The 70789-nt window shown below is 42.7% G+C and overlaps 7 protein-coding genes and 1 long non-coding RNA gene across 10 annotated transcripts in view; 6 read left to right on the forward strand and 2 right to left on the reverse strand.

The window, feature by feature from the left end:
• Positions 5504 to 6588, forward strand: LOC8083474. The gene has a single exon (XM_002437261.2). The coding sequence runs from the start codon at positions 5671 to 5673 to the stop codon at positions 6361 to 6363; it is 693 nt and encodes a 230-aa protein (XP_002437306.1). The 5' UTR covers positions 5504 to 5670; the 3' UTR covers positions 6364 to 6588.
• Positions 13528 to 15892, forward strand: LOC8083475. The gene has a single exon (XM_021449904.1). The coding sequence runs from the start codon at positions 13570 to 13572 to the stop codon at positions 15691 to 15693; it is 2124 nt and encodes a 707-aa protein (XP_021305579.1). The 5' UTR covers positions 13528 to 13569; the 3' UTR covers positions 15694 to 15892.
• Positions 22379 to 24055, forward strand: LOC8083476 (F-box/kelch-repeat protein At3g23880). The gene has a single exon (XM_002437263.2). The coding sequence runs from the start codon at positions 22438 to 22440 to the stop codon at positions 23680 to 23682; it is 1245 nt and encodes a 414-aa protein (XP_002437308.1). The 5' UTR covers positions 22379 to 22437; the 3' UTR covers positions 23683 to 24055.
• On the forward strand, positions 26048 to 39893 carry LOC8083477 (ABC transporter G family member 36). Its single transcript, XM_021450583.1, has 22 exons — positions 26048 to 26586; positions 32303 to 32423; positions 32578 to 32666; positions 32742 to 32826; positions 33121 to 33280; positions 33376 to 33452; positions 33549 to 33602; positions 33686 to 33776; positions 33897 to 34198; positions 34444 to 34725; positions 35225 to 35541; positions 35649 to 35809; positions 35896 to 36156; positions 36352 to 36632; positions 36741 to 37070; positions 37141 to 37431; positions 38003 to 38086; positions 38161 to 38294; positions 38474 to 38701; positions 38806 to 38977; positions 39078 to 39332; positions 39446 to 39893. Exons 1-22 carry the CDS (start codon positions 26255 to 26257, stop codon positions 39713 to 39715), a joined length of 4377 nt encoding a protein of 1458 aa, XP_021306258.1. The 5' UTR covers positions 26048 to 26254; the 3' UTR covers positions 39716 to 39893.
• On the reverse strand, positions 40313 to 50638 carry LOC110431442 (stromal processing peptidase, chloroplastic). Of its 3 annotated transcripts, none has more exons than XM_021450585.1 (24): positions 50507 to 50638; positions 49552 to 49781; positions 48997 to 49195; positions 48684 to 48731; positions 48365 to 48472; positions 48022 to 48210; positions 47634 to 47930; positions 47250 to 47351; positions 47017 to 47151; positions 45971 to 46195; positions 45649 to 45852; positions 45346 to 45516; positions 45056 to 45205; positions 44689 to 44826; positions 44348 to 44575; positions 44083 to 44235; positions 43629 to 43752; positions 43341 to 43458; positions 42851 to 42971; positions 42674 to 42754; positions 42303 to 42404; positions 41371 to 41521; positions 40865 to 40976; positions 40313 to 40765 (listed from the first exon to the last, which is right to left on the reverse strand). In XM_021450585.1, the coding sequence occupies exons 2-23, from the start codon at positions 49686 to 49688 to the stop codon at positions 40894 to 40896; spliced, it is 3264 nt and encodes a 1087-aa protein (XP_021306260.1). In that variant the 5' UTR covers positions 49689 to 49781; positions 50507 to 50638; the 3' UTR covers positions 40313 to 40765; positions 40865 to 40893. The 3 variants fall into 3 exon arrangements, with proteins under 3 accessions (XP_021306260.1, XP_021306259.1, XP_021306261.1); XM_021450586.1 differs by having other exon boundaries at positions 40321 to 40761; XM_021450584.1 differs by having other exon boundaries at positions 40313 to 40976.
• On the forward strand, positions 54306 to 55577 carry LOC8083478 (peroxiredoxin-2E-1, chloroplastic). Its single transcript, XM_002437265.2, has one exon. It carries the CDS (start codon positions 54498 to 54500, stop codon positions 55197 to 55199), a length of 702 nt encoding a protein of 233 aa, XP_002437310.2. The 5' UTR covers positions 54306 to 54497; the 3' UTR covers positions 55200 to 55577.
• LOC110431262 lies at positions 57347 to 57921 on the reverse strand. Its single transcript, XR_002448698.1, has 2 exons — positions 57814 to 57921; positions 57347 to 57499 (listed from the first exon to the last, which is right to left on the reverse strand). It is a non-coding gene; the product is annotated as an uncharacterized LOC110431262 (long non-coding RNA).
• LOC8083479 (probable mannan synthase 9) overlaps positions 65312 to 70789 on the forward strand; it is a 6512-nt gene continuing 1034 nt past the window's right edge. The window contains exons 1-8 of the mRNA XM_021450167.1: positions 65312 to 65861; positions 66046 to 66144; positions 66635 to 66887; positions 69210 to 69320; positions 69848 to 69984; positions 70092 to 70205; positions 70287 to 70486; positions 70665 to 70789. The exon at positions 70665 to 70789 is cut by the window's right edge and continues 70 nt beyond it. Of these exons, the coding sequence (XP_021305842.1) occupies positions 65523 to 65861; positions 66046 to 66144; positions 66635 to 66887; positions 69210 to 69320; positions 69848 to 69984; positions 70092 to 70205; positions 70287 to 70486; positions 70665 to 70789 (1378 nt within the window). The 5' untranslated portion in view covers positions 65312 to 65522. The remainder of the gene's footprint in view (positions 65862 to 66045; positions 66145 to 66634; positions 66888 to 69209; positions 69321 to 69847; positions 69985 to 70091; positions 70206 to 70286; positions 70487 to 70664) is intronic.

Here is a 70789-nt window from a genome sequence, read left to right on the forward strand (position 1 = left end):
CCCGGCCATCGGATGGGACGTTATCGCACAAATTGTACGTATACTTGTACAAAAGCCGCCTTTTGCATTACAAAAGCCGGATGTGAATACGTACTCCTACATGTACATTAGGCATTGTTTAGTTCACGACAGAAACCAAAAACTTTTTAAGATTCTCCGTTACATTGACGGCACATATATGAAACATTAAATATAGTCAAAAATAAAAACTAATTTCACAGTTTCTTTGTAAATCGCGAAATGAATCTTTTAAGTCTAGTTACTTCATAATTAGACAATATTTGTTACAAACAAACGAAATGCTACAGTGCGCTGAACCAAAAAATTTTGAAAACTAAACACGGCGTAGAAAGAGAATATGTACAGCAGTACAATACACGTTAGTAAGGCCTTGTTTAGTTCGCAATTTTTTTTAAAAGTTTCCGTCATATCGAATCTTTGGTTGCATGCATAGAGCATTAAATATAGATGAAAAATAAAAACTAATTGTACAGTTTACCTGTAATTTGTGAGATGAATCTTTTAAGCCTAGTTACTCCGTGATTGGACAATGTTTGTCAAATAAAAACGAAAATGCTACAGTAGCCAAAAACCAAAACTTTTACGCACTAAACAAGGCCTAAAGGCCATTCATAGTCTAATACAGTACTTAGGCCTTGTTTAGTTCCCAAAAAATTTTGCAAAATTTTTCAGATTTCCCGTCACATCGAATCTTTAGACACATGCATGAAGTACTAAATATAGACAAAAATAAAAACTAATTGCACAATTTGGTCGGAATTGACGAGACAAATCTTTTGAGCCTAGTTAGTCCATGATTGGATAATATTTGTCAAATACAAACGAAAAAGCTACAGTGTTCATTTTACAAAATATTTTGGAACTAAACAAGGCTATATATTAGTAGAAAAAATACGACCTTGTTCTTTTTTCTGATAAAAGAATACTCGGTCGCGTCGTATGCAGACGACCACATGGCACCCTCCGCCGCCTTGTTCATTTGTTTAGCTGTGGTAGAAAATATTATTGACTGATTTATATAAGAAAAAAAACACTGCTGATAAAATCAAGTGAACAGATTGCTCCATTCTTGACGAAACGGAAACAGGAGCGTTTCGTAAGCGGAAACCGGAGCGGCGGCAGGAGCAGCAGCGCCCAACCGATTTGGGCGCGCACCTGATCTGCCGCCGCCGCCGGCTAGGGACGCGCCCGCACACAGTCACAGACGGTACAAAGCGAGCGGCGGCGGAGGGGCGACGCGGATCGGAACGATGCACGGCCAGTTGACTCGGGTTTAGTGTTTCTCTATATTTTATCTATAATCGGCGCAGGAAAGACGCGAACGGCAGGCATGGAAATCATCAGTGATCAGTTGTTAGTTTTGGATTTGGATGATGATCCAAGCGCGGGCGGCTGAGAGAAACAATCCAATTAGCCGGTGTACTTGCCGTACGTCGGCGGCCGACAGCTGGGTTCATATCTGAGCTCTGACCTCTGAGACGTGGTTGCCATTTGCTAATAGCGATTTGCTAACAGCGATTTGCTAACGACCCGACATGTCTCCATTTGCTGTCATAAACTACTGTAGTGTACCAGGACTAGAGTTATCTGTATTCGTCTTCGTCACTGGGTTTTATTTTGCGAGCGAGGAGGAGGAATTGTGATAGTCTTTAATTTGTCACCGGGTAAAAGTTTGCAGGCAGAGAACACCGTTCAATGGTGACATTTGCCGTCACTGGACTATTCAGATATAGTTTTTTGCTAGTATACACACACACACACACTCTTTCAATTATGGTTATCTGTATTGGGCATCAAATAAGCTGCTAAAATAATAACTTTCCAGGTAAAAGTAAATGAATGAATGAAATTGCCCATGAGACCATGTTACAAGACAAATACTTCATCTGTCCAAAAATAGGTCAAATCCTTAAATTATCTTAAGTTAAACAAATTTACATTTGACCAGTTTTATAAAACAGTATATTGATATTTGACATCAAATCGCATTGAGATGTTGATGAACAAGACCTATGATAATACCAATGTATTTTTCCTTTTTACCAGGTTTTTGTGTGTGTGTGGGTTGTACTTTCTCCATCTGGAAAAAAATAACGTTTGGTTTCTTACGAAGGTTCAGTCACGGTAATAAAAGGCATTTGTTTCTACCTTTGTCTCTACATTTCTTTTTGCTTCCTCGATAATCAGGCCTTGTTCGGTGGGTAAAACTTTTGTATTTTGGGTACTATAGTATTTTCATTTGTATTTGATAATTATTGCTTAATTATAAATTAATTAGACTCAAAAGATTTATCTCGTAAATTATAGATAAACTGTATAATTACCTTTTATTTTTATCTATATTTAATACTTCATACACGTGCCGCAAGATTTGATGTGACGGGGGATTTTGAATTTTTTTGAAACTATTGTTTAGTTTAAAATTTTCTATCAAATCGAATCTTGCGTCACATGCATGGAGCATTAATTATAGACAAAAATAAAAAAAAACTAATTGTATAATTTACCTGTAAATCGCGAGATAAATTATTTGAATTTGAACCTAGTTAGTTCATGATTGAATAATAATTACCAAATAAAAACAAAAATAATATAGTACCTACAAACAAAAACTTTGAGGCCTAAACAAGGCCTCACCATACATGAAGCTTGCGTAGAGTGGCTGGGGTAATGGTTGAAATTGAGTTTAGCGAGTCCTATGCATAGTTATCTTATGCCTCAGCTGCTAATCACCACCTAGAATTGTACCATGTGTATTAGAGAACTTTTTTTTTTACTATATAGTTGCATTTTTCTGACGGAGGTAGTAGTCGTCGTGGGGCCTTGTTTAGTTCCGAAATTTTTTGGAAAATTGACACTGTAGCACTTTCGTTTGTATTTGACAAATATTGTTCAATCATGGACTAACTAGACTCAAAAGATTCGTCTCGTCAATTTTGACCAAACTGTGTAATTAGTTTTTATTTTCGTCTATATTTAATACTTCATACATGCGTCTAAAGATTTGATGTGATAGGGAATGTGAAAAATTTTGCAAAATTTTCTGGGAACTAAACAAGGCCCGAATGAATAAAATTAACCTTTTTTTTTAAAAAAAAAAGCAGTGGTTGCGGGCGACCAACGCATCTCCCGTGTGTCTCTGGGTCGTTCAGTCGTCTGATTTTTTGAAAAAAAAAATTATAAGCAGTCGTCTGACTTGATCGTACGTAGGTACTAGTACGTGCGTACGGCAAAGCTTCATCGGCAAGCTGTTTGCGAAAGGGTTCGGCCAACACGTGAATGTCGTGTCCAAGTGAGGACCGATGGTAGCACCACGCAAAGATCGGTCCTGTGCTGTGAAGGAATCAAGGAGGTCGCCAGGACATGGAGATGAGGTCACCCGTAATGCCTTGTTTAGTTCCTAAAATATTTTATAAAAATTTTCATATTCCTCGTCACATCCAATATTGCGGCACATACATTGAGCACTAAATATATATAAAAGAAATAATTAATTATATAGTTTATTTGTAATTTACTAGACAAATCTTTTGAATCTAGTTAGTCTATAATTGGACAATATTTATCAAATACAAATTAAAATGCTACTATTTATATTTTGTAAAATTTTTTACAAACTTATAGCTAAATCTATTCGTCATTCAACGGTATTTTTTTTATAATAAATCAGTAAACAATACTTTTAAACTCGAAAGACTACACTAATTTATACGAAGTTACGGATCGCAAGACAGGATCGAGCGTCCTGTTCCGCCCCTCCAAGTTCCCATGCTGCCAAAACCAAAGAAACCCATCCTTTACAAAATATAAGGATTGTTGGTTTCAAAAAAAATAATAATAAGGATTGTTTGTTCCGTTGTCCTCGCCATGGCCTCCTCTGCTGGGGCAGAATCCTACTCCCTGTGTCCATAAACCATAGAACATTAAATTAAATATAGATGAAAATAAAAACTAATTGTATAATTTACCTGTAAATCGCGAGACGAATCTTTTAAATCTAGTTACTTTATAATTAGATAATATTTATTAAATAAAAACAAAAATGCTACGGTGTCAAAAAAAAAAAATCTAAACAAGGCCTTATCCCTTAAGCGAGCACACAGCCTCGCAAGTGATTTACAGCCCAACCTAGGACTAGCCAGCCACTAGTGCAGATGCAACGCCAAATGGTATCATCATGACATAAACCACTACCTGAGATGGACGATCGAGATGCGAATCCTGGGCATGCATGCATCCTTTGGTTCCTTTTCTAGGCACCCCCCACTCCGCGTACTACATGCGCCGCACGGCACCCGCGTTCCGTCGCGAAAAACACAGGGGAATCTCACTCACTGTAACAAGAAACAGTTCTGCGGTTTTGAGCGGGGTTCGTTCGTGCTCGTGCATGACCGTGCCCGTGACTCACCCCTGCCCCCACCACCACCACCCACGCGGACGGGACGGACCACGGACGCGGTCGTGCCTGCCGTAACGAACAAGTCCTGCTCCTGCGGGGCGCGGCCTCCTGGTCATTATCCAAACTGCGTGCGGCTGACGGCGGGCGGGCTCGGAGGTTTTGCTGCCCACGCGCCGGCCAGCCGCTGGTTTTGCCTTGTTTTGTCGTCTTTCCTTCTCGACTTTGCGACTTGGACCCCTGTGGATGTGGTGTTTTGCTGTGAGGTCTGGGGGGCTAAGGTTTTTGATTTCTTGGAGCAGAGGTAACAAGGCTCGTTTTCGGATGGTTTTCAACCTATACTAGTAGAGCGTTTCTGTGGGTGCATGGGATGGTTTAGAGTTGACTTCTTCAAGCTAGTAGAGAAGTTGAGAGGGGCTTTGAGGTTTAGCAATGCTCCCTCATATATCAAATTATGAGTTATTACTGTACCTGTTAGACATAGCATATACGGATTTTTGGTATATAACAAACATTATGTACGTAGAAATATCAAAATGATTTATAGTTTAGAACATAGGCTACTTCTTTTAGAAGATCCTCAGGGAATGAACTGTCCCGACCTTAATTTCATTACCACTAAAAACGATGATTATAGTTACATTGTTATACCTTATGTCCAGAGTTACAAAAAGGTGAGAAACACAGCACAAACAACACCATATACAAAGAGAACAACACATCGCTAATAACAATCACAAAACCGACAAACCTACAACTAATAATAGATAGAGGCTCATCACTCCACCTTTTTAAGAAAAAAATTCATTTCTATAAGCCTAACTTTTTCTTTTAGCGGTGCGTCTTTTTTCTTAACGTAATTTTTAGCTGTAGATTTATAAGTCTTAGTAACGCCATATTTTTCTTTTAGTGGTAGGTGTTACTAATGCCATATACGGTGTATATCGTAGGTGTGTATTAGTTCACATGACGACTGAATATTACTTGTGCCCACATAAGATGGGTGAAAAGAAAAATGGCTGCCTATGATTCCTGGAAAGGAGGAACAAAAACCCGGTTGCCGTAACACATCCAAAATAGCACAGGAACCAAGGGCGTTAAGTGCTAAAATGACAGAAACATTCCAATTCACGTCAACCTTTTCCCCTCCTCCACTTCCGGCCGCTCCTCTATAAAACACAGGCTCCTTTTGGTCAACTCCTCTCCATTCCAAACTCCAAACAATTCAGCCCCCGTGTCCACCCAAACTTTTGATGGGATCAGGCCTCTCAAGCAGCCACCGGAGAAGCAGCGCGTCGCTTCACCAGCCGCCGGCGACGTCGCCGTCGCCGTCGTCGTCGCCGCCGGCGGCCCCTCCGGCGCTGGTCATCGCGGCCGACGGCTCGCTGAGGGAGTTCACGCCCCCTGCAGTCTCCGTCTCCGACGCGCTCGCGCTCGCGCTCGTCGGCGCCGCCAATGCCGACGGCCGCCGCAGCTTCTTCGTGTGCAGCGCCGACGCGCTCTACTTCGACGCCGACGTCCCGGCGCTCGGCGCCGACGAGCTGCTCCGCCCGGGGCAGATGTACTTCGTCCTCCCCGCGCCGATGCTCGGCAGGCCGCTCTCGGCCGCCGACATGGCCGCGCTCGCCGTGCGCGCGAGCCAGGCGCTGGCTGCGGCTGCGGCTGCGACTGCGACAGCGGGCCCGCGTAGTGGTGGGCACGGACGACGACGCCCTCGCGGCCGCGGCGGGTTCGCGAAGACGCGCGTCGTGCCGGCGCAGGCGCACCACCACGCGCACGGCGGCGACGAAGGGGTCAACGAGAAGCTGAACCAGAGGACTCTTGGCGGCTTCGAGACGACGGCTTCACGTGGTCCGGCGAGCAACGCCAGGAAGTCCGCGGTGGCGGCGCGACCGGCTCCGCCTGTGAGGAGGGCGCTCAGCACCATCGAAGAGGATGCCGAGTGACGAAAATTGGCTTTAAAGCGCGTTTATTGGACGCGAGCAAATGATACAATGCTGCACCAAGGCATAAGCCTGATTGATAGGTTTAGTTTTTCATTGGATTTTTTTTTGTGCAGGATGTTAAAGACTTATAATGATATTGAAAGGATATGAAATTTTGTTATTTGATTGATGGACGTTTGTGTATTTACAATAATTACAAAATTAAATGAAAATTTTGGTTGTTGACTTGCCCTTGTTTAGTTTCCAAAAAATTTTACAAAATTTTTCACATTCCCCGTCACATCAAATCTTTAAACGCATGCATGAAGTATTAAATATAGACGAAAATAAAAACTAATTGCACAGTTTCGTCGGGATTGACGAGACGAATCTTTTGAGTCTAGTTAGTACATGATTGGATAATATTTGTCAAATACAACCGAAAGTGATACTATTTCTATTTTGCAAAAAATTTTGGAACTAAACAATCCTTTATCATTTCCCATTGTTACGTTTGGGTGAAGGCCATTTCCGGTTAATTTGGTTTAACGATTGTAAAGCATGTTTTTCACTAAAAGAGAAGAAAGAGCATAGTAAATGTAACACCCTAAAAATTTACATCTTTTGAAATAAATCGGGTATTACAGTAAAGCAACTTGGGAAAACATGATTAAAACACGACCAAACACACTTTGTACTTAGGGTCTGTTTGGCTTATGGCCGCACTTCGCCTACCTAAGCTTTGGAGAGCCACAGAGGCAAAGCAGTTGTTTGGTTCACTGCTTCTGTTAATCATTCAGGAGATAAGTAGAGCACAACAAAGAAAGACACTCCTAGGGGATGAACTCCCTAACTAGTAAGCAGAAATTACATTTTGACGAGCACGACTAATTCCTCTTACGTATTGGATAAACACATAAGGTTGATTTCAAGTGCGTCCTCTACAAACTAGCAATGGAAGAGAGTCTCATACATCTCTTCCTTGCCTGTCTTTTTGCCGAAGCATGTTGGAGCAGTCTTGGCCTTGTCATTCATCAAAGCAATGACCCGATTGCCACTGTATCATCCTTGAGAACTCAACTACAACTGCCGCTCTTTATGAGAATTTTGATCATAATGTGCTGGTCTATCCGGACAGTTCATAATGACAACATTTTCAGGAACATACAACCTTTAGTCATGTGCTGCAAATCAATTTTCAGGAAGGAGTTTTCTCAGGTTATACTTAGAGCAAAGCAAACTTATGAGCCCCTCATTAGTCAACGGTTAGAAGCCTTTGAATGGTTGTATTGTTTCTGTGTTTCAAATAAAATACCAGTAGGGGACAAGCCCTTCTTTTGTCCCTAAAACATAAGGTTGATTGATTCATGGTAAGATTTATAAGTACATGACTGTTGAGCTAGTAGCACAATTGTCAAGATGGCCGAGTTGGTCTAAGGCGCCAGTTTCAGGTACTGGTGTACTTTCGATTTAGCATTGCAAGAAATCTATTTTTACTTTTGTGATTTACCTGGCGACCAATTTCCTGAGACTACGATGGATGGCATGATGTAGTTCTGAATTTTGTGCTGCTGGTTGCAGAAGAGTCCGGGTCAAGAACAGCAGGTGATCGATCGGTACGACATGTACGAGGATCCCCTTGCATTGTCGAATGACGGAGGCGTGGAGCCTTGAAAAGCCCAGGACTGCATTTGCAACACGCCTCGTGCGCCCCTAATTCGATGGAGTTCGATGGCATTAGCAACCCCACGGCCAGGCACTTGACCTGAAATACCTGATCGTAGAGGTAGAGTTGGCACTTAAGACCGTGCCACTTAAGGGCGAGTCGGTCGTTTGGCATGATCAAAAGCACGGCACGATATAAAATATTTTGAAATTGTACCGACACGGCACTAACATAAGGGCTATATCGTGTTTAGAATATTGGCACGATGGGCTACATATCCTAACCCACGTATTAGGTCGTGGTTAGACCAGCATGATACTAAAATGATACGTAAGCATATCTACTATGCTACAATGTAGTTTTTTTAGCATTTACTATACCACCTCTCATCTATTTTTTAAATAGATTTTGAAAATTATTGAAACTTTCATAAAAAATAGTATACACAAAATATATCTTTTTGTATATCACAAGCAGACAAAGAAACTACTAGAGATATTTTGAGAACTGTGCTTGGGCTGACATGACTCGAAGGTGTGTCGACGTGCTACTGACCTTGCTTGGACCGAAGAAAAGATTTATCGTACCATACCAACACGGTTGATGTGTGCCTCGCGTGCTTAGAGGGCATGACCCAAAATAACATGAAGCACGAGAGGTCGTGCTACATGGCACGACCTAAGTCCCAAGTGGTGTCCCTCCTGAGTTTATAGTTGACAACAAGGGTTGATGGAAGTCAACGCTGGCTTAGTCTCATGCTATTACTACTCTCTTAAGTCTCTCCACCAATCCAGGACCTAGGAGTATCTATTAGTGGGCACTGGCAGCCTGATAGTCGGCACGAAAGCATTCAACAACAGTGTTAGAGTCGTCGTCCCACCCGAGGAAGTAGGTCACAAGGTACCTCGGTCGCGGCCTACACGCCAATGGGAACATGCGCCAAAGTGGCATAGTGAGAGAGAGGTTAGGAAAAAGATCAAAGCTGACATGGGTGGGGTTGTGCGCCATGAGCATTTGGCAGGTGGCGAACCACTGGTACATATTGTTAGTGAATAGTGATGGTGGAATAGGTCTCGTTTGTGCTAGTAGTATCCTGTGTTGGTGCAGCCATAGGGACCGAGATGAGGAGGAGCCGTGAGTCCTCGATTAGGCAAGACATGGGATGGTGATGGCGAGCGTGGTGGCATCAAGCAGAAGGTAGGAGACAACAATTGGGTAGTAGTAGTAGTATGGTGGCGCGGAGCGGAAGGCGAGGTAGCCATTACATGACTATGGGGACATCATGTCATTCATGCTATAATAGCAAGTGTAGACGAGGATGGAGCTGCCATTATTGGTGAAGCAATCAGTCTACACTTTAGCCTCGTTCGGCTACTGCGTTACATCGGGAGGCACCACCACTACCACCAGTACCATCGGGACTAGGAGGTGCTGGTCATATCTTTTTTATAAAGACACACAATCAAGTGCCACATCTGAAATATCTTAAGGAAAATAAAGGTTGGTACAAAAGATGGACAATAAGGTATAAAACTACGTAAAAAAATAAGAGTGCATCAAAAACCAAATCGATCATCTTCTTCCTTCGAACATCTACTTCATGAGAATCAAGTAGAAGCCAACGGTCACCTACAATCCCCACCACTTTTTCAGCCTACTTGGTGGCACTCAATGCCTTTGTATGTGGCAATGCCATCAAAATTATTCTCCATGTGGTCCCTCCCAAGCATCATTCCACCAATGTCCATGAGCCCTCCACAAGGTGATGGCTCCAATAGGGTTATGTCTAAATCCCTCCACAAGGTGGTGGCTCCAATAGGGTTATGTTTGAATCCTCTCTTTTGCTAGAGAAAGCTCAACTGGTGGTGATGTAGGAAGCAATATTGGTCGTCTTATTTTCACCTGGGACTAGTTGTTGCAAATTTAATGGTTTTGTCTTTTTTCTATAATTTGGATTATCTGTGAGCTAGCTTGGAACTAGATAAATAAATGAGGTTTAGGTCGTCTTGTCAAATCTCTTATTTGGGCATTCATGCAAGTATGGGTGTATTGAGGGCCTAACACTTGAAGTTTGTTTCAATAGTTTTATCCTTACATCCATGCAATGTATTTGAAATCTTCCATGTTATTGAATAAAGGAGTTGTTTTGGTTGAAACAAATAAAGGTGTTGCTGATGATGTAAATAAGAACATCAACAAGGATTTGCACTCTAGATATTTATATATTTTTTCTATTTTTAGAATATGTTGGAGTTTTTATGTATGATAAAATATAATATATTTCTTTCTGATGTTTTGAAATGTATATCACAACATGTCCATGGAAAGAAATTGAAGCCACACAAGTAGCAATGACTAGGGATCTTTAATAGGAAAATTGGTTCTAGCACTAAGAGAACAATGTTTCATGAAATAGCACCGAAAGATCTTAGAGACGTCAAGTACCACCAATTAAATGATCTGTTAGTCTTGTCGCAACATTTACTGCAGCTACATGATGAGTAATTTGAGTTGCTTGATTTTTTCTCCATGCCAATGTGCCCAAGACATTCTATCGCCCCACTTCAGAGCACTTTCTTAGTGCGCAACATCTGTGGAGCCCTCACTAGGAGGAATTCCCACTAGGAAGGTGTAGTGTGACTATTTGATGGTCTGGGAGTTGGTTCGAGAGGTGGAGCTGCTCCCTCTCCACTCTGACTGGTTCATTTGGAGATGATTGTTCGACTGAAAATACTCGGTGTCATAAACATATTGTGCCTTCTTCGTTGGCATGATTACACCGTTGGGAGCCATGGAGCCTACCCTAGCAAGCCAAGACACCTTCATGGGTCAAATTCTTCTTCTTGTTGGCCCTATATAGGCGCCTTTGGACTTCTCATGGGTGTAGGCACCATGGCCTTCAAGACAATGATGGGTGTGCCCTCTGTGACTAATGCCACAAAAACAGGCTGAGCATTTGATCCTAGAGATGCTTGGTCTAGTGGCCATGGTGTCTGTGTTGTTCTTGAGGATGAGTTGGGGGATTGGTGGCTTCGCCAAAGAATACGACTATGCTATGAGTGGCGCTGTAGATTTGACACGACGATGCTACTCACTGCTTGTCTACTCTGGAAGGAAAGTAACTCTAGAGTATTTTGCAATGTGTCCCTGGCCCTTCGGAGCGCTCATTTGCAGTCTGGGTCGAGAAATTGTTGATTAGGTCCAAGCCGGATACTCGAGGTTGTCAAACCTATTAGGGCTTTGGTCAGAGCCGCCGTATAGTCCTTCATGTAATTTTGTTCGCTCGTCAAGCACTCAATTCGCTTGTGACTCGCTAGTGAACTAGTGGTCCCCCTTGCGACGTTAAAATTTTCCTGCCATGCTTACCTGCTCACAAAAAGTATATGCGAAACCTATATGCTAAAGTTTTTTTTATTACTTTTTCTATTTTTAGAATAGGTTGAAGTTTTTATGTATGATAAAATATAATATATTTCTTTCTGATGTTTTGAAATGTATATCACAACATGTCCATGGAAAGAAATTGAGCCACACAAGTAACAATGACTAGGGATCTTTAATAGTAAAATTGGTTCTAGCACTAAGGCCTTGTTTAGTTCCGAAAAAATTTCGGATTTCGGCACTGTAGCATTTTCGTTTTTATTTGACAAATATTATCCAATCATAGACTAACTAGGCTCAAAAGATTCATCTCGTGATTTACAGACAAACTGTGCAATTAGTTTTTATTTACGTCTATATCTAATGCTTCATACATGTGCTTCAAGATTTGATGTGACAAAAATCTTGAAAAGTTTTTGGTTTTCGGGGTGAACTAAACAAGGCCTAAGAGAACATTGTTTCGTGAAACAGCACTGAAAGATTTTTTTAAACAATCTGTAGTCTTGTTGCAACATTTACTGCAGCAACATGATGAGTAATTTGAGCTGCTTGATTTTGTCTCCATGCCAATGTGCCCAAGACGTTGTATTGTATCACCCCACTTGAGAGCACTTTCTGCAGTGCGCAACATCTGCGGAGCCCTCACTAGGAAGGTGTCGTGTGACTATTTGATGGTCTAGGAGTTGGTTCGAGAGGTGGAGTTGCTCCCTCTCCAGCCTGACTGGTTCATTTGGAGATGATCGTCCGATCGAAAATATTCGGTGTCATCAACATACTGTGCCTTCTTCATTGGCTTTATTACGCTGCTGGGAGCCATGGAGCCTGCCCTAGCAAGCCAAGGCACCCCCATGAGTCAAAATTTTCTTCTGATTGGCTGTATATAGGCGCCTTTGGAAATTCCCATGGGCGTAAGCACCATGGCCTTCAAGACAATGATGAGTGTGCCCTCTATGACCAATGCCCTGGAAACAGGCTGAGCATTTGATCCTAGAGATGCTCGGTCTAGTGGCCATGGTGTTTGTGCTGTGCTTGAGGATGAGTTGGGGGATTGGTGGCTTCGCCAAAGAATACGACTATGCTATGAGTGGCGCTGTAGATTTGACATGACGATGCTACTCACTGCTTGTCTACTCTGGAAGGAAAGTAACTCTAGAGTATTTTGCAATGTGTCCATGGCCCTTCGGACCGCTCATTTGCAGTCTAGGTCTAGAAGTTGTTGATTAGGTCCAAGCCGGATACTAGAGCTTGTAAAACCTATTAGGGCTTTGGTTAGGGCCGCCGTATAGTCCTTCATGTAATTTTGTTCGCTCGTCGAGCACTCAATTCGCTTGTGACTCGCTAGTGAACTAGCGGCCCCCCTTGCGACGTTAAAATTTTCCTGCCATGCTTACCTGCTCGCAAAAAGTATATGCAAAACCTATATGCCAAAGAAAAAAAATTAGAAATCATAAGTTCAATCTCTGAGTAAAAAAAATAGCTCAAAAAAATACATGCGAAACAAATGTAGCAAGGGTAAAACAGTAAAAAAGGGGGGGGGGGGTAAAAAAAACAGGTGCCGAAGAAGCAGTGGAAAACGCAGCCCAACGTTGAGTTATTTCGGCCCACAGTGTACAGTAATTTCTGGCTGTAGTAGGTCGGGGAGAGGGGTCAATTCTGTTGGGCTGCACTCTGCGTTTGGCTGTGGCCCTGCCCTTTCTCAATGGGCCTTCTCTTCTTTTCCTCATTGGTAATGGGCTGCGTACATATACATTCAATAATTTACCTTTTGGGTCCGGCACACGAACTTGGCCCCTCGGCACAACTCTGATTTCCTCTCTCTTTTTTCTCTTTTGTTGGAAAACACAACTCTGATTTCTGATTTTGTTTATTTTTTTTTTGTGAAATGAAAAACAATGCAATTCCAAGGTCAAAAACCCAACTGCTGCGCACGTTAATCAAGGGACACTGAGCAAATCTGAGCCGTCGACCACCTATGTCGGTCCAAACAACGGCCACAATCGAACTTTCTCACAGACCTACGAGGCCGCAAGAAACGCCGGGCTCCCCAGCTATAATAGCGAGCCAGGCAACGCACCCGACCGCGTCGCATCGCAATTCCCATCCAGATCGAACGAACCAATCCATCCCGGATCCCTCCTTAAACCCTAATAACCGCTCCGTCCGATCCGATCGACTCCGCCATGGCCCCCGTGCTCCTCGGCCCTCCCGCCATCCGCGGTGCGCGCCCACCGCCATCCGCCGTCGCCGACGCCGAGGCCCCGGCCTCCCACCCCTTCCTCGACCTCCTCGACGCCGGCTTCAACGCGCCCGACCCCGACGCCGCCGCCAAGGCCGCCGAGCCGCCGCGGAAGGCGCGCACCGACAACTACTCCGCCACCTACGCCAGCTCCGGGAACCCCTGCGTGGACCTCTTCTTCCAGGTGGTCCCGGACACGGCGCCCGACCGCGTGCGCGCGCTCGTCGCCGCCGCCTGGGACCACGACGCGCTCACCGCGCTCAAGCTCGTCGCCAACCTCCGCGGCGTGCGCGGCACGGGCAAGTCCGACAAGGACGGCTTCTACGCCGCCGCGCTGTGGATGCACGAGCGCCACCCGCGCACGCTCGCCTGCAACGTCCCCGCGCTCGCCGAGTTCGGCTACTTCAAGGACTTCCCCGAGCTGCTGTACCGCCTCATCCACGGGCCCGACGTCCGCAAGCTCGCCAAGGCCAAGGCGGACGCTGACAAGGCGCGCAGGGCCATGAAGCTCCGCGTCGCGAAGCTGGCGGAGCGACGGACGCGTGCCCGCGAGGACCGCGCCGCCGTCGTCACGGTCCCAAGCAAGCCCACGCTCGCCGACTACTTCACCGCCACGCTCGCCAGGACCAAGTCCAAGTCGTCCAAGCGAGGCAGGAAAGCGGCGGCCGTGGCCCCGGTGGACGACGCGGAGGCGCCTGAATCTGATCAGGCGATGGAGGTGGAGCAGGAGCCCGAACCTGAGGCGATGGAGGTGGAGCAGAAACCCGAGGCGCCTCAGGAGGAGGAGGTGACCGGGAAGATGAAGAAGAAGGCGACGAAGAAGGTGCCCAAGGCGGCCAGGCTCGCCGTGAACGCGCTGGAGACGTACTACAGCGATCGCGCCTACCGCTTCCTGTTCGACTGCGTCGCCGAGTTCTTCGCCGACCTCCTCGCCTCTGACCTCAAGCAGCTCGCCCCGGGCGGCAAGAAGAAGAAGATCGGGCTCGCCGCCAAGTGGTGCCCCACGCCAGGCTCGTCGTTCGACCGGACGACACTGCTCTGCGAGGCCATCGCCCGCCGCCTCTTCCCGCGGGACTCCAACCCGGACTACGCCGACCTTTCGGAGGAGCACTACGCCTACAGCGTGCTCCATCGTCTCCGCCGCGAGGTGCTGGTGCCGCTGCGCAAGGTCCTGGAGCTCCCCGAGGTGTACATGAGCGCCCAGAGGTGGTCCGACCTCCCCTACACCCGCGTGGCGTCCGTGGCCATGAGGCGCTACAAGTTCCTCTTCAAGAAGCACGACGAGGCGCGCTTCGGCAAGTACCTGGAAGACGTGGAGGCCGGGAAGGCCAAGATCGCGGCGGGCGCGCTCCTGCCCCACGAGATCGCGGCCGCGGCGTACCGCGGCGAGGCTGACGCCGTGTCGGAGCTGCAGTGGCGCCGGATGGTGGACGACCTCCGCAAGAAGGGCTCGCTGAGCAACTGCATCGCCGTGTGCGACGTGTCCGGTAGCATGACCGGCACCCCGATGGAGGTGTGCGTCGCCCTGGGCTTGCTCATCTCGGACCTCAGCGAGGAACCATGGGCGGGCAGGGTGATCACGTTCAGCGAAAGCCCGGAAATCCACACGATCAAGGGAGAAACCCTCGAGGAGAAGCTGAGCTTCGTTCGAACTATGAACTGGGGATTCAACACCAACTTCCAGGCGGTGTTCGACCGGATCCTCAGCACGGCGGTGGACGCCCGGCTGCCACAGGAGAAGATGATCAGGACCGTGTTCGTCTTCAGCGACATGGAGTTCGACCAGGCTTCGGCGAACCACCGGTGGGAGACGGACTACGAGGCCATCAACCGCAAGTTCCGGGACGCCGGGTACGGCGACGTGGTGCCGCAGATCGTGTTCTGGAACCTGCGGGACTCGCGCTCCACGCCGGTGACGTCGACGCAGCCTGGGGTTGCGATGGTGAGCGGGTTCTCCAAGAACTTGGTGAAGCTCTTCTTGGAGAACGATGGCGTGGTGAACCCGGAGGCTGTCATGGCCCAGGCGATCGCAGGCAAGGAGTACCAGAAGCTAGCGGTGTTCGATTGATTCATTGAGGTGATTGACGCGTGGGCGCCGTCGGGGTCGATGTTGCTGTTAAATGTTCTGCAAAAATTACCTGGACTTGCACGAATGTGGGATAAATCTTAACAGATGTTTTTCGTCCTGGATAGTTTTCAGTGCTAGCTTTCGGCTCTTACATTTCTCTGTTTGGTTAATAGTAATGAAAAAATAAATTCGTTGGCAATCCGGCATCCTCGCACACATCGCCCAACTAATCTTTCGCGCACAACCTCAGCAAGACAGCAACGTCGCTCTCTGTCGGTCTGCCCCACATCTCGGCCGCTACTGTTGTGTTGATTTTCAGCGACCCCTTCTAATGTTGGTATATTTCCAACAACACCTTCTAATGTTGATATAGCTTAACACATGTGTCTATGTGCGTGCCCAAAGTTTACCACGTACGGTGCACATGCAGAATTACGCATTTATGAGCTATTAATGGTTAAAACTCAACTTGAGAAGTTGTTAAAACTTGAGAAGTTGTCTTATGCCATTTTTCCAAATATACAAAACTATATTATTATGTCATCAAAATTGTTGTGGTTATTTTTTGTCTACCTCCAGCAGCACCTGGTCATCAACGACACTTGTTTTGCATAAGTGTGTTCCTTTCGATCGGACATGTTGGGGTATCTCCAATTGGCTATTGCAAAGCTTGCAGTTCATTAGGAAAATAAACTACATTTGGGTTTGATATTTTCCTTCTAGATTGACAACAACATCATCTTTAGCGTGTTTCCACTAAATTGGGTGAGATATGCACTACGAGTTGATATAGTTCCCGTCGCCTACAGTTCATATCCTTGTAGTGATGAATGCAATGAGAAGGGTCATCTACAGTTCATATCCTCATATCCAAGTGGTGGATGCAAGAGAAGGGACGTGAAATGCCTCATGTCCTTACTAATGGAGGACTTATTATGTCATCAAGAAAGAGGATCATTGGCAAGGAGGCAAGCAAGAAGAAAGATGAGAAAGTATTTACAAGAACAAGCATCACATTTGCTAGTAAGGAGATATCACCATAAGCTTTGATGTCAATATTGTGTCTTAGAAACAATAAAAGCAACTCCAAATTGGCAGTATTATATGTACTAATAATTAGGTGCTATATAGGATTTTTTGTGTGCCAAATAAATAAATAGGGGGGAGAGAATGAAACTATATCATGCGCAAGATACAATTTATCACAACATGTTATGTTTTGGCACTAAAGTGAATGTTCAACATCCACTCTCATAGACACAACATTGCAACATTATTTTTAAAACACTAGAGGTGATGTTATATGAGGTGATAGTATTGATACAACATCAAGCTATTCCCAGTGGTCAGTATCATATACATTTAACATATGACCCATCAGAGTTTTGAGCATTAACTACGAAAGAGAATGAGATACAACTTTAGCACGAAACCAAAAATTTAGTACTAAATTTAATAGTTTGTACCCAGCTTTCATATGCCAATATATGAATCAATTAGTAAATTTGATAGCATTGAACATTGTAGCATAATACTATGCATTGTAGTTTTTTTTTCTTTTTTGTAAAATTTAATACCCTTCATGTGACATGGAAACCTATATACATGAGTATAACACCATGGACTACAGTAAACCGTACAATGAAGAAGTAACACTTTCATCAATATAGAGTACTCCAGACCTAGATTCACTTCTTAGCAAGCATGACACCAATCAAAGGTACAATAAATAAATTACCGAAAATGTTCCATCCTAGGATTATTTAGAATTCAGGATACATGAATAATCATAGATGTTCAAAACTAACTCTTCAAAAATATAGCAACAAGTACACCAGCTATGTAAACAAAACATTGTACATCGATGGATGGATTCACTGATAATGTTGCATGGTTAAGATGATCTTTGAGTCGAGCCTCTCAAAAGGAATAGTTTCTATATCTTGGGCGTAGTGTTGATCAACATATCCAACATAGGATAGATGTTTGCATCCATAGCAAGGTTATTGAAAGAGTAGGCACATAATTAAACATAATGTGTGTAAGGATTTCTCCACTTTTCACTTTATTTGGAGTTTATAAAGTATGGATGCATATATTTCATAGAAATATATAGCTAATTGAGAAAATATTGATCTGTTCGTTTCAATGGAAATGTGTGTGTGTGTGTTTGTTTGGATAAATCCATTCCCTCCTAATATATACAAGTGTAGAAAAATAAACTAATTTCTCATTAGACCCTTCCAACACCTATGGATTAGTGAAGATTATTTTGCTATCATATGTGGCATGAAAATAAATCACATCACCAATACAATTAGACAAAAACAATAGAGCCCTCTGCTCGTATTTTTTTTTGGCAAAGTAACATGTGTGGACTAAAGGGGATCTAGCCTAGTTGCAACCTGAGTGGCATGAACCTCTCCTTACTGCTATACCATAGATATAAATACAACCCTTATTTTTAATGGGTCTCATATTTTTTCCTCTAGTTGATGCTACTATGGTATTCATAAATTTTTTCTTGTTCAACCAATTAGAAATATATTTAATATAGTATATTTTATAAAATTTAAATTGGGATGTAAGAATGATAAATATCCAAAAAGAGAGTGGGCACACCCACAGGTGCTTGCTTCCAAGCCTGATCATGGTCGTGAAATTAAAGTAGAATTTTTTGTCAAGGGCATTATGATCTTGTGAATGTGACCTTGAATCTATACTTAGATTTGTACACCCTAGAATAGACACATAACTTAACATTTCTCTTATCACTACTATATGGTGTTGTCTTGGAACGTAAATTAACATAATGTGATAGTGTTGGATAAAGCATCAGGCTACTCCCAATAGAGAGTATCATGTACATTTATTAGATGTCATGTAAGATGTTTTGAGCATTAATTATGCATGGGAGTGAGATGCAATTTTGCCACAAAATCCAATAATTTGGCATTAAATTCAAAAACTTGAACCCACCATCATAAGCAAAGTATATGTAGCAATTAGTTACTCGATCATATCAGATATTGTGTTATAACGCTATGCGCTATTGAGATTGTTTCTTGCTATGAATTTGATGTCCTCCATTCACATGGAAACTTTGATATGAACAAAATATTATGGATTAGGATCAGTTGTACCATAAAGAAGCATCACTTGCATCAATATATTACTCGAAGCTCGAACATAGGTTCACTTCTTAACTAGCAAGAAACCAATCAAAGGTAAAAGTAATGAATAAAAAATGTTCTATCTCCAAATTATCAGAATTTGATATACAAGGATAATAGTAAACATATGAAATCAACTCTTTGAAAATCTAATAGAGTTAAGTGAAAATCTACAAATGAGTGGATCTAGGTCAGCTCCCCGATTGATTTATTATACATGTTGAAGGCAATCTCTGACTGCCTCTTGTAGTGTAATGGATTTTGCATTTCCAGTGCAAGACAGTTGAGTTGTCATCATCCACATAAAAATTATTCAAAATTGGGTGCATAAATTAAACACAACATTGTAGGATTTATCCTTTTTCCAATTATTGCTTTGGATCTAACAAAGTCATAACACATGTATCTCATAATAATGGGTAACTAAGAACAGACTAAACAATTCTCTTTAATTGAATATGACATAAGCACACACCATGATCTACATTAGATGTTACTACTTCTATGCATTTGTTTGAAAATTCATTCCCTCCAAATACACGTGGTTTGATGTGAAAAATGAACTAATTTCCCATTAATCACTTTCAATATGTATGCATTGGTGATGCTTTTTCTATTTCCAAACTAACCTAAAAATCACTTCATTGTCACCGCAAAAATTTAATTAAAAACATTTAAGGATAAATAGTCTTGTTCACCTGGAATACACCATGTCAGTTAAAACTAGAAACAATGGACCTCTCTACTGATGAGATTTTTGCCAAAACAATGCCCATGCTTGCAAGTTGAATGGAATCTGGCTTAGTTGCGACCCACATATATTCTTTCATTGTTATCTCAATAATGACAATAGAAGCTTAGAAAAGTAGGATAAAGTTTGTGGTTAGACAAGAATCACATTGTTCATGCACCGCAATGAATTAAGTGGATCATCTTATGGAGGCGTAGGCAACAAAGGAGGTACAACTTATATGCTACCAAGCAAGATTTAGGGCAGCAGTAGGGGTGAAAAAAATGCAAAACTAACTTCATGCCATAGAGATCTACATGAAATGAAAATTTTAATGATGTTTTCCTATTTCAAGCAAATAACATAGAAAGCTTAATGAGCAACCAGAAACATTGTGTTTCTCCTTCTTTGTTATTTCAATTGCTACAACATTAGCTCTAACACAAGTGAACTGGTCGGGTTAGGGTTACAGTTGGTTAGGATCCAAGTTGGAGTTGTTACTTTTTGGTGATTTTGTGGCTCCTAGGAGAAAGATCATTAGGGTTAGGATCCAAGTTGGAGTTGTTACTTTTTGGTGATTTTGTGGCTCCCAGGAGAAAGATCACTAGGCGGTTGGTAGTCGACAATGATGGTGGGTTGTGGATAGAATAGTGTTATGTCGTCTTGTTGTTCTAATCGATGGTAGTGAATGAGCATTTGTTGGCCATTGGAGGTGGAGGTGGGCAGGTCGCTTCATGCTAACATCCTCAAAGGCACTATATTAGGCCCATAGTGTATGGTAGTGGCACATCTTGTGGTGTGGGAGCTATTGGAGACAAAAGAGGACAATGGCATGAGGGTGAACAAATGTGATATGGTTGTGTGAGCATAAGATGGCTAGTGATAAGAAAGATAATGTTGTAAGGAAAGACTGAAAGCTAAGGTGTCAAAACCCATGTCGTGGGCCATGAACAGTCATGTAAAGATCAATCACCCATAAGGAATGACATGCAACCAACGTAGGAGAGATGGAGACACGAGTCTTTGGGCATTGCAAAACACTCTTATTTTACATGGGTTTTATATTTTTTTATTATTTATGGTAGTTACAAAACTGATCTTAATCCATCAACTATAAAGTCATATTATGTCCCTATCTCTATGTCGACCTAATATTAAAGCGCAAAGCATTCTAAATCTGCTTTTTTTTTCTCTTCCCAAACTACCTTTTTTGTTCTGCTTTTGTATTTTCTAAACTATCATCATGTCCTCCGTATCATATATATTTGATTTAAATTCATCACCCATATTCATACATTGGCATCGTAAAGCGATGACACGAAGCTTGATTTCAATATATACTGGGTTCCGTGCAATGCACAATAAAATTTGGAGTGAGTTGTAATAAAAACAATGAATTATGAAAAAAAAAGATAGCAGGAAGGCACCCATAGTCGTCGGTTGTTTCAATTCCAGCGTGGAGCAGAAAAGTAAAATTTTCTATGGCCTATGTTCGTTTGTAGGTGGCCTTCGTCTACACTGATATTTGTATGTGTGGAATAAGCTAAGAGCATCTTCAAATGTTTTTTAAAAATTTACTCTCTAAAACATCATTTAGAGAGTCATTCAAGTAAAAAGAATAGTTTTCTACATCTTTATATCTCCAAAGGCTTTTTTATATCTTGTGTAAACTGCAGAGAGCCATCATCGCTCTCTATCTTTAACTAACGAGAAATCCAGAATAGAGGATATCTATATTTAAAGATCTAATTAAAAAGTCTGATGGGGGCATTTTTCCACTAAAATCTCTATTTACATAGGATACAATGAATCTCTTAGAATAAATGCTCTAAAATCAGTCTAAGGCCATGTTTGGATTCATTAGCTGATAGTGGTTAATTAGCTAGGTAATATTACATAGCTAATATTAGCTAGCTAACCATTGACTAGCTACTTATTATTTAGAGGGTGTTTGGATACACAGCTAATTGACAAGGTTAGGCTGCTGGCGCACCTATTAACTGCTATTATCTCATTTGGTGTGACTAATGAGATAAGTGTTAGGTCTAGTTAACAATTAGCTTGTCTATTATCTATACATGTTTGAACTATTAGCAGATAGCTACTATCTATAGGAACCAAACAAGGTCTTATACAACCATGTACAATATACTCCCCCCGTCTACGAAATAATCAATTCCTAGAATCCATGCTAGTCAAACTTTTTTAGATTTGACTAACTTTATAGAAAAGAGTAACAACATCTATGACATAAAATGTGCATCTTATAGATATAATCGATTAGCTAATTGTTAGCTACTAGCTAGACTAAATCAGATAACAAGTTACTATTAGCCAGCTAATTATTACTATCCTTTTTTTTTTTTGAGAATCACTATTACTGTCAGCTAGTGAATCCAAAGAGCTGACGTCAACACGTACAGGCCCACGCGAGGAAACACATGTTACCTCGCGCGCGGGCTTACCGTTACGGCCGGTGTGTTTTCACACAATATACAGCGCGCTCCGCCAGGTCATACTCATACATATCCTACCAAACGCGTCGATCCCCCCTTCCTCGTGTTGTGAGCGTCGTGGGGAGGAGGAAGACGATTTCGAGAGAGGGAGAGGGAGGCAAAGGTGAGCTCGCTCGCCCGCTCCAAACACCCATTCCTCTCTCGATTCCGGCATCTCTCGTGTTGTTTCGAGGTGCTGGATCTCTCGCCATCCCCACTTTCCTCAAAATCGGTGTGGAGATTCGAAACCACTTCGTTGCTCACGATCGAACGCGTCAGGGGTTTTGCAGGATCGATCGGAGCGCGGCCGCCGGCCGGCCGGCGTTCGTCGTCGGAGTTGGCGTCCATGGAGAGCACCGCGGGGCCGAGGAAGAGGCAGCAGGCCACGTCGTCGGCCTCTGGATCCGTGGCCCCGCACTTGCCCGAGGAGCTCGTCCGGAACATCCTCCTCTACCTGCCTTCCAGGTCCGTCCACCGCTGCCGCGCCGTTTGCAAGGTCTGGCTCCAGATCGTCTCCGACCCCGAGTTCGCCGTCGACCACCACCGCCTCCAGCCCACGGTGCCTCTCATCTGCTTCCTCCGCGGCGGCGCCCCCGCCGGTACCAAGGCGGAGACGGAGACGGAGACGACGACGGGCCCCGTGGACGTGGACTGCTGCGTCGACGCCTTCGACCTCGGCGCCGGCGGCAGTTTCCGTCCCGTCGTCCGCTTCACCGACAAGGAGGAGCGGTGCCGTGGCGGCTTCCACATCCACGGCTCCTGCGACGGCCTCCTCCTCCTCAGCTTCGAGGACCGCTTCTACGTCTGCAACCCGGCGACGCACCAGTGGACGCGCCTCTCGACGCCGCTCCGCGCCTCGTGGTTCGCCGGCTTCTACCGCCACGACCCTACCGGAGAGTACCGTGCCATGTTCTACCGGGGCCGGTGGCCCAGCGAGCACGAGGACTACTACATCATGGTGCCGGACTCCAGGAGAGGGAGGGGAATCGGGCTGCCGGCGGAGAGAGACGGGTACAAGTTCAGGGGACAGCCGTATGGCCCGCCGGTGCTGCGCCGCGGCCACCTCCACTGGATGCCGCGGCAGACGGAAGCAGGCTACGGGATACTGGCGTTCAACACGACCACCGAGGCGCTCACCGTCATGTGCCCTCCTGTGGTTCGGGAGCACATGTCGCTGGCTGAGGTGGGCGGCGAGCTCGCCATGGTCAGTTGCGGCAACAACAATGACACAATGGTCGAGCTCTGGCTTCTCAAGGACTACGAGAAAGAGATCTGGGTCTGCAAGCACCGGATCCGGCTGCCGGCGGCGGTGAAGATGAGCACCTTCACGTTCGATGAGTCCTGGCGTATGTTCTTCATGTCAGAAGAGGGAGTTGTGGTAGTCACCCCAGAGCAGAAGCTGGTGCACTATGACATGAATGGGACACTGCTGGAAACCTTCCCTTGCGATAATGGCCGCCATCTCAAGATTGCTCCGTATACCTTCAAGGAAAGCCTCGTTCGACATGAATTCTTTGAGGCACAGGATTGCAATGCCGGTGATCATGAAGATGAACCAGAACTACAACCGCCATTCTTCCAGGGGCTGTAGGCTCTGTGGTGACCTCCTGTGGACCTTGGTTGGAGTTGATCGATCAGCAGTTCATGCTTCAGAGTTCCCATATTACAATTTACAGCCTCGATCACTAGACGAAGTGAGAGTAAGCTAGCTTTTCTTCTGCATCCCTTTTATGTTCATCAGTAATGTCACTATGTTTGTCTCCTCGATGGGAGGCGGCATTGTGCAAACAGATTCGCATCTCTTATTAGTTCGATGTTCCAAAACTATTTCTGTTGAAGTTTTTGAGTATTCCTGAACATTTGTTAATGTAAAAGGCTGAGTTTATGCTTCTTGGAATAATGCAATATAATGTACTTTCTGGACATGGTGGCGGCTGTTCGATTTATTTTCAACTATTCTACTATTTTGATCTAGTTGTTGTGTCTCCAGTATTTAGCGCATTTGTTTGATAATTGGTGTATTTGGCGCATTTATTTGATAAATTATTCCATTATTGGATCTAGATGTTTCCCTCCAGTATTTAGCACATTTGTTAGATAACGGATGTGCTTATAGCGCATCTGGGGAACTGGTGGATACAACAACGGAAACGTATCGACACAGGTTCCCAGCCGATCTTCGACAGCTTGCTCTTGCTGATTTCTTGGACGCTCTGGAAGGAGCGCAATGCCAGGGTGTTCGGGCATCCGGTGTCCGTGGCCAGCGCTGTTGTGGACGCGATCTTCCGAGAAGGCGCTGATTGGGCTGAGGCGGGGTTCGCTCCGCTGGGGGTGCTCCTGGCGCTTAGGTCGCAACAACTTGCTATTTTGTAATCTCTGGTTGTGAACCCAGTAGTTTAGGTCTCTCTTGTTGGTGTTAAGGCCGCTCGCCTTCACCTGTTTTCGTCGTCGGGTTTTGTACCTCTTTTGCTTTCCTCTTAATGAAAAAAGGGTCTGGCCCGATCGCGAAAAATAATGGATGGGAAATGGAAAAATTTTGTCTATGTTTGTTGGATTTACAAAGGGAAGAACTATTAGCTATGTCTGCCCTCTTCTTCTTTTTCCACTTTATTAGCAGTAATTTTGCTTGTGTTGTTTTTTAACTGTGTATCTTTGTTGTGGCGCTGTAGTAGCTGTGGAAGTTAATTTCCCTAGCTGGTGCCAGATTCAGGTTTGGAAGCTGGCACATGACCTGTAATATATATATATGGAAACTGCCATCTAGGTTAATTATTTTTTTACCTGAATCTCAATTAAAGTAGTAGCAAATAAGTAAACGATGATGGTATGTATTTGTTTGACTGATACATGTACTAGTCATGTAACCTGGACCATCATCAACTGCATATAGCATAGTACTAATCATGTCATATGTTGCTGCTTATGTAACATATGGAACCTAATGTTTGAACATGTGCATATTTCAATGGCAATTGTTAGGATTGGAATATGTGTTTTCTTCTTTCCTTATAGAAAAAACCGTGTTTAGCTTCAGTTAGTTAAATTTGTCCTGAACTTGCAGTCCTACACTGTGTTTAGCTTCAGTTAGTTAAATCAGCATATTAGGCTCTAAGCTTTTAAAGACTATTTTATTTTATTTATTGCTCAAGCTCTAGGCTTGAGGATGACACTGATATGTGGTGACATGAAAAATTGAAAATGAATACCATTGTGTTCATTTTGACGCTAGTTATGTTTGTTTTATAGTTCTCAGTTCCTCCTGTTTTGCAACACTTACAATTTGAGAATATAATTGAGATCGACGCTAGCTGTTTACCTGAGTAATGTGTTTTTATTTATCATCTGTTTCAAATATGAGATAATGTTAGTCATGTTCTCTATTTATGATGTACGCTTCTGCTTCTGGAGTTGCTTGTGTTTTTTTTTTTTTGCCGTGCCGTAAAGTTTAGCTGCGTTCAGAGGCGATGAACTGCAACTGCGTCATCATATGTATACTTTTTTTTTTTGCGAGACCCATCATATGTATACTTGCATGTATGTGTGACGAATCCGCTAGGAATCGGACAGGATAATTGGAAATGGAGTTAAGACGGCGGGGAAATAGCAGGGAGTTTAGACCAGATATAAGCAAGAACAGCAAGTTTCAGAGGCAGAACTGCATTCAGATAGGAATTCAGGGTTCTGCTGTTCGATACCGTTCCAACCATTACACGCCTACACGGTGCTTATATACGCCCGCTCGGTCACACGGCGCCGTTACCCACGTTAAGTAACCGCTAACAGAAAGCTAACAACCCACTCATACAGGTATTATTTTACCCCACGCTGTCAGTTGCCGTCTTCGTTATTGTCGGACGCCCAACAGTGCCGTTGCTCCTTTCAGCCGTCTGCTTAGTAGTCCTGAGTCGTGACAGTAGGTAACAAATTCATTGCTAGGTTTTACAGTAGCATCGATGAATTCCAGAGAAACGACACTGCAGCAATATTATAATTAATGGTGTCCTCTGCACATTGGTAGCGTTGCTAGTTTATTCCTCCTCCTAGACTCCGCGCCGGGAAAAACAAAGAGCCAAGCCAAGGCCCTGTCCCTATATACAGACACCTCGTGCTGCCTGCCTGCCTGCGTACGTGCCCCGACGACCGAGACCAAAACAAGCGGCCCGATGGAGGAGTGGGCGGAAACAGAAATGGCGCACTCCACGGCGGCGCCGCACAGCGCCACCATTGCCGTCAGGAGGCCCCATGCTGGCGGCGGTGGCGGTGGCGGTGACGAGGAAGAGGATGAGGTGCGGCTCTGGGCGGCGCTGGAGCGGCTGCCCACGGCCCAGCGCGCCCGCACCGCGCTCGTCGACGGCGACGGCGCCTGCGGGAAGGCCGTGGTGGACGTCGGGGAGCTCGGCCTGGCGCAGCGCCGCGCGCTGCTGGACCGCCTCGTGGGCTCCGTCGACCGGGACAACGAGGGGTTCCTCCTCAAGCTCAGGGAACGCATCGACCGGTACGTATACGCGCGCATGTGCTCATTGTTCGAGCTGGCACTCATATTTCGGAGAGGAGAGAGATTGTGTGTTGATCCACTTGTATTCGACCGATGATTTCCGTCACGGATGTCGTTGGAGCTGTGTTCTTGATTCACATTCTACATCGCACTCGCGCGCACTCCCATATCGGCACTCTAATTGATTGCAGTACCAACTGTGAATCAAGTGAAATTGGAGCCTAGGAACTAAACAGGGCCAAAAAATTTTGGGACCAAAATTTTAGGCTGCATGACCTGCTACTGCGCACGCACTCCCATAGAAATCCACCAATGACAACTGAAACTGCATGTAGGCGAAGTTGTGTCAGAAAAAAAATTTGTCAAACTAAACACCTAAAATTTTTCGCGTACGTCAGACTTCTAAGCTAAAGTTCTGACCACAAAAATTTTACCACTTTGGTCAAAAAAATTTCAAATCTAAACAGGGCCTAAGAGAATGAGTACTAGTTCGAGGGCACAACAAAAAAATATTAAGTACTCCCTCCTTCTAAATTATAAGTCATTTCTAGAATCTCATAGAGTCAAATCATCTCAAGTTTGACCAAATTTATATAGTAAGATAATAATATTTATGGTGTCGACTTAGTATCATTACATTGTTTATTAATTATATTTTTATATTATACTTATTTGATATTATAAATCTTTGTAATTCTCTTTAAAATTTTGGTCAAAGTTGAGATGCTTTAACTCTCCAATATTCTTAGAATGACTTACAATTTGGGATGGAGAGAGTAGTATTTACTAACATGTGGTACAATTAAATGCTAAATAGCAGGTTCCAATATTTAATTAAGGGTTGTGCTTAGATATTAATATGATACAAAGACGTGTCAATGTGTCATGAGTTGTGTTTAGACCAAGCACAGATTTCCCATGCTATGTTGGTGCAACTTGACATATTTCGTGTGCCTAGAGGTCACAGGACGAAGGACGAGGAGACCGTACAGCCTAAGTACCACCTCTAGGTGAGAGGGACGTCGACCGACCTTGGTGGACAAGGATCTTGCTCTAACCGTTAATTACCTGGATGAAGTTTGTTGGATCCATGAACAATCGGGATTTTGTCGTGAGGAGAAATCTAAGATACAATATATAGTAGGAACCGTCACATCATTTATTATATCTTCTTGTTAGATGTTGACATTATATTGGTCCTTAGGATCCACGATCGTGCCGGAAGTCCGAGCTAGAGTGATGGTTTCTGCTCATGTCATTTTGTCCTGATCGGAATCGGAATATCTTTAAAGACATCAGCTATGACGAGATATTCATAGTGAAGAATTAAAAAAACAAATATATAATATAACTGAGAGGCGGTGGCAGCAGCATGGATGGAAATGGGATTCAGCTGTGAACCTTTTTTTTTTTGACAAGTGGCTGTGAACCATGGAAAAGCAAGGGACGACAACGAGAGTGTGGCATTGGCAAGGCCGTTTGGATTTATTTTTTGCGTTGACTGCTATGGAGGCCAATCTTTCTTTCTTTTCCATGTCTGCACTTTGTGCTCTTCGCTAAGGTCTCATAGTGTGTGTGCGCAAGGATTACTTTTCTAAGCATCTTCCAAATTGGAATTTGTTAACAAAAACTAAACAGAAGGCTCTCGTTTTACTTTTTTTTTGTGAACACATTTTACTAACGCCAGAGACCTCCTGATTTGGAAAACTATCTCATTTTGGAAGCAATTTATTTGAAAGAAGAAAGGGGAGGAAGTAAAAATTGTGCTGAACTAATGCCCTTAGGGTTCTAGGGAGGCCACACTGCAAACAGCTGTGGTAAGAGATTGCTGGAAGGTGCTAGAGGCAGGGGTGTTGCTGCCAAGTAGTTCATGTTGATGGTCATGAAGTAGCTATAGGGTAGAAAAAGAAGAGGCACAAATGACGGACTTGGCCCATGTATATGTAAGTATATCTTATCTTATTGATATGAAGGTGTAGTTAAAATTTTGTTTTAAATGGCTATTGATGATAAGTTTTTCCATTTTAATGTAAACATAGAGCTCTCCAAAAAAACATTTACATGGGTGTGCCTAGAGATATTTTCCATTTAGAGAAATAGATAGCAACCACAGGCATGTCCAGGCTAGAAGAGAGCCTAAACAACAATGGGCTTGAAATGGGCTATTACATAGAAACAAGCAAGGAACAACCTATGCCTACAATTACTATTACACATGAGAACTAGTAAAATAGACCACAACTATGATACCCATTCTGCACCAAGAGGTGATCACCTCCCTGGTTTGGAGAGATGTTGGGCACCATGTTAAAAGATCAATCAAAAACCTACAACGCTCCTTCCAAAGCCTCCAAACAACCAAAAGCATTGGACAATCGAATCCCTTATGGCATGACTTGTCCACCATCTTCCTACTACTCACTAGCCACCAACTAGTGAGTGCCATCTTCTTGTTTGGTGACAGCACGAATAGACCAGGGTCAGAGGAACACCCTAATAGGGGGTGTTCCACTGTCTCGCACTCCTAATCATAGAAAGCACATAGGTTGGTGTACTGGAGATTGTGTCTATGTCAACAATCTGCAATCCAGCACCTTCTATGTAAGGCAAGCCAAAAGAAGAACTTGGCCCTATGTTATGAAGAAGCAACCCTTTGATGCATGTGCTCTGGTTCGGATGAACCAACTTGTCCATGACCAGAGCCAACTTTGTTGCAAGTCTTTAGAGAAAAGCTTCCCAAAAGTTGTTGATTAGTCTTATCGATCGATAGTCCTTGATTTCCTATGCCTAACTTGTTATTCTCTAAAACGATGAGAAGGACATAGTTGATCAAGTGGAAGCTCCTCTCGTCAAACGACCAGAAAGCATGGAAGGTGTTCATGACATCAGCCTTGACAACTAACCAAGTTGTCTTGTAAAAGGGCTAGTGAAATCATCTAACCCTAGTGTTTTTTCTTATTGGATGTTCAATAACACTCTAGATCTCTTCTCTAGAGAAATAAACATCCAAGGAAGAGATACTGAAATCGTGGCAAGGAAATCTGAGGGTAGCAAACATAAATTATCTATACATGGGGTTATCAAGTAGCTCCTAGAAGTGATAAAGTCTCCTCTGCCTTTTGTTCTTGCACCAACGAAAGCCCATCAACTCTAAAATATTTAATGAAGTTCTTCTAGTACAGTGGAAAGGCTTTTAAGTGGAAGAATTTAGTGTTCACATCTCCATTGGCCAACAAGAACAAACACATCCAAAGATGAGCTATCATGTGTTACAGTGATGCTAGACCCAAATAGTGACCATTCAACTCCTTACGGAGTTGGAACTCATCAGTGACCTAGACCCTTGAGCAATGGCCAACTTGAATACCACCTCCTTTGTGATCATGAGTTACGGCCTCATACTACCCATAATTTTTTTACTCCAACGTTGTACGGCTTTGTAGGTGTTTCATAGTCATTGATCCAAAGTGCAACAAGCATTGGACTACTCCACTTCCACCCCCTCCATCCCTCCTGGAGCACTTCAAGGTATCGCTTGAGCTTTGGACACATGGACTCAACACAAAATTGTTCCTTGGCAGGTGAAAGTGAAACAATGTTGTTTTCAAGATTAGGGGCACATGATCAGGGCGGTTAGACGATGCCACCCGTAGGATATGGTTTGGGAATTATTGTCAACATAATTTGATGTGATGAAGACTCGATCAATGCATTCCAATGTTGGGTGATGGTGTTCATTACTCCATGTAAACAAACACATGGAGGTGTAGCTCAAGGAGCTCAAGATCCTCTAGGAAACATTAGAAGTTTAGAACTAACCTATTGCTCGGTGGTAAGAAGCTCTGCCTCCTTGTAGATCATGTTGCAACCTCTGAATAAGCCAAGGTCGCTAAAGCTAATGTGTTGGTCTTGCATCAAAGTGACCTTATCCAAATCTATCTGTGGCAAATCTACCTATGGCCCATCTACTGTTGTCAACCACTATGTCATCCCATTGATCGATGATTGGCACTTCGGATCCAACCGAGTAATGATCAAACATAATGTTGGACATTGTCTACAAATCAAAATGTCTTGCTAATATGACACAGCCATAAGACTACACAACTAGCAATAGCAAATTAAAGCCAAACCGGCTTCCAAGCATGTCACAAACCACAAAATTGTCTAAAAGGTACACCCTCCATATAGGTTTAGAAGTCGTTTTGGATAAGGTTTGGGTCAAACATTGAAAATATAAATCATTAATGACTTTTAAATTGCTGAGTTTGCAAATGTAAAAATTATATGAATAGATTTGTCTTGAAAAATACTTTCATAAATATACATATATCATTTTTCCTAAATATTTTTATAAAAAAATAAGAGGTCAAAGTTGTATTTTGGAGACCGTGTCGCTGTTCTAAACAACTTCTAAATCCTATACGAAGGGAGTATAGTTTAGTTCCAAAAGAGTGTATTCTTTGAACTAAATTTATGCTCTTATACAAAGGATAAAAATTCAAGAATTCATTTTCTTTTTATAAGTGCCAAAAGTGAATCACTTGTTTTTTCGGCTTTTGGACCCATATGTAGAAAGATAGGAAAAGATCTCCCTTCAAGCCATACATGCGACTTTCATCAAATATGGCTTTTCCACAAAATTCTATAGGGATATGTAAGATTGAGTATGGAATTATGTTTACTCACTCCAAGTTGAATACATGTTTCCTCCTTTTCCTGTTAGGATACGAATCATGTATCTTCCATACCCGTACGATCAAGTCCTTAGGTTTCCAAAATGGTGTAATAGAAAAAGAAGTGCTTTGAATCATTACTCAGACCTGTCCTGGAAAAGTCGAGGTATTTCAAATTGTTTGTTAACAGAAACAAAGCAAAGGAAAATATCCGAAAGAATTTCTATATTGACCTAGATATATAAGAGTTTTGAATTGAATCTCTTTAGATTTTTTATCTCAGTTTGCTTGAGTCCTTTGTTGTTTGATACATATAGCAGAGATTTTGTTTCTCTTATATTTTTTTTCTATTAAAAAATGGCGCATTTGCTGGTCGATGAACTGGTTGAGCCAGGCGGCCAGGCCCGGCCATTTCTCGGTTCAGTCTTCTTCCAACATGGCTGCCGGACGCCCTCCACCGCCGCTGTCCTCTTCCGCTAGCGCTCGCCTCCGCGTAGGTCGCCCTCGCTCATTCGCCCTATGAGTTCTGAACCGGTAAATGCCCCGTTGCCCGGAGGCATCCACCTCACCGGCACGGCCCTAAGCGACTGACGGGTAGCGGCCATACCCATCGTCTTCGCCGTCTATGGGCGACAGATGAGTATGTGAAGATGGACTGACAAGATATGATAGGTGTTGGAGACAGAGTCGATGGGGCTCGTCTTTACCAGATGCTTTTCGTCACACTTGGTTTCATCCCGCAACATAGAAACTGTACGGTGCGTGCTGCCAGCCTGCCACACTCTTCTTCGATGGAAGCTGACCCAAGCCGTAAGATTTTGCTTCTCAACACGCACCTATTTGCCTTTTTATAGTTAAATATAGCGACGAGACTGCGTTGTTGTATATATATGTATAGGGGCTTGTGTGCTTACAAGGACTAAATTAAAAATGACAGAAAGGATGCATTGAAGGGACGAGAATGGGACATTTTTATTCCTTGCCATCAGACTGAATATATAAGATGCAATTAATGCTTTTGTTCTATATGTTGTTTCTAGAGTTGGGATTGTTCTTCCGACAATTGAGGTGCGTTTCAAGCATCTGAAGGTCGATGCTGAAGTTCACATTGGAACCAGGGGCCTGCCAACTATTCTGAACTCAATCACCAACATTTTTGAGGTATTTCTCATATCTATTAGCTCCCCTGTACAGTGTATACAGCACCAGAATTTCAACAGTATTCCTTTCAAAAAAAAAGAACAACAATATTAATCCCTGATCTTCATATTTCTTAAATTTCATATGCTATGAGACTTTTTGAATTATCGTTCAGGGAGTTGCAAATGCCCTGCACATATTGCCCAGCAGGAAGCAGACAATACCAATCCTCAATGGCATCAGTGGTATCATCAAGCCTCAGAGGTATATGTTGTTCTTCTTGAATGGACGAGTGCTTCATGAGTTCACTCTATTCATCTTGCTCTAGTTGTTCTGCAGAATGACTCTGCTTCTAGGCCCACCAGGATCAGGGAAGACCACATTGCTTCTTGCATTATCTGGGAGGTTAGGCAAAAGTCTTAAGGTATACAAATTGTGCATTTACTTATACAGCCAAATGCTTTTTCTTGGAGAAAATACGCAGGAGGCTGAATATGTGAAGAAAAGAGCTTTTAGCCCAGATCTTAAGTGCTTTGCAACGCTCCTGTTTATTTCTCCGGTACCAAGTACTAGGTTTTGGTACTGAATATGTCTAACTGCTGAAAGTATATTGGCGGTGCTTTCAATCTACTACTCAGAACCATTTATTATCCTTAGGCATTGTTTAGGTTAGGCATTGAAGCTATAATCACATGCCAGATTCCTCTTCTATTTGTAGGTTTCAGGAAAAGTCACTTACAATGGGCATGAAATGGATGATTTTGTGCCCCAAAGGACAGCTGCATACGTAAGCCAGCATGATCTTCACATAGGGGAGATGACTGTGCGGGAAACTCTTGCCTTCTCTGCAAGGTGCCAAGGAGTTGGATATTTCTACGGTATGATGTACGGAGTAACAATTAAGCTCCACAATAGAAAACACCGCTGATTTACTTACAAACTCCTTGATTGGTACTGTGCTTCTGTTACTCAGACTTATTGTGTGAATTGTTAAGGCGAGAGAAAGAGGCAAACATTAAGCCTGATGCTGACCTTGATGCTTTCATGAAGGTATGACAAGAAAATCATATATTTTTTTATGCTTCCTAATCATTTTCAAGAGTACTAATCATAACAGGAGCACCAAAATCGTTATGCTCATTTCAGGCAGCTGCACTGGGAGGGCATAAAGCTAATGTGGTGGTGGAGTACATGCTGAGGGTGAAAGTTGGAGATTACTTGTAGTTTGCAATATTGAATGGTCTGAAGCTTACATGGTCTAGGTTTACCAATCATTGTTGTAGATATTGGGACTAGAGGCATGCGCAGACACAATGGTAGGGGATGAGATGTTCAGGGGTATATCTGGAGGACAACGAAAACGTGTTACTGCAGGTACATACATAACAACCAACAATTATGTCCTGGATTCAGAACTCTGAAATCTTCATTTGTCCTCTAGAAACAAAAATAACATCACTGCCTAGCGGTATTTGACTTTGGTATAACCTGTAGGTGAGATATTAGTTGGTTCAGCGAAAGCACTGTTCATGGACGAGATCTCCAATGGGCTTGATAGCTCCACAACATTCCAGATTATCAACTCTCTCAGACAGGCCATTCACATCCTCAGTGGAACAGCAGTCATCTCCTTGCTACAGCCTGCACCCGAGATATACAACTTGTTTGATGACATCCTACTCCTCTCAGATGGCCAGATTGTGTACCATGGGCCCCGTGAGGATGTTCTTGATTTCTTTGAGTCCATAGGGTTCAGATGCCCTGACAGAAAGGGTGTCGCTGATTTCTTGCAAGAAGTATGACCAACTGAACCATGATATTGCTACTTACATTTATGTATAACTCTTAGTTAGGGGTGCAAATGAGTGATGATTAGGTGCACCTCTAAATCTTTTTAGTTCAAATATTTATACTACTTCTCCAAAAATATTAAGAAGTAGTACAAATATTTGAACTAAAGAGGTTTGGAGGTGCACCTAAAGGTTACCCCTTTGCACCCCTACTCTTAGTAAATATTTGTTCATCTGCTAACTCTGAGTAGGTGACGTCAAAAAAGGATCAGAAGCAGTACTGGGCTCAGCACGATCAGACATACTGCTACATCTCAGTGAAGGAATTTGCAGATTCATTTCGCTCATTCCGTGTTGGACAGGCCATGACAAATGAGATTTCTGTGTCATTCGACAAGAGCATGAACCAACCTTCAGTTTTGGCAACCTCAAAGTACGGTACAAGTGCAAAAGAGCTACTGAAAGCCAACATCGATCGGGAGATTCTGCTAATGAAGAGGAACTCATTTTTCTACATGTTTCGAGTTGTACAGGTAATTGGCCCCTAACTTCAGAATAGGCTCAAATGAGAATACTCTTTATGCAGCACCAGCATGACGAGGTTGCCCTCTTCTTACCAAATAATATATCGTTCACTATGTTGCTAAAAGCCAATAGCTATATTTGGCTAAATCTAAATAACCTGCAAGGAGGGTGATTTTCTAGGATAAAGCACAATTAGCATAAAAATATTTCGTTTGTTGAATATGTCTCATGGTTCGCCAACTAGCAAGTTGGGATGCTCCTATTAGTTGGAATGCCCAGTTTCTGGTGTCTTTGGAATGTAGGAATTTAAAACAAAACATAATTCCTATTGAAAATATGCAAAATTCCCACGTAATAATGGAACCTTACAGTTTCAAATGCCGTGAATATAATGAAAACTTAACTGTTCATAAGATGACCATTGATGATTAACACCAGCTATGTTTTGTCACATTCGTTACTTAACCAAATACACAACTGTGTCTACTTGTTTGTTTGGCAACACAGCTGATTCTGTTATCAGTCATTGAGATGACACTCTTCTTCCGTTCAAAAATGCACCGTGATTCTGTGGCAAATGGAGGCATATACATGGGTGCACTCTTCTTCACAACACTCGTGATCATATTCAATGGCTTCTCGGAGCTTACCCTCACCATTTTGAAGCTACCCATTTTTTTCAAGCAAAGAGATCTCCACTTCTATCCTGCTTGGACTTACACTGTACCATCATGGATTCTCAAGATCCCCATCACATTTCTTGAAGTTGGCGGGTTTGTTTTCATAACTTATTATGCCATTGGGTTTGATCCAGATGTAGTCAGGTGGGTTTTATTAATCATGTCCTATTTTTACCCTATGTATTTAATCACTTGCATATGCTATTCTTACTCTTTTTTATGACAGACTGACAGAGTTTCATTATCCTTAGGCTTTTCAAGCAGTATCTGCTTTTCTTAGCAGCTAATCAGATGGCAGCTTCCCTCTTCCGGTTCATCGCAGGAGCAGCAAGAAACATGATTGTTGCATACGTCTTTGGATCATTTGCAGTTTTAGTTGTTATGCTTTTAGGTGGATTTGTTCTTTCTAGAGGTAAAAATCTGTCATCCTATTCCATGATTTTGAACTCATTTTGCAGCTTTTGCTGCTAACTTGCCCCTTCCTTTCATGACTTCCAGAAGACATGAACAAATTGTGGATTTGGGGATACTGGACCTCTCCGATGATGTATGCGCAAAATGCTATCTCAGTGAACGAGTTCTTGGGACAAAGTTGGCAGAAGGTCCTTCCAGGCTCGACTGAACCCCTTGGTGTGCTTATCCTCAAATCCCATGGAATTTTTCCAGAAGCCAAGTGGTACTGGATTGGCTTTGGTGCATTGCTTGGATTCACACTTCTCTTCAACTCTCTCTTCACGCTCTGCCTTGCATACCTCAAGTGTGAGTGCACACCTTCATTTACTAACTAGTACCTTTCTAGCAGGGCTGTTAAGTGATCAAAACTCGATACATTACCATGATCTACACTATTTGCAGTTACAGTATGAATTGAAACAAGGAACTGCAATGCCTTGAATCCACCAAATAGCTTGACAACTTTGCTAAGAGGTATGTATGTCCTGTTTGGTTTTACAGCATATGGGCACTCGTATCCGTCAGTATCAGAAGAGACACTAAAGGAGAAACATGCAAATTTGACTGGTATGACTATAGATGTGTCATTACATAAAGAGAAGGAATTTGGATGTAGTTGCCAGTCATATGAAAGTGCTTGTCAGGACATAGGCAACTACAATGAAACAAGTTTGGCAAGTACTGATACCAATTATATGTCTGCACGAAGGGGGATGATTTTCCCATTTGCTCCACTCTCACTAACTTTTGATGGTATCAGATACTCTGTCGATGTCCCACAGGTGAGTTTTATATAGGACTGAGCAAATAATTGTAAGTCTTTAACTATCAATTTTCTCTTTTTCCTGAACTATAAGTGTATAAGAAAAAATGTCAATGGAAAACTTCAGGAAATGAAAACACAAGTTCTAGAAGATAAATTGGAGATCCTAAAGGGCGTTAGTGGATCTTTTAGGCCAGGAGTACTGACTGCCCTGATGGGCATTAGTGGCGCTGGCAAGACAACTCTGATGGATGTTCTGGCAGGAAGAAAGACCAATGGATACATCAAGGGGAGTATCAGCATTTCTGGATATCCAAAGAAACAAGAAACATTTGCACGCGTATCAGGATACTGTGAACAAGATGATATCCACTCCCCACATGTTACAGTGCATGAGTCACTGCTGTTTTCAGCATGGCTTCGACTGCCAGGGGACGTGAGTTGGAGGACAAGAAAGGTCAGCTGAATATGTTAAGCACTCGCTTTTAGTTTATTATTTTCTGAACATCTGTGGTTTGAGGGTGCAGATGTTCATTGAGGAGGTGATGGAGCTTGTGGAGCTCACACCGGTAAGAGAAGCTCTGGTTGGATTGCCTAGAGTTAATGGCCTGTCGATCGAGCAGCGGAAGAGGTTGACAATTGCTGTAGAGCTTGTTGCGAACCCTTCAATAATTTTCATGGATGAACCAACATCAGGACTCGATGCTCGTGCAGCAGCAATTGTGATGAGGACAGTGAGGAACACTGTTGATACTGGTCGAACAGTCGTCTGCACAATTCATCAACCAAGCATTGACATATTTGAAGCTTTTGATGAGGTACATGAACTATTGCCTTAAAGCATTATGAAATTTTGTTTTTCAACAGACCTCATTTCCTCTATAAGTCTGTATTCTTCTTAGGTAGTACTCATGGGAACAGGTGAGCCTTGGCCAAATGGCATGTTCTATATTTTAGGAATTGAGTTTTAAGTGATTTTTCTTTAATTGTAAAGATGCCTAGTTCCTGTGACGTATTATAAATTTATTTTATTTTTGAAAGAATAATAGTCCCATAGCAATACCAACCAAGTAAACCATACAAATTTACAGGAGAAAATGGTGAGGGACTGATGGGGAACATTGAATATAGCGGTTACTACAACAACATGCCAACTAGTTGGGTGGGAGGTGTGGTCATGCACCCAACCACCCACGTTCAAGTCCTCTCTCTGCTTAAATTTGGGTGTCTATTCTCTTCTTAATGAAAAAACGCCTAGTTTCTCCTAGGTTGTATCTCTTTTTTCTGCTTGAAGAGATCAAACTATGGCGATTAGCAATAGCATTTGTGACTTTTGATTGTCTGAATAATGATGCAAAGAATCCTGAATTCATGATTCCATTCACGCAGCTCTTACTGTTGAAGCAAGGTGGAGAAGAGATATATTTTGGTCCACTAGGCCGTCATTCCTCAGAAATGATCGAGTATTTTGAGGTAAATACTGCTTAAAAGAATTCAATGTTTCTACACTACAATCTCGAAATCTCATAGTCTTTCATTTTGTTCAGGGAATTGAAGGAATCGGAAAAATCGAAGATGGCTATAATCCAGCGACCTGGATGCTGGAAGTGACAACAGTTACACAAGAATTTGTGCTAGGAGTTGATTTTAGTGACATATACAAGAATTCTGAACTATGCCAGTCAGTAACCTACTGCCCTACTAGTATATGTGTACGAATGCTTTGTAGTTTTGGTTTTTAATATGTGAATTGTTTGTATTTTATTTTTCTAGCTGGTTGCTATTATGACTGGCAACTAAAGGAATTTCTTGTTGTAAGCTGTAGCGACACCAGTAATGTCTAATTTTTTTATTATACAGGAGGAACAAGGTCTTGATACATGAACTGAGTACTCCACCAGCAGGTTCGAGCGATCTCCACTTCTCCACCACGCACTCACGGTCTTTCTTCACACAATGTCTGGCTTGCCTCTGGAAGCAAAACCTGTCCTACTGGAGGAACCCGCAGTACAATGCTGTCCGGTTTTTCTTCACCGCCGTTATAGCTCTACTCTTCGGCACCATCTTCTGGGGCATTGGCACCAAAAGGTTGAGCCCTATACATTGTAGAGCATCAGTACATAGGAAAAATGATGAGATCTTGGTGTCACCTATGAAAGTGGCCACTTATTACCCTTTGCCTCTTAATCCAGGGAGAAACCACAAGATGTGTTCAATGCCATGGGGTCCATGTATGCTGCTGTTCTAACCATGGGTGTGCTGAACGCAGCAACAGTTCAGCCAGTGGTGTCTGTCGAGCGAACGGCCTTCTACAGGGAAAGAGCTGCCGGCATGTACTCAGCTTTCCCATATGCGTTTGGACAGGTAAAAATTCTGCACACTTTGTTTCCTTTGATGGGTTGAGAGGACATGTAGTGCCTGGAAGTGGAAGCTCGCGTCACACCAGTCAGTGTTTCTCCTACAGGTTGTAATTGAGCTCCCCTACACATTGGTTCAGACTTGCATATATAGTGTCATAGTGTATGCCATGATGGGGTTCAAGTGGACATTTGCTAAATTCTTCTGGAACCTCTTCTTCATGTACTTCACGCTGTTGTATTTCACATTCTGTGGTATGATGGCGATCGGGTTGACACAGAACCACCACATAGCATCCATTGTATCCGCAGCGTTCCACGCCACATGGAACCTCTTCTCTGGTTTTCTTATCCCTCAAACTGTAAGTTAGCTGTACATTCATATTGCATTTTTTTTTTTGAATTACTTGACTAAATATTGAACCTTCAGGTTTAATGTCTATCTCAATCTGTGCTGTTTCAACACTACATTCAGAAAATTCCTATCTGGTGGAGATGGTATTACTGGCTCTGCCCTGTCGCATGGAGCTTGTACGGGATGGTAGTGTCGCAGTATGGTGATGACGTCGATACTCCGCTCTTTGACGGTGTTACCAACACCACCGTGGCAAATTTTGTCAGGGACTACCTCGGCTTCGACCACAGCTTCCTTGGGGTGGTCGCCATGGTGGTTGTGGCATTTGGGCTCCTCTTTGCGCTGTTGTTCGGCGTTGCCATAATGAAGCTGAATTTCCAAAGGAAATGATGAATGGTACATAGGTACCGATGATTTGAAATTTGATTGGATTGTTAGTAGATTCTGGTCTTCTTTCTTCAAATTACTTGGGTCTCCCAGATACAAATGCTTCAATTTGAACGCTAGAAGACCACCTTTTTATGTTAGAAGACATTGGTGTTACATGAACATATATCTTGCATTCGTTCCAGGGAAATAATATAAGATTTGAGTTGTATCAGTTGATTGTTCAACCTGGTTTTATTTTCTCGAGCTGGTTGCTTCACACCCTTGTTCCAATATTCAGAGGGGTTACTGGAATCGGTAGACAACAGGTTGTGGCAGCCATACTGTGAAACCAGTACTGTAAAAGACTCCAGTTCTCCACCTCTCCAAAAACATTGCTATTTGCTAACTGTAACGGCAGCTTTGATACTCGACTTACACTTGCACATGACCACATGAGTAACAAGGGCACAAGGCCCTTTTTCAACAGACTGAACAGAGTAGTCGACCTACACTACACGGGGGACTAGTGCTGAAAGGGAAAATGAAACAGCGACGTAATGCTGCCAGTTATTATGAACCATCAGTACAGCTGCACGATGTGAAGGTTAAGATTAGCAGTATCAGCATCAAAACTGTGGACCTATTTATTTATTATTAGTACCAAAGGCTATAAATATTTGATCAAAAGAATAACAACAAAATGTTACGAGCCTACGCTTCATTATTTCGTTACAGATGCCTTATGCTATTCGCAGCCCAGCAACTTATCTGTGATTCTACTGTCATCCTATTCAATGCCCTCAATGACCTAGTTACAACAACTGTATGCAAGAATCAACCTGCTTTACTGTACATGTGAAGCTACATGACCTCCGAATCCCTTTCACGACCTTGGAGTCATTGACTCAATGCTTGTCGGGGGAAAAAATGCAACAACCAAGCTTTTGGCTGTGGTTCACAGGAAATAATAAATAGTCTCCCTGACCAGATCCAATGCTTCAATGATCTTTAAACAGTTTTGCTGGAAAACGACTGTCAACATGCCGTCTCCTAGGGCCATGTGACTCCTGTCTTCAGGAGCAAGGTTAATCGTCACATCCATTTCGAGTAGAAGGTTTCAGCACATCTTTTCCATGGTCCAGTAACACACAAGCATTTAATATGTCTCACCTTGGAAGGCTTGTCTATCCCAATGGTGATCATGTGGTTGGTCTGGTCATTGTTGAAAAACCCCGGCCTCCCATGGGAGCCATGCCATGAAGATCCATATCAGGCTCCTCATCTGTTCCAATAAAAAGTGGATAAAATTAATTCATAAAAGTAATGACGTAATACCAACTAAAAGACAAGCCCAAAGAACTCCATTCCAGGTTGGTCCTCAATTGATAGGCCTTGGCCTGCTTCTACAATTTCATGTGAAAAGGTCCTACCCCTCATGTTAGCAACTAATGATATAAAATGGCATGCATATAATGGAGTGCTGTACTGGTTTTGCTCAAGTGATATACACACGGGACATGAATCCTTACAAGTTACAACACACCCACAAATAACACCGTTTTCATGTGATAAATATATATAGTTTGATATGTAATAGTAACCATTTATTTTAAGTTTATTAAGCCCAGTCCATGAAATAATATTTAAAGATTAACTTAGCATGAGTAGCTTATTACCATTTGTATCTTCACCAGATTCAGCGCCAGCAATCCCAATGCAAGCAAACAAAGAAGAATCGTCAACTTTCAGATGCTCATATGCAAGATACAGATCCTCAATTGTGGCACTTTCATATAACGTCGTCAATTCCTTGATGCATGATACATCCTGCATTTGTTTGGAGCACATGAATGATATTGGGACAATAAATTAAGGAAAAATTGAGGTATTAAAGAGGATAATGTGCAGAAGATCTCCATCCACTATAATATAAAGTTTAGAAACCACAAGAGCAACCACCTGATTTAAACAATCTGAATGGGAAGCTGACAGGTGCCCAAAATTCCAACAGAAAAGGTTACCAACTACCTAACATCATCCACATGATAGGCTTGCAACTGTGCCAGGTCAGTTGGCCAACAATATTGTTTCTGTTTTCCTTCCGCTAGTTGCAGGGAAAACATTAGCATGAATCTAAATATATGCAGTCCAAGGGGATCCTAAAAAAGGCCCTAGAATTTTTAATCCACATGCATAAAAACTAAGCAGTCAAATTTTGTTTTTGGGCCAGTAGATAGCTTTAGATTCATTTTCTCTCAGTAAGGGTTGTTATCACTTTCCCAGTTTTTTAAAAAACTTCTGTACATTCTTTATATCTCAAACATGAGCTCTCCTGCACATTCTTGATAAATAATCTTGTGATTTATTTTATAGAGAAATTATATTTTGTCACAGCATGACCCAGAGATGGTATCAGGTCTGCAGGATTCCAAAGTTATATGAAGAAACTATTCAAAATTACCAGCAATTTAGCAAGATTAGCCAGTACATGAGTTCACAAATCACAAAATTTTCTATCATGAGTTCATGACATGGTTAAAAAAATGCAGCACAAAGTTTGGTCCTTGATTCTTGCGAATATGAGATGATAAACAATAAAGATTCTCACCTTTCTTGGTACAGACGAAGACTGTAGATGGGCTAGCAAACCAAGCCAGTAGGCATTTGTCTTCGTCTCAGCCTCATGTTTCATCAACAGCGTCCTCTTTGCCTGAAAATTATGAATTTCAGATGGTATAGATGCATTCTAAGTTCAATACACAGCTAAAATGTTGTATCTTAATCTATGAGATGCATGACTTAATTTTTAAGATGTGTATTCAACCAAAAAGGTACTAAAGCAATTACACAAAAAATTAATGTGCCCAAATGTAATATTATTAATACTGACAACATAGATCCATAAGCACACCAATCCTACATGTACTAGTTCTGTGATATGAACTACAGAGTGAAAAGGACAAGCAAAGTTCGACTAACCCGGTCAAGCTCCCTTTCCACAATTCGGCTACTATGTAATCCTCTCAGAACACCTTTGCAAGCATCAACAGCTTTATGGACCTGGAATTATAGATGGTTAGATGTATTGCTCGGTAAAAAAAGAAAGTCAGATGTAGGAAGCACACTGAATACTTGGATTCAGTAGGACCAAAATACCTTGCTCGGAGTTGAAGTGACCGCGATCACATACCAACCAAGATCCAATTTGTCAAAAAGGTTTAATTCAAAAGAAACATCATATGTTAATCCCATGGAATCTCGAACTGTAGTAAATAACCTGGCAATAAAACAGTGCAGCATATTATGTTAGGCCTGCCAGCTAAATACCCAACAAAACTATCCATCACCACACACACTATTTATAATGTGATCTTCTAGTCAAGAATGTTGTGGCTGGCATATCCATCACCACGCACACTACCTATAATGTGATCTAATCAAGAATGGCGTGGCTGGCATATTAAACAGTATGTGTGCATTCAATTTATATGAGCAAATTCAGGTTTAGTAAGTACCAAACCACAGCTTGATATACCACTATGCTCATCTATCCAAGGTACATAGATGATACATAAATTCTGGCCTTTGTCATGTTTGAAGAAGCTTTGTATTAATCTATAGAAGAATCATATAGAAATGTTTTTACCTAGAATTGATAATTTCAGCAAGCAGACTCAAAGTGATGCCAAAGAAAAGAGGGTGGCTGCGAACATCGATGCGTCTCTTCCCTGTTAGATCCAAGTTTACTGGTTCGGATATTTCTGCTGCAATAGCACGAAAAATATCAACCAACATAGAAAGAAATATTTATGCAAGTCGCTAACATAAGTAGGAAGTTCCTCAAAGAGAAGCATAAACCAGGCCTAATTTGTAAGATATTTTGAATCAACTACATGACAAATTACAAGCCTAGCACATATCAAATTGGAATTACCATCAGCATCAGATCTCTGAATAACATTAAATAGGTCATTTCCTTCAGTAGCAAATCCCCAACGGTTAGGAGCAGGGCCTGCAATATATGCACAGGCTCTCTCATCTGTGTCCTTTATGTATACCTGGTGAAGAAGCAGCACAATCAACAAACATGTCTTCAAAGCACAAGCATCATAAATGGAAGACAGCAAAATGATTCAAGAACTATGGTTCAAAATTATAACTAGAAGAAAATCAAAATCCTTAAGCATGTATTTTTCCCCATGCCTCACCAACGCTTCAATTAATGAGTACTGTAACGATGATTTAATGACACATTAATGCCTCAACTAACATCAGTATTGTAATGACAATGTAACGATCTCTTATATTGATAAATTATTATTGTGGAACTAGAAATACTTATGCTAAATTGGAAAAATTGATAATGGATGCCACAGGAGACTCCATACTTGCTGGAAATGAACATCTGATGGAAACGGTCGGAAGGAAATCTTTTCAATACGCTCCTCTGTGCTTGGAGAACTTGCAGCCCTCACAGTCCCAAGATAATCAAGAACACAAGATTCTACTTCTTCCTCAGTGAAATCACCAACAATGCTGACCTGAAAAAAATGATGCAAAATCAAATAAACATGGAAAATTATTAATTAAGCATATGAGCAAGGTACCTGAAGAGAAAAGAGAAATGCAAGAAGGAAAAAGCAATTGACAAACCTCCATGTTGCCACCCACAAACTGGTTCATGACAGCATCTTTAACTGACTGAAGAGTCAACTTTTGCAACGAATGTGGTGACGGCTCTACAAACCTTTCATCATGGTTTAGCATGGCTAACATAAGCTTATGAGCTGTAGAACGTTCCAAACTTTTGGGGATAGAGCGATAGTAAGACAGATATAACTGAGTTGCTCTATCGAATGCATCCTCCAGCCACACATTATGCTGTAATACAAAAGGAGAAATGTTATAAATGTTAGACCTCCTTTATTTCCAGAAAACTAGTTCTCTACAATGTGGCAGGTGAGTATTACGTATAGTAAAATAAAAAGGCATACCTCAAGGACCATATGAAGGAGTTGGAAAGCAGCACGCATGCCATTGTCTCTTAAAGCAAATCTAAATTCCATAAATATGAATTCCTCATTCGATTCCAGTGAGCAGTTGATAAGATTATTCACACAGAAAAGTTCAACCTGAAATCAATATCCATGAACTTCTATGAAGTACGAAAACAGCCAACCAATAATAAGTACTATTGAACAAATATTAGGATGCAAATTCAGAAGATGAAAGGTAACCAAAACATCTCTTTCTTTCTGTCTGGAGGGGGTTCTTGTGCTTGTATGGAGATATAATAGATGTAATGATGAAGTACAGACTAAGCTATCATGATAGAAGTTAGATCCCATAAGTAGAATATACCTGTTCCCTAGAAAAGTTACCAACACAGCCACCTTCACTCAGGGTACGAACACCAACAATGACCGATCCCTTTGATTCAGAATCTTCTGTTGCTCTCCCTCCACCTACTATGAGCCGCATGACACCAACCCTTGCTTCATTTTGCGTGATCTGTGATATCATAAACCAACTTTTTAGAAAGGCTGTAAGGGACATGAGAACAGGCTTTAAATACATGCAAATAGGAACATGAATGTGAAAAGGATTCTTCTATCCACTGAATAACAAGATGCAAATGATTGAGGAATTACCTTGTAGTTGACGGAAATTCCATTAGAAAGACGGCGTTGTGCTATACCAGTTTCACTGTCAAACACTTTCACCACATTCTCCTCTTTTGTTAAAGGAACAAATGACGGTTTGTGTTGCAATTTCAGTTCATCGAGCTCTGATTGGGTGATCAATTCCTTTGGCACCTCAAGCTGCAATAGAGATAAAAGTAGTCAATCAGCAGCCTCAGAAAACCATATTTTGCTTCGAAGTATCCTGTTTTCAGTTCACAGAGGTTCCAAAGGAAATTCAAAACCAAGACAAATGGAAACTAACCAACATACCTCAGGCTCTGGGTAAATAGGTTCCTCAAGACCTGCCTTGATGGCCTCTGTGATTTCTTCTGGATATATCTCAAATTCAGTTTCACCTACGCCATCAACATGCACCATTCTGGGGACACATGCCACAATGGCAGCAGGAAGGGGTGCATTGGGTTTTCCAAAATCCGAAATGAATTCCAGTACTTCTGCGCCAACAGTGTTAACCTACGTTTTTGGTAAACACATATTATGTAATATCATAAATAGTTCCTTTGTAGAGGTAGTTGGAGTGATGCCATCATTCTTACAGCAGTTTGTACATACAAAAAAAGAATGATAGTACCTCTTCAAGGGTGACAGTTTCAGCAACTGCAAGCAAACTTTCATGTCCCTGTAATTGATCCATGACAGTGTGGCCAAGTGCATCACTCTCCATGATGAAGTCCAAGTTGTCAACTGAGGGAACACTGTCAATCATCATAGCCAACTGCTCACTATCTTTTATTAGTGCGTCCATGTAACGGGTCATTTCTCCCATTGTAACACCAAATTCTTTCAGTCTTCGCACCTGAAATAGCACAAAAAAATGTTGCTAAAAAGGACAAAACACTTATGAAGTTGTCGCTAGTGAAAATATAGATCAAGCCATTATGCAGAATACATCTTATTTCTGTTGCATATAAAATTGAATGTAAAACCAATTCAACTTTAGTGCCGTAATGATAGAGCTAGATGGTGGTCATTACCTCATTACAAAGTAATAACCATACATCAACTGAAGTCCCTTGCATACAGAATATTACTTGAGGAAAGCAAAGCATGGTTTAGGAGTGGATTTGACCTGGTTCATCTTCAAACATGATTTAGATGTTCTTGGTTCCAACTCAGGTTTGGGCTAGGTTCATCATCAGTTGCTCATGTGCCAAGATAGAAGGTTTGGGATGGTTGAGCCCCAGATTGGGATGGTATCATGCCGCAGTATTAGGCTAATTTGCAACTGGGCTTGCATTACATCCAGCATTAGGATGAAATAGTGAGCTTCAAGCTGGACATAGGTTCAAGGACTGGCTGGAGTCGGGTATGGCTCATGCTGGCATAATCTTGGTTAAAATCGTCCATTTTCATTCCTTGTTATGTGTTCGCTCTCAAAAGTCGTAGTTCCTAAATCGATTTACTTGTGCAGAAAGAAGCAGGAACCATACATGCACTATGACCAAACAAAATGGTAAAAATTGCAAAGATTTTCATCATATAATCAGAATAAATAGGTTTATTCTAGTACCAAACTAGATCAAAGCTTATATCACTAAAGCATTTTTGCAATCAAAGACTCTGTATATACATTTCACCTAAAATACAATGACCTATAACGAGATTTGGAAAACAAACCTCGTGAACAGCAACTTTGATTGCACTTCTCCAATTTTGGGGTTCAGCAGTTACTGTAAGAGTAGTGACCGTGCAACCTTCCCTTCCAGAGTCACTGTGGTCTAGCTCAACTGACGTAAAAGGAGGGTTTGAGCTCTGCATAGGGTCCAAACAGGAAACAATTCATTCAGTTGTAACCAAAAAAAAAAAACAGATGCAACTGGCAACAATCAAGATTATGAATAATCACAAACCTTGTATCTTGTATTGATTCGAAAATGTAGGGCAGACAAAAATATCCTTTTCATGAGTACACTACGCAGGTCCTTGTAGGTCTGAACTTTGCTAACAGGTATCTGTCCAAATGAAAAACATTAGGGATATGCAATCATTGCATTCCTCAGAAAGTACCATATTTGAATATTATAAACATGAACATTTTCACCAAGCACCGTTGTTTACATAAAGGATGATACAGCTAATGAAGATGCAAAAGACATCAAAACTTGCAGGCATTAGTCCAAAGGCTGATTGATTTATTAATCCAAAAAAAAAGTAACAGGAACTACTAACGAAACATATGGTGTTACACTTTACCCACAAAAGTATCACTTAAGACTAGAAGAACTTGAGCATACCTTACAGAACATGTTGATAGAGAAACTCTGAATCAACTCGTGCTGAAAAATTGCTGGGGGTTTGGCATCCTGAGCAACTCCAGGAAGGGACCACTTATGCTCTACAGGTGGTCTAACTGCTTGTCTTTCCCTTTTCATAGGCTTTATTTTATCTGTAGCAGGTGATTTTTCACCAGATAGGTTTGCAGCAAAGCCACTTGGGAGCTTTGGTGCAAAAAGGCTTGCCATAGCACCAAATGGACTAGAGCTCGGTACAAGGTTTCCTTCATTTTCTGAAAGTGTGTGTTCAAATACAGCCTGCATTGTAACAAGTCAAACCATCAACCTGCTATGTGATCCTAGAGGCTGCCAAAATTATCAAAAACACTTTAGTGTATTTTCTCATTACCTCTATTTCCCGCACAGCTCTAGGAATATCATCAATTTCCCCGACAAGATATAAAGTGGCATTAGCAGGATAGTACCAGCGCTCGTGAAATCTGCGGATCTTATCAGGGTCCCATTTATGTATTTGCTCTTCAAGTCCAATAGGAAACCTGTTGCTCAGTTTGTTTTCTGAGTGCAGATGTTGCAACAACTGCAGCAAACAAATTATAATTAGCATACCAATATGGTGCCCTCATACATAGATTTAGCACGAGTTTCAGGAGCAATAAGGATATAGCCCTTCTAAAATGAAGTCCCATATGGTAAAACAAAGGACACTAGGTTGGTGTGAACAGTTCACTTGCCTGGCAATCAACGCGATACTCTATTGTGTTCATCATCTGGAGCTCAGAAAGAATTGCTCTTCTCTCCTTCTCAACACGAGACGAAGAAAACTTTGGATGAAAAGCTATCTGGAAAAATAGAACGGCAGACTTGTCATATTCTATCTATGTTAAAATAGAAAGAATTTGTTATAAACATTTCCAAACACCTCTGGCAACATTGACCTAAAAATTCAGGTATTCATTGGACATGCAGAATTTCAAATATTCATAAAATGACAAAAATTGACATTTTCCACATGATCACTCCAAAAAGGAATGCTATTTAGTAACATTTTACCTCATTCAATGCATCCAACACAGAAGGGAGTAAGTCTTCACCATATTCCTGCAAATTGAGGACAAACTAAGATGTAAATATTAAATACTACAAGGGAACACATCTAACTGGGGTCATAAGTTCTAAAGATTATAACTTCACAGTCAACAAATACATCATTCAGTCCATTTATGCGTGACTTTTGTCCAAGGACAACTAACAAGAAAACAAAATTGGGCTCCAACAAATACAAATTATCATAAGTTTATTTCCAATTTCAAATGGCAGTAATAAGTTCCACAAAGAACTGAATAAACGATAGAAAAGTAAAGACCTTTGTTTTAGTTGGAGAGTGGATATGAAACACCGTATGGTGGAAGTCTGTATATGCATTAGACCTCGCACCGGTCCCCAAAAGCTTTTCACGTTTTTTACTGCCAAGAAACGCGACATGTTCAATCATATGTGCAATTCCCTGCTCGTCCTCCTCCTCATCAATTGATCCAACATGAACTTCCATGTGAGCCTCAAACCTGCAAAATAGCTAGTTGAAACCATAATACACATTCTCCACAGATATCATAGAAATGTTTGGTTGCTTCATAGTTAGCATGAAATGGGCATCAGGGTAATATTTGTTGCTTGATTTATTTACTATTACACAATTCTGATGTTCAACAAATCAAATAAACACTTCACATTAGTTCAGAATTTCAGATGTTCAAGACTCCACCCATAATTGTCAACTTTCAAGTATCTCCAAAATTCAAATTAAAAAATACAGAAAACCATGAAAGTTCCAACCATTATATGCAAATTAAGGGTGGAATTGTACAAAGTCCTTTGCCATAAAAATTAATAGATACAAACAAGAAAAAAGTTTCCTAACCTGTTTGCTGGAACTTTATTTGGCAAAATAAGATACCGAAGGCCATTCTTCAATTGGCCACGAATTAGTTTTGGATGCTCAGGAAGCGGAGTGTTGAGAACATCTTCAAGCTCCTCCTTACTAATAGCATGATCCATGTCAGGTGTATCAAGGGAAGTATCAGACCATGTTGGACTTGCAACATGTGGTTCATCAGGTCCAGCGGCATGCAATATATGGCTAGGCCTGACCTGAAAATTATCAAGGAATTGATTCAGCAAAAGGCTGTCCACATCCTACATGACCTTTAAAAGGACACAAAGATGGCATGGACATGAGATCATATTATACTTTGCGACGCAATGTAACCTTGGGGTTTCCTTCTTTTCTAACTAAAACACTCATCTTTCTAATAAATAGTATGGGAGTATCATCGGAATAAACATATGACAGCCCAGAAACAAAATAACGCTACCAATACAGCAAAGCAAACATGATTGAGCTGCAGCATCAAGATAGATGCGATATGGAAAACTATCCTGGCAAAATGATGCTTGTTACAATGATACTCAGTACTACTGGACAAGACCTCTCACTAGGTTCAAACTTTGAAGTTAATTCAACAATTAGCCTACCACATATTCAAAAACAACTGTGATTGCTCCTTTGATAAAAATCCAGAGATGTGGAACCTTAATTTTTTCTAAGACAAGAAAGAAGCCCGGTGGTACTACTTAATGTAGTACTGACGAGGACATATTAAAAAAGGTTGAATTTCCAATCCGTGCATTTATTGTTCTGAGCTGATGATACGCCCACACACAGTTATTAGCAAGCAAGCGAAGAAAAGCTAGCCAGCCATGGAAGTAAGGTACTAAAGCACTTTCTTATCGCACTCAATCCATCCCGATTCCTAATAATATGATGGTAATTCACTCGAGCCGTCGATCCAAAGCATAGATAGATGAGAACGAACCTTGGACCCGCTCAACCGGCTGCGAAACGATACTCCCGAGGCGTGCGGGAGCGCGCACGGCGCGAGCCTCGCGAGCCCCGACCTGCCCCGCCTACTCCTGGGGAAGCACGAGAGGCACCCGCCCTTCTCCTCGCCGACGGGCCCCCAGGCCGACGCGGCCGCGGCGCCGAGCCCCTGCGCGCGTCTCCTCGACCTGCGAGGCACGCGATACGATACGATACGATACGACGACCGAGGAGTCAGCGGAGGGACGACCAGGAACCAAATTGGAAGCGGCACGGTCGGGAGGAGTCACCCACCTGGGCGAGACGGCGCGGCGGTGCGCGCAGCGGAGGGTGTTATTAGCCGCGACGACGGCGGAGGAGGACGAGCGGAGCGGGAGGAGAACGGGCCGGCGCGGCGCGGCGGGGCGGAGCGAGAGCGAGGAGGAGCGGCGCCCGGCGGCGGCGGCGGAGGCGAAGGGGTGGCGCGGGGCCACGCGCGGCGGCGCGGAGGCCGCCGACGCCGCGACGGGCGGGAAGGGGGCCGAGGCCATTGCGGGTGGGATGGCCCTGGCCGCGGGGGGGAGGGGAGGAGGATAGGGGACACGTCTCCTCTTTGTTTTTTTTTATATATATATAAATAAATAAATTTATATATAATTTTCACTGCTTTTGTTTTGTACTTTTGTGAAAGGGGCAAGGCAAGGCACGGCGGCCGCGTTGCTTCGTCGCGGAGACGAGGCGCAGCGCAAATATCGTGGTGGCGGTGCTGCCGACTTGGACTGTGGCTTGGGGTTTTGTGAGCGGTTGGATGGATTTGAGTTTGAGGATTGGGTCAGCCTGACCACCAAGATATTTGAGACTTGTCATGTGGTGACTGATAAGTCCGTGAGTTTGTGACCGGCCATCCTAAAGTTTTGTTCGGTCCGTCCTAAATTAACTGTTATATTAGATTTTTATAATACGAGTTTAATCTAATTTATAAAAAATACGTGCAATATTTATATTTTTAAATAAATTTATTAAAAAATTAGAATTTATTTTTTCAATGATGCTAATTATATACCATAAATATTAATATTTTTAATATATATTTAGTCAAATTTATTTATCAGAAAGCATAAATGATATTTATTTTGGAACTAAGAGGTACTCTATATGACTATATTCAGTTTGTTTTCTTCAGACACTCACAGTGGAGGACCTATGTTCGAGTGAGTTCTCTGGCCCTGTTTTGGCTGCAAAGAAAAGTAGTTGTTCTTAAGGTTGGCAAAAAAAAAATTCACCAAAACCAATTAATCGAACTGATTTATAAAAAAAAATCAGTTAACCGAAATTTGTGTGATCTCTTCGATTAAGACTTTTTGATTCAGTTAACACTTCTCTAAAATAAAAAATCTTGATAACCGGTCTAACCAAAGCGATTTCAATGAAATAACCGAGTGCTCAAGTCTAGCTGTTACAACTTGCTGCAATTGATACTTGATAGTACAATGTTTTGAGAGAGCTGCTGCGGACGAACATGGCTTGTCTTTTACATGTCATGTTCACACAACAATTTTGGCATATGACAATGTTTTCATGATTATTGTGGAATAAAAGGTAACAACATTGTATCATCAATTAGGCCTTGTTTAATTTACCCTAAAACCTAAAAACTTATCAAGATTTTCTGTCACATTGAATCTTGCAGCACATGCATAGAGCATTAAATATAGATAAAAAAACTAATTATATAGTTTGTCTGTAATTTGCGAGACGAATCTTTTGAACCTAGTTAGTTCCTGGTTGGACCAAAATGGTAGTGTCAAAATTCAAAAACTTTTTTTATGTAAACGAGGCCTTAGCCTCTCGTCTTATGATAAACAATGTTAAGAATATCAACCAAAAATCACTAGCAGAACTATTACAAAACTCATACATACAATTGTTTACATCAAAACCCTCATAAAGGTGAGGACTAAAAAACCACTAGACTACTGGTCTACTCTAAGGTGTTGCTTGACAACTCTTCTTAGACTACTTTTTCATGTGAAATGCCTCTTGTCAACCATGTAGGTTCTGGTGGGGATAAGACAATAACCACTTCTCCATTTATAATTGATAGCAAAAAAAACTGCTCAACAGTGTTTCGTATTTAAACTTATCCAAAATCACTTCTCATACCTCCATCGGAGTCATTCTACTACTATCAACAACGATTACGGTGAACCTTCTCGGACCATTTAAAGGATTAGAACAACAATAATACACTCAAACTACCATAAAGGTGGCACCAACTATGATAACTACATCCAAATACATATCTATATGAGAACAAACAAACAGAGGAGTGTAAAATTTTTCTTTATAAAAACATTTGGCGAGGATTATAAATGAACACTATGATGGTAGCAATACAAGGAATCGTCGTTGAGCCTACCTAGAGGTATCCACACTCAAGAGTTAGTTTTAGCATCCATCTATTACCTACGATAGGGGAAATTAAACCCTGAGTACACAATGTACTCAACATGAGTTACTCAACTAGGTGGGAATAGTCTCCGGAATCTCAAGATATGCTATGGCTATTTGGTTTGTTGGTTCGTTTGACTTGCAGAAAATCATTACTAATGGTGCATCTTTATATTTAAAGTTTTAGCTGTCATGTTTGATTCATTAGCTAACCATTATAGGTAAGCACTTTTGCTACTTTCAGGCATGTGGTGAGCAATTAGAATCAGCAACTTATTTTTTTGCCTCCATCCATTATTGTTCCAGTTCCTACTAAAGTGTCACATCTCAGGCAAGTAATAAAGTAGGTATTGTTTAAGAGGAAATGACGAATCGCAAATCAATAACTCCCAGTTGGGCACCCAAACGCACCTTGCTTGAATACCAACTCTAAGAATGGTATCCTATATTTATTATATTTTTGGGGTTCAAGTATTGGAATTACACACAAAGCAAGAAAGAACCAATGCTACGTCGTGTTCCTCTCCAACAAGAAGTGGTTTACGGAGAGAAGAAGAAAATATTGGACATGTGGGCTCAACCTTATGGAATTAGACGGTGTGTTTGGTGTTTACTTAGCATAACATATGGTTATATTCGCGTGTCTGAGAAGTCATGGCTAAAAGTACTCTGATTTATTGTAAGAGAAAAACATTGCAGAACGGCTGACAGATTCGGCACATGAGCTCAAACGAACAGGACCATGTCATGTATCGTGACATGCCAACTCAGGTCCTTCTTCACCTTGAAGTTAGAACTTTGCTGCTTCATGTAGAGACGATTAGCTCCCTCTTGGACATGGGAGAACTCACATAAGGTAGGGAGGGGAGGGGGGGGATTGTTTTTTTCCTCGAGGGAAACCAAATTGGTAATTGTTGTCTACATAGGTGGGATTAGGCCTTGTTTACTTCCACTCTAAAACCCAAAAATTTTCAAGATTCCTCGTCACATCGAATCTTTAGACGCATGCATGGAGTATTAAATATAGACGAAAATAAAAACTAATTACACAGTTTAGTAATTTACGAGACGAATCTTTTGAGCCTAGTTAGTCTATAATTAAATAATAATTACTACAAATAAACGAAAGAAATTTTTTCGTTCACGAACTAAACACGGGCTTAGCAAATGTTGCTCCATAACCCAATTCGAAGGCATATTTTGGCCCAACAACACTTCCTCAGAACACTGGGCTCACTATCGCATCCAGGCCAACGTGGCAACATCAAAGCCGACGGCTGCTGTCCCCGGCCGCCCGGCGTCGTCCTCACGCCGCCGTCACATTCGTTCCACGCACCCCCCCGAAACCTCAGCAACCTGGCAGGCTCCCCGCACATCGGCCAAGCCCCGCCGCCCGCAGGCCGCAGCCCAAAATCGCACTCGGCGCTCCCAACAACCAGCCCCCAAATCCCCCCACATCCTAGGGCTCACGCTCCCCAAAGTCAAAACAGAAACCTCCAGTCCAGCTGCAACAGGCCATTTCCTCGACCGCATCGCCGCCCGTGCGCTCCGCCTCCATGGCAACCTCCGCCCTCGTCGCTCTGTCCGCCACCACGGCCGCCGCCGCCGCCGGGAAGCGCATCCTCCTCTCGCGCCCCACCGCCGCCGCCTCCTCCCTCTCCTTCGCCTCCCGCCGCCTGGCTGCCGCCGCGGGGCCCCTCCGGGGGCTCCTCGGCGCGCCAATCCGGGCCGTGGCGTCGTCGGCGTCGGCGCCCCCCAAGACCATCGCGGTTGGGGACCGGCTCCCTGACGCGACGCTGTCCTACTTCGACACCTCCTCCCCCGACGGCGAGCTGAAGACGGTGACGGTCCGCGACCTCACCGCGGGGAAGAAGGTGGTGCTCTTCGCGGTGCCCGGCGCGTTCACGCCCACCTGCACCCAGAAGCACCTCCCGGGCTTCGTGGCCAAGGCCGGGGAGCTCCGCGCCAAGGGCGTCGACGCCGTCGCCTGCGTCTCCGTCAACGACGCCTTCGTGATGCGCGCGTGGAAGGAGAGCCTGGGAATCGGCGACGAGGTGCTGCTGCTGTCCGACGGCAACGGGGAGCTGGCGCGCGCCATGGGCGTCGAGCTCGACCTCTCCGACAAGCCCGTCGGGCTCGGCGTCCGCTCCCGCCGCTACGCGCTGCTCGCGGAGGACGGCGTCGTCAAGGTGCTCAACCTCGAGGAGGGCGGCGCGTTCACCAACAGCAGCGCCGAGGACATGCTCAGCGCGCTCTGAGTTTGCCACGCGCCGACGCCACGGTTGGGTTCGTCGTCTCAATCCCGGCAAAAAGTTAGTTTTTTTTTTCGTTTCTGAATAATCGTGACGGCAACGGTGGCTTGTTCCTGCCGCCACTGTGTTGTTGTGATCGGCGCTGTTACTAGTGCACTGCACTGCAGAGATGCAAGTTTGTTGCGAACATGGCAGTAGTATAGGTATAGATTCCTGCAATTGTGGACGCCCTCTGTTTCATTCATGGCTTGTCATGGTATGCTACACTTGTCTGAGAATTGCTCATAGTACCACTACTATCACAGGCGTTCAGTGTGTTCAGTGTTCTTATCAAAGAGAAGGGGCGGCACAGCCGCAGTATAAACGGCTCCATTTTGATTTGAAGGTTCAGGCTGTGATGCTCACCATGACAAACAAATACTACGCTTTCGATATTAGACTTTGTACTGCAGTTAGTTGCTAGTATGTGGTTATCTAGTCCAATTTGGGATTGGCAGTGTCCTTTAAAATTTCTTATGTCTGCAGTTGTCTGGTATCACATAAATTGCTTTCTTAATGAACTCTGAAGCTAGTTTAATCGGTGAAACGCTATGGGGATTCAGATTCGCTCAGGTTTTGGCGAGCAAAGGGGTCACATGGCTCTTGGGGACGAGCAAAGGCTCTCTTCTTTTGTTTGCCTTGTTAGCACCTCATTATCTCCTGTAGTTGGTCTATTATTATATCACTGGCAATCAACACTTCGTAAACAGGGTATCTTGGTATGGCCGTGTTAGAGATGAAGACGACAGAGTTGAAGAACCCATCAGAGAAATTTGTCGAATGGGCTAGTTTTCTGGGGTGGAAAGTTAAGTGTTACTAGGTTCTGAACCCAGAGCGATCATAAGCTTGATCCACACTCTGAAACCTGAACCCGAAACCTACTTCTTGCTTGAAAATCCTTTAGTGCTTCGACCTAGCAAAGCATAAGCACTTTGAAAGTCGTGTGGCTTCTTTTTTCTCTGAAGCCCTACTTCATGTCGAGAAGCTAAAGCTCCTCATCAGTCATCACTAGTGCCTTAAGTCTTATTTTTGAGAAAATGCTGAACTCCCCTTAACATGCCACCAATCTGAGAAACTACATCCTCTTTTGGAGTGGCTACCTTTTCTTCGGATGCTAGGTTTGGTTGGTCGAGAGCTGAAGAACAAAGCTGGTCGAAATCCGCTGCACGGAAACTTCTGCTGCTAAAGTGCTAGTAATTGCTAATTGCTGGGTTCCATCGGTAGGGTTCAGACCAACTGACCAAGTATGATTTTGCAGCAATGGATACACCTGAGTACCTGACGAAGCGAGATGCTAACTTTCATTAAGGACATGGCCGAACATAAATAGTGTTGTACTATATCTCAAACAAACCTTCCCTCCATGGCCATGACGCCATTTCGCTGGATCTGAATCTTTGCAGTGGGAGTGTGGAACGCAGTTGAGCTCGTAAAGTACAAATGTTCATTGCTGGCTCTTGACTCTGAAACCTTCTCAGACTTGCGCAGCTTGTTCACTTAGGGTCTTGTTTAGTTGTGAATTTTTTTTGGATTTTGTTACTGTAGCACTTTTGTTTTTATTTGACAAATATTATCCAATCATGGAGTAACTAGGCTTAAAGATTCGTCTCGCGATTTACAGCCAAACTGTGCAATTAGTTTTTGTTCTCCATGCATGTGCCGTAAGGTTCGATCTCCATGCATGTGCCGTAAGGTTCGATGTGACGGAAAATCTTAAAAAGTTCAGAAGTGTTTTGTCTTACAATAAATTAGCGAATAATATTTTTAGCCATGGCTTATCAGCCAAACGAACAAGACGGTGATTGCTTAGCCACTTGCCTTTCTGTATTTTCACCACGGCGGCGTATAAGCCTTGCTTCAAACATTGATCCAGTTCATTGAGAACTCGATAACTTTACCTGCCTATGTTTTTTCACTAGACTGCAAGTACATGTGTGTTCGATGATGTAGAAGGTGAGAGAAAGAGACGGGTTGTTTAGGGAAGCCAAGACATCCAACTGTAGGGGATCTCGAGATTACGTATAAGCATAGAACAATGAACGGAGGACGATACAGATTTACTTTACTTGAACTTGTGAAAATTTCAACACCGCCTTTTATTTGAGAAAATTGCATTTTTAGCAGTTCAAATGCAATTTTCTCCTTTTATTTAGAGGAAAGACATGCGGAATTCTGAACCGGAATTCAGGACAGTCGGAGTTGGGCTTTGATCCACCGAATCTCGCTTTGGTTGGGCTTTTGTCCACTGGAATCGGGTAGGTTTGGTTCTGAAAAAAATCCATTTTACCTCAGAGCAACTCTAAAAATCCAACTAAAATTAGTAGTCAAATTCTATTATTTATTTATCTATTTTGTAAAGTAAAAAACTTCTTAAAAAATAAGAGCAACTCTAACAGCTTAGTTATTTTTGTTGTGGAGGCTATTTTAGAATTTACATTATAAAAGGTAGACTTCAACAAATGTGCTATCTAGTTTTGTAAAATAGAAAGTTGATTATTCTTTGATTTTTTCTGGCCATATATAGTCAACCACTGAAATAGCAATAGCAAGACAGTTGCGCTGAGTTGTCATGTGCATGTACCAACGTGGCGGCCGAAAAGGTCTGGATCCGGAGCCTACGGCCTTGTTTAGATACACCCAAAACTTTACAAGATTTCCCATCACATCGAATCTTGCGGCACATACATAGAACATTAAATATAGATAAAAATAATAACTAATTGCACAGTTTACCTGTAAATCACGAGACGAATCTTTCAAGCCTACTTGCTTCATGATTGGATAATGTTTGTCAAATAAAAACGAAAGTGCTACAGTATCAAAATCCAAAAAGTTTTTGGATCTAAGCAAGGTTGGCAACACAGTGCACGGGGATCATGCTGCTGCTCGTGCTCTGCCGACTGCCGACGGGGGAAGGCCGCGACACCGTCTCAGGCTATCTGACAGGCCCACGGAACCCAGCAGGCGGCAGCGGCGCCTCCCGCCTGCCGCCCCCGTTCAGCTGTGCCGGGCGGGGGCCGTCCGTCGGCACGACCGCACGACATTCCCGGCGCCCTGTGCTCCTCCCGTTATTATTTATCATCTGCCGGCCGGAGCCGGGCAGGCGCCGAAAATTAACCACCACGCAGACGCAGGGCCCCGTCCCTCCCCTCATCAGCCTCCTGCGTCGCCGCCGGGGGAAGCGCTGCTCCTCGTGCAGTTTGGCGGACGGAAAGCGAGAAGCATGTGCGCGCGAAAGCGCCCAAAAGGGAGATGGAAGAGCCGACTCCGGCCCGCGCGAGGGACAGGCAAAACGTCCGATCGATCACCTCAGGCCTCACCGTCGGCGTGGCGATTAACCGCAGCAACAGCAGCCTCGCGACGTCGGTGCCATCTCGATGATCCAACAGGCTCCCCTCCCGATGACAGACACGATGGTTTTGTTTTTGGAGGATGTTTAGTCTACCGGTGAGTTCACACGAGTGTCGGTGGTGGTCGTGACTTGTGGGACGTGTCGCTGTTGGTGATCCCATCCATCCAATTATAGAGTAACTAGGTTTGAAAGATTCGTCTCGTGATTTACAGACAAAATGTGTAATAAGTTTTTATTTTCATCTATATTTAATGTTCCATGCATGTACCGCAAGATTCGATGTGACAAATAATTTTGAAAAGTTTTAGGTTTTTGAATTGAACTAAACAAGGCCTTAGATGAACATTTTTCACCACAAGATCCTCTTCGGATTCATGGCAATAAACGACCAATCGTTCATGAGAGATTGAGAGCTGAGGCGCGTCATCATTGCGAGGACGCCGACAGGACTACAGCGACATAAAAGATGCACTCGAGTTGTGCCTCCGAGGAGGGCCGACGAGTAAGCTCATGATCGGTTAGCTGGAGCCTGTTGTGCTCTCCTGATCCTGATTATAGTGCATGCAGTGGCCTCTGAAGCATGTAGTACTGAGTAAGATTCATACTGCTGGACTTTTATTAGTAGTGGTGTGGCCATAAGTACTGTAAATCATTTCTGGCCCTTGCTTAGAGTTTAACGGAGCTTTCCTCTGTTCAAGTTGATACGAAATGTGGAGTGGAGTCGGCAGCCACCTACCGTGCGATGTTCCACTGTATATCCAGGCGATATGCTGACGGCGCAAGCGGTGACATGACGAAGTGAATCAGTGATGGGTCCCCTCCTCTGCCAGCTGATTTACACCGTGCCGTGTGATTGTGTAGTGTTACCGGCCTTGTTTAGTTCCGAAAAATTTTGCAAAATCGATACTGTAGCACTTTCGTTTGTATTTGACAAATATTGTCCAATCATAGATTAACTAGGCTCAAAAAATTCGTTTCGTCAATTCCGACCAAACTGTGCAATTAGTTTTTATTTTCGTCTATATTTAATACTCCATGCATACGTCTAAAGATTCGATGTGACGTGAAATATGAAAAATTTTGCAAAATTTTCTTGGAACTAAACAAGGCCCAAGAGAAAGGAAGGATCGATGCCTCTGGCTGGGCCAGGGGTGACCGAACAACAGCAGGGCACGAGCGGGTAGTGGATGCATGACAGGCGCGCTCGTTCGTCGTTTGCTGTTGGCTCATTTGTTATGAAAAAAAAAACTGTTGAATGGCTGATAAATTTAATTAATAAAATTAACAGAACAGGCTGATTTGTGATGCGACATGTTTCAGTACACGACGCCGCCGCCGCCGCTGGTGAACTGGCAATAAGGCCTTGTTTAGTTTCGAAATGTGAAAAGTTTTCGGTACTGTAGCACTTTCATTTGTTTGTGACAAATATTATTCAATTATGGACTAATTAGGATCAAAAGATTCGTCTCGTGATTTACAGCTAAACTGTGTAATTAGTTTTTGTTTTCATCTACATTTAATGTTTCATGCATGTACCATAAGATTCGATGTGACGTAGAATCTTGAAAACTTTTTGGTTTTTAGGATGAACTAAACAAGGCCTAAGGTGATAATGACTTGACTAGCTTAAGCACGAGGCCTGCTCCCTCCTTGTTAGCTGTCGGCCTGGGCCTCGCATCCAACCTACTCCCTTACATCTCGTTTCTCGAGTAGTCAAATTTTTTTAAGTTTAACCAGATATATATAAAAATATATAAATATTTATCATATATAATATATATAATTAGATTAAGCATGAAATATACTTTTATAATATATTTTTCTTGTAGATACAAAATATTGATGTTATTTGATATATTTTTAATTAAATATTAAAAAATTTGACTCGAAAGCGAAACGTGTATTTATTTATGGACGGAGGGAGTAGACAGTTGGTCTAAGATAGACTCCTCCGCGCCCTATTTGCATTGTGCCACACCACCAAAAAAGCACGGATGAATGATGTCAAAAATAAAAAAAGAGCACGGATGGATGGTCGGTGCGTAAAATGTTATTACCGCACTGGGCTTCATAGGTTAGCAAAATCCGTTTAAACTTACCTGCCAAATTTATAAATCCTTCAATAATAATTATCTGTCGTAAGAAATCAAAGACTCCTATTGTCGCTTCGGGTGTATGGCGGCGACAGCAGGCAGCAGCGAGCCAGTGACCCGTCAGAATGTTTCGTGCCACTTCACAGAAGTGCTCAGCCAAAACAGTGCCCGCAGCTTGTTTCGATTACAGGAAACCACAAACCGCAAGTCTGCAGGAGGTATAATAAAGCCTTGTTTAGATCTAAAAAGTTTTTGAATTTTGATATTGTAGCATTTTTATTTTTATTTAATAAATATTATCTAATTATAAAGTAATTAAGCTTAAAAGATTCGTTTTGCGATTTACAGGTAAACTGTGCAATTAGTTATTCTTTTTATTTATATTTAATGCTCCATGCATGTACCACAAGATTCGATGTGATAGAGAATCTTGTAAAGTTTTGGGTTTTTGGGTGCATCTAAACATTGTAACTGTTTGAAAATGGCAGTGAATTCAATCCGGTCTCGTCGTCTCATTACAGAGAGCAAATTTAATAATACAGTCTACTTGCTGGTTGTAAGTTTCTTTGTAGCCTTCTTCCAACCCACCTATAGAATAGTTAGCTATTCACTATTAATACATGACTCACTTATCTCTCTCACAAAGTTTTTTGGTTCCTGTGTCTAAGCTGACTCTAAACTTAGAGCAGGTACAATAATGAGTTTATAGCCAAACTAATGCTGATGTGAAGGAGAGAAGAGAAGAGAGAGAGATAAGCACCAAGTTGGGTACGGATGCATAGGTAGTGGTGAGCCCAAAGTGTTGTGAGAAGGAATAGGAAAGAGAAGATATTTTAGAGACAAGTATGATACAACTTATTGTATAACTTGGCTCTAATCACTTGACTTATAGCCAAGCACTTGACTCTATTATTGATCTTGCTCTTATCCTTCCTTCTCTCCTCCATTTCATTATTTAGTCGGCTTACACCCCACTATAATACTTACTCCATGCATGCAAGGTGCAACATAAGGTCAGTCTCAGTGGGGGTTTCACTAGGATGTCATGCACATTTATTAGAGCGCCATGTCAGCAAAACTGCACTTTTTGCATGAAACGAAGAGGAGAGAGAAGGAAGTAGTTTCACCATGGTGAAACCCCGCGGGCGTTGTTTCCCACGCGGTGAAACAGAATGAAATCCCCACTGAGGGCTAAATCGTTTCACCATCTTGCATGTGATTCAATCATTTTACAGTAATTGAATGCTCTGTCTAGCCTAGTAGCCTAGGAACGTCAAGATGAAACTCATGCATTGTGGAGGTTGTTTCATTATTCGTTTTATTGATATACTGGCCTCATATTACGCCTCGGGCGCCTTTCGCGCGTCCGTCGTGGCCGGGGGTTTTTCACCACTCCACTCCGCTCCCCTGGCCGATGCGTGAAAATGTCGTCCGGCACCAGGCGCACCACACGTACGTATCTATGTATCCGAGGAACACATCCGCGCGCCTCCCCGGGCAACGAGGCGCCCCACACGGTCCATTATTTGGCAATTGGTACAAGATGATCGACACGAGGAGAGCATGCTGCTCCGACGACCCGTCCTAGCAGTAAGCGACCCCATGCACGGGGGAGCTAGTACCAAGGCCTTGTTTAGTTCCTAAAAATTTTGCAAAATATGAATAGTACCACTTTCGTTTGTATTTGACAAATATTATCCAATCATGTACTAACTAGACTTAAAAGATTCGTCTCGTCAATTTCGACCAAATTGTGTAATTAGTTTTTATTTTCGTCTATATTTAATACTCCATGCATGCGTTTAAAGATTTGATGTGACAGAGAATCTGAAAAATTTTACAAAATTTTTTGGGAACTAAACAAGGCCCAACAAAGGCGTTTCAGGCGTCCGGCAAAAGTACAGCCGCACATTCCATCTGCCGGCGATGGCTTAGGCCTTGTTCAGGTTGAAAATTTTTTTGGCTACGGTACTGTAGCATTTTCGTTTGTTTGTGGCAAATATTCTTCAATCATAAACTAACTAGGATTAAAAAATTCTTCTCGCGATTTACAGATAAACTGTGTAATTAGTTTTTATTTTTATCCATATTTAATGTTTCATGCATGTGTTCTAAGATTCGATGTGACGAAGAATCTTGAAAATTTTTGGTAGTTTTTGGGAACTAAACAAAACCTTAAGCTTACTACTACTACACGCACGCACCAAGGCTGATATGAGAATTAATTTCCTTGCTACGCAGGAAGAGGGTTTTACAGAGTGGTTTTTGACGGCGCAAGGAAGGAAATACATTAGCACAAGTATGTATGACGCGCGGTTGATTTGGTTGCGACATCACATCACATCTAGGTGTTCAAACAATGCTTTAATTTGCTCCTTTGTATGTTGTATGTGGATGAGTAGATCAAGACTCTCAGGACTGCCAATGCTTAAAGTATGCATACATGGATAACATATAGCAAATGCATAGTAAATGAATATTTCTAAGGCCATCCGCAATGGTTATCAAATAGCTAGCTAGGAGGAATTTTATTGGCTATCAATAACACTTTACAAATAGCTAACGAGATGACGTATAAAAATAATAAAAAAAGTAGCACTCTCATTGGCTATCGAGGAGAGAGATCAAATAGCTAGCAACTTTCTAATAGCTAACGACTCATAAATAACTAATCTAGCACGATCTTCTAGAAATAACTCTCTCACAATACTCTCCATAATAGCTAGCGACTTCATAATAGTTAGCGACCTTCTAAGCTAGCTATTTGTAAATTACTATTGAGAACCATAACATTCTTCCTAGAAATCAAATAGCTAGCGATTTAAACACCGTTGCGGACGCCCTAAGCGGTGCAGAGGGAGCCTAGTCCAAAGGACCAGATCGAACAAAGCATATATTTCGGCCTCTCCCTCACTCTAGGGTCTAGGCTCTACTTAGACATACATGAACCCAAGCGTAGGCGATGGCGTAGGGGAGCGGCGCGGGCGAGTGTGCGTGGCTGTCGACGGGCGTGCGCGACAAGCACCTATCATGCACCCCACTTATTGAAACCACTGGTTTTCTCCCAATGCCGAAATTGCAGTTTCTTCCTTCCTCGATTCAAGAGCCGATGTAGTTTGTCTTGGAAGAAACAATATTTTTATTATTTTTTCTCTCTTTTCTCTTTAATTAAGTTGCCATATCAGCATTTTGCTTAGGTAACAAGTCGTTTAATATAGATAAAAACCATCATTAATTCCCTATGATGAGAGTGTCCTTTTTATCACATCTCATCAAGGGTTGTCGCCGCCATAAAAAGGAAAGATGGATCCAAAATCCAGATCTATTCGCCCATTATACTCCAGCCAAAACTAGTACAACCCATGGACAATAAATTCACTCCATTTTGTAGGTGTTTTTTTTGTTTTTCCCTCTTGTTGGAATATTTAAAAGTATTAAAATTTTAACATTTCCTATAATGTCGAAGCACTAAGAAGCTGAAGAAATACATCTGTCCCTGATCAATAGAAACGGCCACATGTGCATCGAAAATTTGATTAGCTTATTTTTCTATAAGTACATGAAAACTACTCTAGGCACGTTCATAACTAGTATAAATCAATTATAGTAATATTTTCAAATTAGATATTATGTATGGTGTAGCTCTATAAAATCAAACCATACAATAGAAGCCATCTGGTGAAATATAAATAAGTTATCCTAAATTGATGTATGGATGTGGTAATTCGTCGAGAACATAGAAGTTTCAGACAACACAACTTTAACGCACAAAACACATCCCAAAGGCAATGGCGTGGCAAAATAAACCCTAAAAATCTTTTCATGGTAAATCTAGTACTTCATGGGATCATAAATTTTGTTTTGCCCTTGACTATGAATTGACTAAATTATGTCTAGAGTGATAACTGGTATTACCAATTTGTTATGAAAAAGTTTTTTTTACAATGTTGAAAAAATTCCATTTAAATAATATGTTTACTGGAAGTATGATTATTGTTACTCGAAGTATGACCTAGTTGTCCTATGTTTTGAATCCGAGAAATTAAAAGAGCTGGTACGTAGATAATAGAACCATGCAAAACCATGGGCGCAATATGCGTGCGCACAAAAAAAAAAAATCAATGCATACTAATGTTGGCATTGGCCCGGTGTGAAAACAGGTCGATGGATTCGTATGTGCTGTGTGAAAACAGGTCGATGGAGTAATTATAAATCCAAAAAAAAAGTATCAGCAACCTGTGGCCTTGTTTACTTTCTAAAAGAATTTATAAATTTTTCAGATTCTCCGTTATATTGAATCTTGCGACATATCCATAGAGCATTAAATATAAATAAAAAATAACTAATTATATAATTTATCTATAATTTACGAGACGTAGTTAGTATGTAATTAGATAATATTTTTTAAATATAAACAAAAGTGCTATAATATTTATCTTTTAAAAAAGATTTGGAAGTAAACGAGGCCTATCTACCGTAGGCGCAGCCAATCGAATCGAATCGAAAAAATTAGATAAACCACCTGGCAGTGGCCACTGGCCACCGACACCCGGCGGCGTCGTCCCCAGCAAAAACGGGGTCACCCCTGCCCGCCGTTAAATCTCCCCCCCGCTGCTTCGCCGTCTCGTGTACCCTGCGGGAGCCGACAAAGCCTACCACCCTCGCGTTTCCTCACCCTTTTATTCTCCCCCGCGAGCAGGCACCGGCACCACCCCGGCGCCGGCGGCGCTGCGTTGCCGCCGCCCGGCCACCCCCGCATTGCGAGGGGTGCCGTCGTCCACGCCTGCTGCTGCCACCTCTTTTATCCCGGAGCGGCGGAGGAGATCGATCGAGGAGACATATATAATGGCCGGTGCGGCGGTGGTGCCGGGCCACTACTCCGGCAGCAGCAGCGGCGACGTCGTCGACGTCGCGGCGCTGTGGCAGCAGGTCAAGTCCCCGGTAGTGGTGCCGCTGCTGCGGCTGTCGGTGTCGCTGTGCCTGGCCATGTCCGTGATGCTGTTCGCGGAGAAGGTGTACATGGCCGTGGTGCTCCTGGTGTCGCGCCTGCCGCTGCTCGGGCGGCGGTACCGGTGGGAGCCCATCGTCCGCGACGGCGACGGCGACCTCGAGGCCGGCGGCGGCGGCGCGGCCGCCTGCTACCCCATGGTGCTCGTCCAGATCCCCATGTACAACGAGCGCGAGGTGAGTGAGTGAGCTAGCGTGAACGCCGCCTCCTCTCCGCCGTGCCATGGGCCGGCCGGGCTTCTGTAGTAGCTGCACCTGCCTGCATGTTGGCTCTGGTCTTGCGAAGCGTTTACATACTAACGACTGTACGTACGTGTGCGCGCATGGACGACGACTGCATGGGACGGGATCGGACGTGCAGGTGTACCATGTGTCGATCGGGGCGGCGTGCGGGCTGTCGTGGCCGTCGGACCGGATCATCGTGCAGGTGCTGGACGACTCCACCGACCCCGTCATCAAGGTACGTGATCGAACCAGCCGAGATATATCGATCCATCGAGGCGATCGAGGAACGCAGCACCGGCTGGGCTGCTTAATCATGCATCCATGCTTATTAGTAAATGATTAAATGCTCCAGCATGCACTTGCGATATGTTCCTAGCTAGCTATCCCCTAACAAAGTACTTTCACCTATCCACTTCAGTCATTCAGCATATTTTTTTCCTCTTACATTAAACTTTTTTTTTTAACTTAACGAACAATACTTTCAGACATAACTTACTAGCTAAACAAACATAGACCGTGTCAGCGTCACGCTGCCAGCAGGAATTAACCCTGTCAGTACGTGACAGTTGCAACTACATGCGTGCAACACACCTGCCATGCGCATGCTTAGTAGTAAAGAGTGTAGTATACATGATGCATATGCATGTGCATGGTGATATATGTGTCGATGATGATGGTTGATGGATGGACGACCATGGATGATGCACGTACGCACACACACGCAGGAGCTGGTTCGTGCGGAGTGTTGGCGGTGGGCGAGCAAGGGCGTGAACGTCAAGTACGAGGTCCGGGACAGCCGGCGAGGGTACAAGGCCGGCGCGCTCCGTGACGGCATGAAGCGCGCCTACGTCCGCGGCTGCGACGTGGTGGCCATCTTCGACGCCGACTTCCAGCCGGACCCGGACTTCCTGCGCCGCACCGTGCCCTTCCTCCTCCACAACCCCGACCTCGCGCTCGTCCAGGCGCGCTGGAACTTCGGTATACGTCGTCGTCTTTTTTTTTAATATTTAATTTAATTTAGTTTGCTACTACTGCCTTGCTTTTTGTCCACCAGCTAAGGCTTTGTTTAGTTTCATAATTTTTTACAAAATCGATATTGTAGCATTTTTGTTTGTATTTGACAAATATTGTCCAATAATGGACTAACTAGGCTCAAAAGATTCGTCTGGTCAATTTCGACCAAACTGTGTAATTAGTTTTTATTTTCGTCTATATTTAATACTCCATGCATGCGTCTAAAGATTCGATGTGACAAGAGATCTGAAAAATTTTTTGGAAACTGTTTAGTTCATTCTAATAAGATCTAAAAACTTTTCAAAATTTTTCGTCACATCGACTCTCGCGACATATACATGAAACATTAAATATAGAAAAAATAACTAATTATATAATTTACCTGTACATCGTGAGATAAATATTTTGAGCCTAATTAATTTATGACTGTGCACTAATTATCAAATACAAACAAAATACTACTAAAAAGTTTTCGGATGTAAATTAGGCCTAAGCTTAAAAGCGTGCACAAGCAGTTGCTGTTGTTGGACAATGTACACTTGGGGAACTGGAGTTCGCGACAGGGCTGGATCATGTGTGCATCCGTGACTACAGTATAGCAGTGACGAGTGTGGGATCGGAGAGAACGAAGGGGTAGTAGGCAGGAGGGGACGGACGGACGGACACTGGCGGGCGGGGACCCAACTGCATGCCCAGTGTCAGTCCATGGACATGAAGAACGCAACAACGCAAAATGCATGCAAACACAGTACTCAAGTGTCGGTGATGGTGGGCTCAGGGTCAAAGTATCCCTGTCACTCACAGGTCCACCACCGGGTCCTCCACATAAACTGTACACAGCCATGATGCATCTCCTCCCTCTCTAGCCCAAACTGCTACGTACACGTCGTACAGCCAGCAGTGCCCGTGGTATATTATATATTGGATAGGCCTTGTGTAGTTCCTTTTTTAAAAAAAACTTTTCGGGTAACTGAAACACTTTCGTTTGTATATGGTATTTATTGTCTAATTATAGACTAACTAGCTCTAAAAGAGTCGTCTCGCAAATTATAAACAAATTGTGTAATTAGTTATTTTTTAATTATGTGTTATAAAATTCGATGTGACCGAAAATCTTGAAAAGTTTTTGTCTTTGAAGAGGAACTAAACAAGGCTTAAGTACTGCCTCGAGTTGGCTAGCTACTCAGGCTTTGTTTGGCACAACTCAACTTTATTAGTAAAGCTGTTTTTTAGAAAATAGCTTTATAAACAACTTCCTAAATGAAGTTAAGCTACTTTGGAAAAAAATGTTTGGTAAAATAGCTCCACCAACTACTTTTTCATAGATAAGAGAAAGAAATGAGGGAGAGAGCTGCAGTAAGCTACTTTTTTCAACTTTACCTCACTCATATTTTTGTGTGAGGATAAGAAAAAACAACTTCATCCATAAAGCTGTTTTGGAAATAAGTGTTTGGCAAAAAAAAAAGTTCACAACAGCTCATGATGCTGTTGTGAGCTGTACCAAACAGGGCCTCAGTAGCTAAGCTTAATTCAGTGCTTCAATATCTGATCAACAACCCATGTGCCTTGTGCAAACATACATGTGATTCGCGACGCCATTGATCCTGTACATAGTCTATAGACGCCAAAGCTTTTCAACGGAGGGAGCAGCAAGAACAGCGACGCATGCAGCAAAGTGAGCAGCCTGGAGAGAGTGAGCGTCAGCTAGACACGCAGCACAGCTACCACACCACAGGTCACGGTCTGAGTCCAGTTCCAGACTTCCATCCTTACAACTACCCATGCAACTTCCAACGAAGCCTACACCTACCTGATTTGCCATCATAAACGCGGTCCAGCAGACCGTGCAAAGAGGCACACAAGAAGCTAGCCGCCCCAGTATTTCCGGATCAGCAACAAACACGCTGTCACCTGCCATGTCGCTGATAATTAATAGCCTGAACAATGAACATCTCCATCTCTGGAGCTACTCGTATGTGCATCACACTCTTATGTCCCACCTCAACTGAAGATTAAGCTGTAACAAGAGGATTCTACTGACCATGCATTTTAGCTTAAACTTTGTGCATCACTGAACTGATGGATATATAAGCGCAAGAATAATCCAGAAAACAAAAACATGTAACAGTAAACTAAAGGCTGTCTGCTGGACTGTCATCTGTGTCCCTATTGATGACAGGATGTTTTGGGCTGGCAGTGCTCCAAATTGCTTTAATTTGCTACAGATTCTTGTGCATGTTATATATAACATGTCTGCTGCTGCTGTTGCTGGTTTTCCGTGAGCAGTGAACGCAGATGAATGCCTGATGACAAGGATGCAGGAGATCTCCCTGGATTACCACTTTACAGTGGAGCAGGAGGTCGGCTCCTCCACCTACGCCTTCTTCGGCTTCAATGGTAAGCTCCGTCTCTTTCAAAACCTCTATCACTCCTTCTCTTGTGGGGCGTTCTCTTCGGTGTCCTTTCTCGTTTCCATGATTCTGTCCCTCAGCCTTTTCCTTTTCTACCACGTGTTTCAGTTCTTAATAATGAGACACTCTGTTTCCTAGTCTTTTTTTTTATATAAAGGAAAACAAAGGGGCCATGTACCACATCTCAAAGTCATATGAAATTGCAAGCATCGTACACTACTCATGGCCCATGAGCACAATACTGTATAACACATAGTGAGTTAGTGACACAGAGAACAAGAAGACAGCTACGATTCAATAACACCTATAATCTGTGTAAAAACAAGTAGTTGAAGAGATTTAGGGAAGATAGAGACCCTGAATGACGAGTGACAGTCATAACAGCTCAGCTGAATGACCAACTCCCCCCTCCCTCCTCAGGTTACTGAATAGATAGATACTAGTGCACACAGAGGAGAAGAACTGGTTTTAAGCATCGTTGTTCTTATACCATTCAAAATATCTTGTCGACAGGAACTGCTGGTGTATGGCGCATATCCGCTTTGAACGAGGCAGGAGGATGGAAGGACAGGACCACGGTTGAGGACATGGATCTGGCAGTCCGAGCAAGCCTCAAAGGATGGAAGTTTGTATTCCTTGGTGATCTCATGGTAAAATAACGCAGTATCCATGTCACATCCACTGCATTCGTTTTCACTGCTCTTGGTGTTACAATCCTCCTAGACATGTAATTAACCCTGAACAAATGCATGTTCAGGTGAAAAATGAGCTCCCAAGTACACTCAAAGCGTACAGATATCAGCAACACAGATGGTCATGTGGACCGGCGAACTTGTTTAGGAAAATGTTGATGGAGATCGTCAGAAACAAGGTGCCTTGCACAAAGCCTTTTTGATATAATATATATAGCCAGGACTTGTTTCTAACAAGTTATTGATTTTCCTTGGTGCAGAAAGTGACACTTTGGAAGAAGATCCATGTCATCTACAACTTCTTCCTTGTGCGCAAGATCATAGCACACATTGTGACGTTTGTGTTCTACTGCATCGTTATCCCTGCGACGGTCTTAGTTCCTGAGGTTGAAATACCAAAGTGGGGCTCTGTCTATATCCCAACCATAATAAGCCTTCTCAATGCTGTTGGCACTCCAAGGTACCATTCTTTTCAAGAACTTCTATGATCTAATCATCTAATTGGTGTAATACATATCAACAATGCCTTTCACTCTGCTCTGAAGATCCCGGCTTTAAGCATCATCATATTTTGCATTTCAAACCTGGCATTTACCTAAAGAAGTAAAGAGTAACAACAAAACCCTTGGATGGTGCAGGTCGGTCCACTTGATTGTCTTCTGGATCCTCTTTGAGAATGTGATGTCATTGCATAGAACAAAGGCCACTTTCATTGGCCTATTGGAGGCAGGCAGGGTGAACGAATGGGTGGTGACAGAAAAAC

This window comes from Sorghum bicolor, chromosome 10 (genome assembly GCF_000003195.3).
Source record: "Sorghum bicolor cultivar BTx623 chromosome 10, Sorghum_bicolor_NCBIv3, whole genome shotgun sequence".
Classification (NCBI taxonomy): Eukaryota; Viridiplantae; Streptophyta; class Magnoliopsida; order Poales; family Poaceae; genus Sorghum; species Sorghum bicolor.

What these genes read in the sequence shown, in the direction of transcription:
- LOC8083478 (XM_002437265.2), top strand. Translation starts at nt 54,498, where the DNA reads ATGGCAACCTCCGCCCTCGTCGCTCTGTCCGCCACCACGGCCGCCGCC.
- LOC8083475 (XM_021449904.1), top strand. Translation starts at nt 13,570, where the DNA reads ATGGCCCCCGTGCTCCTCGGCCCTCCCGCCATCCGCGGTGCGCGCCCA.
- LOC8083476 (XM_002437263.2), top strand. Translation starts at nt 22,438, where the DNA reads ATGGAGAGCACCGCGGGGCCGAGGAAGAGGCAGCAGGCCACGTCGTCG.
- LOC110431442 (XM_021450585.1), bottom strand. Translation starts at nt 49,688, where the DNA reads ATGGATCATGCTATTAGTAAGGAGGAGCTTGAAGATGTTCTCAACACT. An exon ending in GTAACTTTTCTAGGGAACAG is followed by an intron (nt 44,827 to 45,055) that starts GTATATTCTACT and finishes TATTGATTTCAG; the next exon opens with GTTGAACTTTTCTGTGTGAA. An exon ending in ATCTGGTGAAGATACAAATG is followed by an intron (nt 40,977 to 41,370) that starts GTAATAAGCTAC and finishes TTATTGGAACAG; the next exon opens with ATGAGGAGCCTGATATGGAT.
- LOC8083474 (XM_002437261.2), top strand. Translation starts at nt 5,671, where the DNA reads ATGGGATCAGGCCTCTCAAGCAGCCACCGGAGAAGCAGCGCGTCGCTT.
- LOC8083477 (XM_021450583.1), top strand. Translation starts at nt 26,255, where the DNA reads ATGGAGGAGTGGGCGGAAACAGAAATGGCGCACTCCACGGCGGCGCCG. An exon ending in CTCAGGGAACGCATCGACCG is followed by an intron (nt 26,587 to 32,302) that starts GTACGTATACGC and finishes TGTTGTTTCTAG; the next exon opens with AGTTGGGATTGTTCTTCCGA. An exon ending in TGAGTTGGAGGACAAGAAAG is followed by an intron (nt 37,071 to 37,140) that starts GTCAGCTGAATA and finishes TTGAGGGTGCAG; the next exon opens with ATGTTCATTGAGGAGGTGAT.